The sequence below is a fragment of the Rutilus rutilus genome (genome assembly GCF_951802725.1).
Source record: "Rutilus rutilus genome assembly, chromosome: 18".
Taxonomy (NCBI): Eukaryota; Metazoa; Chordata; class Actinopteri; order Cypriniformes; family Leuciscidae; genus Rutilus; species Rutilus rutilus.
Window position 1 is genome coordinate 27,748,720 of NC_140231.1, and position 72,089 is coordinate 27,820,808.

Sequence of the window (72,089 nt, forward strand, 5' to 3'; positions counted from 1 at the left end):
TGTTTACTGGCGTGAGGGCGGGGCAACCTGTCACTCACATGAGATCCACCAATAGCAAACCACAACCATCCAATGAACCAATCAATTCCCAATGGACAAAAGCAAGTCTCATCCTTATGTTTCACTTCAGTTAATATTTATTGCAATATTTTAGTGTCATGTCATGTGTGTTACCCTGATGGTGTTTTGTCAACCAACACAATCTCATGTTTTTTTTCATTAAATCTATAAGTTGTAAAATATACAGGCACCAATATGGAATCTTGTAATACTTTCAATTCAATTCAATTCAATTCAACAAAAAAATATTTGTCCTCACAGATAATTTTCCATAGTAAAGAAAAATAATATACAGAATAACCGAAAAAGGTGTAGGCTGAAGCCTATGCTTATTATGCTTACCCTTTATACATAATTATCTAATGAGTGTACAAAATATAAAACAGTTTTATAGGACTTGAAGCATTGTCACTGTGGGCTTTTTTTTTTGGTAAAATTAACAGGATTTTTTTTTAGGATATTTGTCGACTGATACACAATCCTACATTTTTAGGATTAAGGATAACAGATTTAAGATTAGTGGTGGTCTGGAGGAAGTGACCTGGGCGAGTTTGAGCTGTCTATCTTCCGCTTACTCTTCTGACTCATGCGCTTGGGTTTCCGCTCGATCAAATGCTACAGATCAAACAACTCCACTGTCTCAAATGCAAAAACCCCCGTCATATCCACAATCTCACTTCCAAAAAAACCCTGCGCACGCACAGAAACCCACACACACACGTGTCTGATGAAGAAAGACCTGCATGATAATATCATTTGATTTTGTAAAAGAATCCCAGATTACTGCATGGTGATCTATCACAAAAACAAACACGTTTGACTTGTTTGGCAATGATCTTCTATGCCTCGGTGAAAAAAACCAAATGTACAGTTAGTATTTGAAGTACATGCATATTGAATACAACCTTAACTAATACAATTGTATAATCTAAACATCTTGACATTAAGAGGAAACACTGCAAAAACTTGATGTGTCAAGTGACAGTGACGGCCTAAAGTTCATCAGATATAATGTAAATTGGCTTTGTATCAATTTCAACCTAAAATCTTATGAAAAAATTTAATACCCAGTTATTGTATACCCCTTTTTAAAATATATATGATTATTGATAATTCTTTACAAGTAAAAAAGTATAAAAAAAAAACTTTTTTGTTTTTTATTGTAAGAACATGTCATTGAATGCCTCAGTTCTGTTCATTTGCTAGCATGCAAAAAGTGTTTTTGTTTTTTTGTGTCTTTTTGTTTAACATGTTTAACAAGTTTCCTGTAATTGCCATCCTGAATGAGTCATCTTAATAAAAAGGGAGAAAAACGCTACTTTGTGTCCAAAAACACGTGAATGGATACAAACAAACCGCGTGTGTGGGCGGAGTCAAACTGCAGCTTTTCCTTATAAAAAACAAGCGCTATGCAATACCATCATACAAATAACTGAACATTAAAAGCGACTTATTACCATTATAAATGAGTCGTGGTCGCGTGCAAGTGTTGATTCAGAGCTGCAAGTAATATTTGCACATATAATCGAAGTTACAGTGTGAAGGTGGGTGTTCCCGTTAAACTAGAGGAGCATTTCAATGTTTCCTGTATACTTGTTAATTTCACTTACACAGTATTCACAGTGCGATACGATCGTTTTGTGTTTATATATTCGCATTATTGCTTCTGGAAATATATGAAGGAGCGGAACTAGGCCCTAATATGAAGAAAAACAGATGTATGAACTTTCAAAACAGATCTATTTTCCGCGCAAGAGCAGTAGACGTGAACTAAAGCATATGCAATATTTGCACGTTCCATGTAAATTGAATCCTAAAGAACGAAACCTTGTGTTCATTTAGATTGTCTCTCCTCTTTTTACTGCTTCACAGCGACATTATGCCCCCAATAATAATTTGGTGCAATCTTTCTCTTCTACATGAACACGTTGCGCAACTGTAACCCCTTATTATCGCGAGGCGCGCGAGCGTCACGAGCATCGTGTTTTTAACTAAGCGGGTTAAAAGTCACGCAGGAGTTCCACTTACCTCTCCAGAGCGGTGCCTGACACATTTACAAGGCTGAAAAATGTTGCGAAGCCCTTTTGGTCAGTGCCCAGACTCACTAATGTCACGGGCCACGCAAGTTTGAGTCACACCCCGCGCATCACATGGCTGACTGTGATCTGTGACTGCAGTAAACCACTTTCTGCAAGGGGGGGATATGCCATTCACACTTTTAACAATAACAAGTAGTCCAATGATTATTTCATTTTTACATTATTTATTTGATTTTAAATGTGAACATTTTATTTCATAATAATAGTATTTTGTACATTGTTTTATTTTAAATGTGACAGTTCTATGACAATAATTTCATTTAGCAATAGTACAATACAATATTGTACAATATTACAATATCTTATTTTAACCGTGACAATACCACAATAATAATGATGATGCTAACAATAATAAGAAATTAAATAATTATGTTTATATTATATTATAAACTATTTTATTTAAATATGACATAATAATGCAAGCACTGCTACCTAATAAATAATAATAATAATAATAGTAATAATCATAATAATACATAATAATAATTAGTCCAATATTTATTTTATTGTTATATTATATGTTTTTATCAATGTGAAAATGCCTCCACCACCTAATAATAATAATGAAAATAATATGTTGAATATTTTTATTTCAAATTTGTCTCATTTTTACATAAAGATGTTGTCTTTAAAATGAATAACAATATATTTTAATAGACAAAAATTAATCTGGATCCTAAGATTCCATATACACTCTTTTCATGAAATATTGACAAAATGCACTGTAATGGAGAAAAATGAATTGTCCTTAGGATGATATACCACATATGTATGCTGGGTATTGAATGTCCAGGATTTATATTTATGGTATAGATTGCACATATTATGTGACTTTTAAACATTTGATGGAGCTCTAAAGCCAATATATATCCCAAACCTGAACTTAAAGATGAGAAAGTTCATATTCATCATGATAGTGTCATGATAACATTGCTTCAGTATAACCCCATGTGCAAAAACAGTACGACAGCAAAAACCCCAGACTCTTCATGTGGCTAGTTATGGTTAATGGAAAGCTGACCCACATCTTTCTAGAGTTTGCTGTATCTCCCACCTCTTTCTGTCTCTCACACGCACAAACACACTCACTTTCAACCTGAATAGTTGTCATTCTTGTGGGGAAATTATGAGCAAATACCTTTCAGACACATGTCTGCCTTAACACACTCACGGGCACCATGGCAAAGGTTTGCTGTTGCAGACACACTTGTGTTTGGCACGTGTTGTGCTGGAGGAAGTGGCAAATATATATTTTTAGTGGCATTAAAAAAGTGACATAAAACTGTAGAGAGTGTGGAGGACTTCTGCTTTTTCACTTTAAGTGCGTGTGTGTGTGTGTGGTTATGTGTCTATAGAGGAACTATGAATGGATGGATGTCTGCTTTTTTTTATGATTCTTTCTCAACAATCGTCAGGCATTTCAGTCATTTGAAATTCAGTAGCGCCCCCTCGAGGTCTCAGACAGTAACAAAAAACAGTTACAAAAAGTGTCCAGACGACCAGTCAATACCATGTTATCATGGTATTACTTGGAGCGGAATACAGTAATACATTTATAGATTACATTTTTTTTATCCATCATTAAATTGATGAAAAATGACAGTAAAGAAGACATTTACTGTAACATAAGGTTTCTATTTTAAATAAATGCTGTTCTTTTGAACTTTCTATTCATCAAAGAATCCTGCATTTTTTAAAATCATAGTTTCCACAAAAATATTGCGCTGCACAACTGTTTTCCACACTAATAATAAGAAATGTTTATTGAGCATCAAATCAGCATAGAATGATGTGATACTGAAGACTGGAGTAATGATGCTGGAAATTCTGTTTTTCATCGCAGTAATAAAATACATTTTCAAAACTTTTTAAATGGTAATAATATTTCATAATATAATAATAATTTGTTACATTTTTAGAGCGCTTTTCGCTTTTACATCTCCTCAACCACCACCAATGTGCAGCATCCACCTGGATGATGCGACGGCAGCCATATTGCGCCAGAACCCTATAGTTTGCTATTTTACTGTTATTTTATTGTATTTTAAAACCTTACCGACCCCAAAGTTGCTCTGTGTGTGTGTGTGCGTGCGCAAGTATAATCTGCCATCCATAAAGGCACACATGCGTAAACACAAACCACACACTCACTCACACAAACAAACTTGGTTGCGGGAAACCACAACAAGCATGAAATGTGCAGTATGCAAAAAAAAAAATATTTATGCGATCACTATCCATAATTTTACAGAGATCTTAACGAAGAGAAATTCCGGAAAATATATGCAAAACTTAATTAGCAGCTAATAAAAGAGTGCGGTCATGGAAGAAAGACAGCAGCGAATCTCTTTCTCTTTTTGATGTTGTGACCGTGTAACTCGCCAGCACTGGCAGACTTCAGTCTCAGCTCGTAACTGCACAATGCAAACCACAATCACCTCAGCAGGGACCAGGATAATTACCCTGGACAAACTTTACACTCTCACACACGCCACTTATACATATAATCAAGCACCACACACTCCAGTGATGAATAAACAAACATATATTCCCCCAACCTTGTTAATCTTGTTCAGAGAGTTCCAATCAAAGTTACCACATCTGATTTTCTGTGCATATGGGTGAACTGCTATGTATGTGTGTTTATGCTTGTTTTCTATTTTAATATATTTTAAAATGTAGAATTTTCAGCATCAGTACTCCAGTCACATGATCCTTCAGAAATCATTCTAATATGCTGATTTACTGCTCAAGAAACATTTCTTCATCTTATTAGTCTTAATGTTGAAAACCGTTGTCCTGCTTCATATTTTTATGGAAACTATAATACTTTTTTTCAGGATTCTTTGATAAATAGAATGTTCAAAAGAACAGCATTTATTTGAAACAAAAAAACCTTTGTAATATTATAAATGTTGTCACTTTTGATCAATTTAATGAATCATTGCAATACATCTTACTAATGATAATGAGACATTTCTATATAAAACTGAATAAAAAAATGCTATATAACTTTTATTTTCAAGGTGACATGTGGATGCAACTTGCCGACATACAAAACAATGATTTCATGTGACAACAATTTAACATGCGACTGTTTGAAACATTCATGCGTGCATATGATATTGCATTTTAACAAACTACTTCTTAAAATGCAACAGACTGTATACCATAATATGCAGAATGCTGTACATACTTAGCAAGTATTCCATCCCGAAACATCAGCAGTGGAGGTGGCTTCTCTTTTACTGTGTGCTGGTGCTTCAAAGACTCCAACAGGCATTCACTTTCCTTTGGTTAATGAATAATACCTAACAAATACACTAACTTTAAAGATAATATAGTTTAACAACAATCAAAAACTACTGGTAGAGGAACTCTGAAGAAATTGGGGAGTGTACATTGTGAATGTCTAATGCTGTTGTGTTTTGTGTTGCGTGTGTGTGTTGAGATGGAGAGGTGCCGGTGTTGGGGCTTGATGGGCTCAAGGATCCGTGAGAAAGCTCAGGTGAAGGCACCGATGGGGACGTGATGGTGGAATTGTCAGAAACATTGTCGACTCCCACGCTCTCCTGATATAGACAGTTTCTCCTGAATTTTGCTCGGGCGTTCTGGAACCAAACCTGCAGAAAATAAAGACACCATGAGGATTTGACTCCATTAGGCTAATTTACATATCAGTGAGGGAGGGAATGAGAGATTTTTAGGTGTGTTTGACTTTGGCTGTGGCTCGATCGGCGAGATTTGCTGCTTGCAGTTAGTTAGTGGAGGAGCTGAAAACGTAGCGTCAAGTTGGACTCTTTTTGCTTCCTGCTGTGACACTCATTTGTGTTCCTTATCATGTATGAAGTGGATTAGATGAAATATATGTCAAATGCACAAGACATTTCAGATGTTTTCATGTAACAATAGACATTTAATACTTAATGTACTGCTTTATTCTTGCAAATACAGCGCCTGTATGTACAAGAATAAAGTTCAACATAAGCCTAATCTATTTAAAGGCAGAGTAGGTGATTTGTTCCAGAATTTTTTTTGTTATGCTGGTTGAAAGTCTTTTCACATCCTGATAGCAATCACTATGTTAAGTGGTCTAAATCTATTTATATGACCTGCCTGTGAGCGTATGTATTTCTTACCCCCGCGCACCTGCTCACGCAGACATCACACATCATCAGCGCGTTTCATGCTATGCAGAGTTAGACAGACGTCAGTCACCGAGCAGCGCAAACGAAACAGCAGCGTTTTACAGTTCCTCCTGAACCAAAACAACCAGCTTATGTTGCGTTCAGGCCATAACTACTGTCATTTGGAAGAGATGGAAACCTGTGACGTTATCCTCGGAGCGTTTTGTGACTCAAATGTATGCGTTTCAATGGCAACACTATCAATGGCGAAATAAACTGCAGCAGTCAGGTGATACAGGTCAGTGCTCTTTAAGTTGTTTATGTTCATTATTACTGTAATGTTATGTGCTTTGAGACAGGAGGTAGTTTAACACCGTCTTTCGTCTCGTGACATTTTGCAAACTCTATTTCATGTGTTTTGAAGGAGGCGTGGCTTTGAAGATGCTCTGAAAGGAGGGTAGGATCTCATGCTTTCAAAGCTAGCTTGCTATTGCTAGCCATTCCGAAAATGTCCTACTTTCCCTTTAAATACCAATAAAGTCGGGTATTCCATAGAAGAACCATTTCGGCTTCCTCAAATAACCTTTCAGTCAACAGTTCTAAAAATAACCATTTTTCTTAGTGTAAAGAACATCATAATAATCTAAACTAATAAAAATAACTTTTTGTGCTATGAAATGTTTCCATGGATGTTAAAGATTCTTCATAGAACTATCAATGCCAGTTAAAAAATATATTTTTAGTGAAATGATCATTAACAGAACTTAAGGTGTCAGAATAAACATGTCCGGCCAAACGTGAAACAGTCTGTGCATGAAATCGAATAAGAAAACTTGAAAACAAGAAAATCTGACCATCTGTACAAAGGAGTCACAAGACCCATGTTGCAAATTTACTTTGATTAGTGATCTACAAATAATGCCGAATCTCGAATATTTCTTATGCATTTATCATTATAATTTTTTTTTTTTAACTGTTACATTCGATTTTTAATGCCACATTTTTAACGGGGTCTCAGACTTTTGGAGCCCACTGTATATCTAACTCAAACAGAGGTCATTTCTGTTCAACTCCCAGTGATGTTTTTCTGACCTGGAGCACACGTTTGGTGAGGCCGGTTTTCTGGGAGAGCTCTTTGAGGTCTTTGGCATCTGGATTGTGGTTGTGGGTGAAGAAGGACTGCATGCTCCGCAGCTGGTGATGCTTGAAAGACGTTCTCATGCGTTTGGACTTTTGACAGCTCACTCTCTCCGACAGGTCCACACCCATATCCCTAACGTGAGTCACGTCTAGAGCACATGCACACACAGTTAATCATCACTGATATGACTCACTGAAACACTAAAGGCCAGGGCATTATAGTCAACAATAGCAAACACTGTTTTCTCAGTTTCATCTTCTGCACACATTTACTTGAGAACAAAGTTCCACAACAGTGACGATTTACTCTTAAATAATTGTATAAGAACCGTTTTGTGTAGAACATGATTTACTCAAGTCATTTTATAATATTTATATAGTAGTAATTATTACTATTTAATTATTTTTTAAATTGTACTCATATTAAAATAACAATTGGATTTTATTTGTTAATGATATTTGTGTGTGCATTTTTTTTATGAGATCTGACTATTTTTGTATAGTAAACATATTATTTGATAAGTACTATTAACATTTTTATTTTGATAATCCCAAAATTAAATATATACGCTACAGGTCAAAAGTTTGGAATATATATTATATATATATATATATATATATATATATGAAATGATGAAATGATGAAAATTCAGTGCAAGGGTAAGTCATTTTTTTCATTATTCAAAAAACACAATGTGTGTGAAGGCTAATGTTTTATGTATTTGAGGAGCTGAGAAGAGTGTCTTAGTCTGGTATTTGCTCTAATCATAGCCAATACAGCTTGTGTAAGCAACTAATCTTTTATAACACAAGATTTTGGCCAAATGTTTTAAAAGACAGGAAAAACTGAGCGCCCACATAGCTACAATAAACCTTATAACCTGTGCTGTCAAATCGATTAATCATGATATATATCATACATACTATATATATACTATATATGTCTGTGTGTGTGTGCATCTGTGTATATATACTACACACACACACACACACACACACACACACACACAATCACTATATCTATACATATATAGTGTAATTATATGTATGTATATATATATATATATATATATTTTTTTTTTTTTTTTCTATCATCTATCATCATTTCTACAACTCTCTGAAGATTTTTAGCATGGTAATGGATATGACAATGTTAATGTATTAGATCTTGGCGGAATAGATCTGCTATGCTGCTGCTGTTTATTATTGCTGCTGAACCAATCAGCTTGTGCCAGTAGTTAATGTTGTAAATATAAATATAATGTAAGCTTGTGTTAAGGACCCATCAGCCTATATATATATATATATATATATATATACTGTATGTATGTATAACGGACACTCACACACACAGACATATATATATATATAAATATATGAATATATATATACACACACATAGCCTATATTATGTAAACACAAAATTTTATGTTAGATGCAATTAATCACTCTTAATCGATTTGACAGCACTAGAAAATATATAAAATTATGCTACAGTTATGCTACACTCTAAAATACATTAACTGAATTATAAGTACCATGGTCAGAGGCATCAAAATGTTTCCTCTTCCTGGTCCGTCCTCTGCGCACAGGTGTCCCTTCATTGTATGTGCTGCTCTCAGAGTTTAGATCTATTGGAGACACGTCTGAATAATACAAATCCTTAAGGCATTCCTTCTGTAGCATCATCTCGAAATCTACCCGACAGTACACTGACGTCTCTCTCATCCCGTAGTGATCTCCAGTGAACAGCACTTTGTCGCAGGTGGCACAGGAAAAACAGCTCAAGTGGTACACCAGATCCCTGGCGCGCATCACTATCTCTGCAGCAGAGATTCCCAGGTGACACCGTGCACATCTTTGCGAAGAAAACCTACTACTTAAGAGAAGATATCATTGTATGGCTTTATTAAGAAGCTTTTCACATGTGTGAACTGTGAAAGCTCAGGACAGGGGTGTTGGGGCAAGTTGTCACTGAACAATTGTTAGGTATTTAGCATCTTTTGCACTTTTGTTGATTCATGATTTCATAATTAGGCTATCTTCTAAAATAATTTTGAAGATGTTGTAGACTTTTTCAGGGTTTCTGCAGGTTTTATGAAGGTAAAACCTTCATAAAACAAGACTTTTAAAGACAATTTAAGGAATGAAGGGAACGCAATACATATGTTCTCCAAATGTAAATGTCTGAGGAGAAACACAATGAGTTGTATTGGCAACACTTCAGAGTTTGAAAATACAACATATATCCATAACTTTTTAATTCATTTTACAAAAAAGATTCTTAAATCAAGACACAATTACTTGAGATGCAAAATGACATAAAATATTGTGTCAAAATTGTGAATTTATGATTAAAACAATAAAATATATCTTGATTTAAGGAGATTTTTTATTGGAAAACAGGACAAAAATACTGAGGAAGATAATCATTTTTGCAATGCATGCAACATTAATTGCCTAACTTTATGAATGTAAGACTTTTTGCTCTGATTTAAGGCCTTAATTTGTGTAAGGATGAATTAAGACTTTTTTAAGACCTGCAGAAACCCGTTTTTTTTTTTTTTATAATTTCATATGAAATGCTATAGTTGTTCTACTCAAATTAGTGTCAATACACAGCGGGTTTACGTTGTGACAAATTACCGCGCTTTTGGGGTGAAAGGTCAACGTTTGTTAAATGTTAAATTCAACAACTTTTTGAAAAAAGGATCACAAATAAACCTTCGTTGGGGTAAAATCGTGACAACTAAACGCGGTCTCCTATAGCATAGCAATAACAGCAATGCAGTGAGTAACAATTGGGTCTAATTTAGATGTTGAATAGGCTATATAACAACCAACGTTCAGCTATGTAGCCTATACGTTTATTTTACCTGTAATAGTCCTCCTTGCAGTAAATGTCTCCGTGTTTACTGAAGCACGTGAGCTCTGACTCCAGGTCAGCGTGGCACGCGCTACATTTCAAACAGCGCTCGTGCCACCGTCTGTCTGCCGCGAGCAGGTAGAAGCGATCCGAGATCCGCGCGCCACAGCCCGCGCACACTGGTGACTCACAGCCCGGGTCCTGGAACACCATTAAACATTTACCATCGTTATCAAACATCCTAAATCTCATTTGTCATATGTTTTACAGAAATATGTGCCAAGCGTTTGCCTAAACAGCAGAATATTAGCCCTGTGTGAATTCATGAATATTTATATTTTAAAGACTGATGTATTACACATTGGACCAAAAACCAGCAGAATCTCTTAGAATAAAATTTGCATCTAGAATTATGTAGGAGGCTATACTCTTCATCCATATACCTGGTGTTATATTAGACAGCAACTTAACCATATTTTATATGTTACAAAAACAGCCTTCTTCCAACCTCAGAAACATTGCTAAGCTACGGAACATACTATGTGTTTCTGATGCAGAAAAGTTAGTTCATGCATTCATGACCTCTAAACTAGATTACTGTAATGAATTACTAGCTGATTCTCCTGCATCCTCAATAAACAAGCTACAATTAGTCCAAAATGAAGCTGCAAGAGGTCTTACAGGTCAAGAAAATATGATCATAACACCAATTTTATCATCTCTACACTGGTTACCTATTAAATTCTGTATCGATTACATTATTAAGTATTATTATTAATTATTTTATCATTATTATTATGTATTGCTACTGACCTATTAGGCCCTAAATGGTTTATCTCCTTTATTTAACTGATCTTCTATCGCCCCTACAATCCATCATGATCTTTAAGGTCACACAACTCTGGACTTTTGGTTGTAGGCTACCTATCCACTAAAGGAGGGAAAGTGTTTTCTCATTTGGCTCCTAAACCTTCCTGATAATGTTCGAGCTCTGACTCACTCTCCCAGTTTAAATCTAGATCAAAGACAGATCTCTTTAGCAAACATTCACATAATGTATCTAGTAGTTATTTCAGATCAAATGCACATGTTTATCTTTTGCTTGAAATGTTATGGACAGCAGCTACGCTAATCGTTTTCCATTTGCTTTTCTGTCGCTACCTGGGGATGAACGATCACCTGAAGAGATGACACCAACACCAACTCTGAATCAACATACACAACTGCCAAATTTTCTATTGTATATTGATCACAACTTGTAATAACTATGAGACCATTATTGATGAATACATGATGTTAGCAAACTGCATGATGTCTAACTGTACATTTCTGATGGACATAACTTGGACAGTCACCTCTGAGAACAGATCAATGCATTTTCTGTAAAGATGCTTTGAAACGATATTGTGAAAAGCTCTATACAAATAAATGTGAATTTAATTAAATTTGTATTATTTATATGAATAAATAATGTTTTGAATCTTACTTTACCATTCAAAGTATATTTGTGGTTTACTGTCTGCTATTTGAAACATGATTTAGAATGTATCACACTAACCAATACAAATAACCTACAGTTAAATATCAAGGTAACTTTAATAATAATGAATTTTACTTTTAATATATAGGCCTATTTTAAAATAAAATTGTCACTTTTCATATTAATGAATAGTCTAAATATTGACTTCTTGCACAAAACTGTAAACAATGTAACTAATAAAATAAAAATGTACAAAATTAACATCAAAATGAACAGGTTTTATAAACTCATTACATTGCTGCAAATTAAAATAATGTAAAAAGTTGTATTTATCTATGTATCATAAGAGAATAAAATTAAAAGCTTACTGATTTGTTTTCCATGTTGATAGTAGCAGCTGATAGCTCTCCTCCAGCACAATATTAATATTTTACCTCCTTTGAGTGGAAAATGATGAGATGTCTCTAAAGAGGAGGTCATCCATGTGCTCAAGGATGTTCGAAATAAATAAACTGCAATCAGAAACTTTGTTTGCGACAACAGATTCCCGAATAGAAGGAGGATGTTGCGCGGAGATGCAGGTAGAAGCTGCGTGTTGTCACCTGTGCGCGTGCCTGTCTTCATCAATATTAGGCTATCCCGGTCATGGAAGTCCAGTTGTCTTTAATTGTAGTCTTGCCGTCTTTACTTGTCCGTTTCCTTTCGGTAAGAGTGGACGGGGTGTAGTTGCATGCGCGCAGTATCAGGGCTTGTGAAGATCTGTCGCCTTAAACACACTTTTAAATAATAGGCTAGTCCTGCGCGCTTAGAAACAGCAGCTTTTGTAATCTCTGTTCCCGCGTGCAACTCATCTTACCTGACTGTTTATAGTGAAAGTCATTTAAGAAATCAGTTATGAAGAAATAGCTCCTTCACGTTAAACAATGTATAGCCTATATATTGCTTGTGTGATAGCTATTCTATTCTATTCTATTCTGAAACAGGAAAATGTAGTAGCCTATGCAGTGCAGCCCCATGGAAAATATATTTTCCTGAAACAAAATCACTATATCTAGAAATAGGCTGTCCAATCAGAGCTAAATTTTTATTGTGGATAGCTATTTAGGCTAATGGAAATTTTGGGTACAAAATTTGGCCAACTAATGTATATTCTGGCAAACAATGTGTGCAGGATAGCCTACTGCATGATTTAATCTTAAAAGTTTTCACAACATTCAGAAACAATTGTGTGGGTTAGGGTAGGATATGGTAAATAGCCTATAGCCTACCATTGATTTAGGATGAAAATCTTTGTTTATAAGAAGTCTAAAGAAAGAAAGAACAATATCATAAACACCACCAGCAACCTGAACTGAAGTTTATTTCACATCAACAGGCTCCGTTTGGCAACACCATCATCAGAATACCACTGTAGGATACATTCTCCTTTCATAAAGTGTACCACAGTAGTTTTAGACTCTGACTCAGTCACTGCACTCCTAACAATAAAAACATCCACACTGATCATTTGTCATACAGCTGTAACAGTTGTTATTGCAATTCATTGTTGCAATGCCCAGGCATCATATACTACACTCCCTTCTGTGTCAGGAGACTCGTACGTCACGGCTCTGTGGGGAATGTAGTTCGGCGCTCTATCGACTGACAACCGCAGACACGCCTTAAAAACTACAACTCCCATAATTCACCAAGGCCGTAGTACCGTGATCCGCGCGTGGAGACCATGGCGTTCCTGTGCAGTATGTGACGGGGGTAACGGGAAATATAACTCCGACAGCGGGTTATTGTCACATAATTCTGAGGAAGGGATTGGATTTGAATAAAGGATACAATGGGCTCTCGTATCAAGTAAGCGTCAATGTCTCTCTCCCCTTTTGTGTGACATACAGTGTTGTTATAAATGCGAGTTCTGACCTCCCTAAAAGGCCTGTTTAGACTTGTTGCGACAGAGAGAGAGACTTTGCTTTGCGGATTTGGGTGTTTGTTTAGTTATTTGTATGATAAATGCAGCACTTAATTATGTATTCATGTATTATATTACCTGGAGGGTTGTGCATTTTTGCAGTAAGTTACTGGAGACACATGAAGTCCATGAGACTGATTGTTTACATGTCCTGCAGGGATGAATTACTGTCCATTTTGTTATGTTAATAAGACATAATTTTCACAGCTTGATAAAAGAAATGCATATCTATGTAAAATAAAGCAGACACATGTATTTCAGTGAAGGTTCTGGAGTCTATTACATTGTTTCCAGCTCAGTGACGCTTAACAGTTACTTGCTTTGGTAATTCAATGCATTGTATGAATAAGACATGATAAAGAGCAGTCTGTGGTAACAGTGTTTTTCAGGGTTTAAAATTGGCCCACGATAAGATGGTTTGGAAACAGCATGAAGGACAGAACAAAGTCAGATATAAACATATTTTCGCTTACTAAAAAGCTTCTCTTCTACACATGGAAAAGACAGTCATTCAGTTTGTGAAATTTGTTGATCTTTCTCTTCATAGTTGATAGTAGAGGCATTAGATATCCTAAAGTAAACAATCATTTCCAGATCATATTTAGGTTATATACAGTGAAGTTGTTGAAAATATTCAGTACCCTTATGCATTTGTGTCTAGTATATTTAATTCACATTCTGACCACCATCTTAATTTTAATTATTCCATAACATGGTTTCTGCAATACTTGTAAAATATTTGCAAACATTAAAGAAAACGCGCTAAGGCTGTTAGTTTTTAAAACATGTTTTGGTGTTCTAGGTTTGTTGACTTTCAGGAACTTAATTTTCATTTCTGATCAGATGAAAAGATAATTTTGTGGTTTCTGTTATGGTAGTCACTAGTCAGATAAGATCCTCTTTTCACTACAGTAGACAAGCCTAATTACCGTATCGTGGTGAATGTGACTATATGAATCTAACGTCAGATCATGGTCCCACACGTCTTTAGTTTTAGCTATATAACAAGAGCAATTTAGTTAGGCTATTTTTTTTTGTTTTTAATTTGTTGGCTGACTTTATATAGGTCAAAGTGCTCATATTAATAAATGTTAAAACCTGTTCTCAAAACTACAAGTAAGATGTTTTTGCTATGTTGCAGACAGTGTGTATCTTTGTGGGCAAGATATTTAATAATGTGGTCAGCGCTATGTTGTTGTTACATCTCAAGTCAGTGGAACTGTACTTTTTGGGTTCAAATGGGGAATTTGTTGTAATATCTCAAGGGCAGATTTTTGAATGCAAAATTTTACTGTTGATTTTCTTTTAAAAGCCTTAGTTAGTCTTCACATTCCTTAGAGTATATCCATATTTGACCTCTGACCCTTCCTGTGCTATTTATGTTTCAGGGAGAGCCCCGGCTCAACCTTTGAGGTGTACATGGAGGTGGTGCATTCTGGGACGGCTGGCTCTGGTGAGTCCTCTCACTCTGTTTCAGAAATGTGATATACTTCTAAAAATATTCATGTCGCCCACATACTGTACTTCCTCAGAATGATCTGTTGTATTTCTTTTTAAATAGAATTCTCAGTATCAAGTAAGGAAGAGCAAGATAAGAAAATTTGGTTACATATATGATAAATATACAAGATTCGCCTGGCTGTTAGCCTGGAGTGATTTAAGTTTGTAGTGGTCCAATGAGTGAATCTAAAAAAACAAATAATAAAGTGTAACTCGCGTCGTTTCCTGGTGTGTGATCAGGAATGCAGTCAAAGGCCTGCTGAGTGATTTAGTGCATTGGGAGTGTGTGGGTTCAAGCATTTAAATTAACAAAAGATCCTGGTGTGTATTATCAGTCCACCAGGAAACCTGTTTATAAAGAAACAGGCTGCTATGGTGAGCACTTCTGAGGAAGAACCGGCCTCTACAGTTAAAGTGCCCCTATTATGCTATTTTACAGGCTCCAAATTTAGTTTGGGAGGTCTTATACAACAGGTTTACATGCATCAAAGGTCAATTTTTTATTTTTTTTTCACAATAAACATTGCACATCACTATATTTCAATGATTCTCAAACGACTCGATCAGTCTCAGAATCTACAATCTCAGAATCTGCCTCTCTTCAAGAGCAAGCGTTTTGCGGATCCCGCGTTGAACTCTGAGATTTGAGACGCAGTCGTCAGTATCGTCAGTGAAAGGACGTGTTTGAGGCCTGGTCAAGTTGTTCGCAGGCGGACAACGTGGGAATTATGCAATATGCAAATGTATTATCTAGTGACATAGCACCGTAACGCAGTATGATTCAAATTACAAATGACTCGTATGGATGGTTCAGAGTCGATTCTTTCTTTTGGGAGACGATAACTTTATTTATCGTGCACTTTTGACTTTACAACTTCGCAGAACGTTTACATTCACAAACAGCTTTATTATACACTGCATGAAAGGTAATATATTTGAAAAACCATAATAGGGGCACTTTAATAAGTTTGATGTCATTAAATATTTGAAAGAGATTGAGACAAGAGTTGTTTGAGACATTAAGTAGCAAATAAACAAGTATATACCATGTACGTTTGGGGCCAGTAAGATTTTTGACATTTATTTGGTCTCTTATGCTCACAAAGGATAAAAAAAAAGTACTATTTTGAAATATTAGTGCAATTTAAATGACCTGTTTTCTATTTTGACATCATTTAAAACATAATTTATTCCTGTGATGCAAAGATGAATTTTCAGCATCATTACTCCAGTCTTCAGTGTCACATGATCCTTCAGAAATAATTTTAATATGATGATTTGCTGCTCAAGGAACATTTCATAATATTATCAATGTGAAAATGAGTTTTTTTTGTGTGGAAAAGAATAGAAATTTCAAAAGAACATGATTTATTTGGAATAGGAATCTTTTGCAACATAATTTCTATATCTTTAATGTCACTTTTAAATTTGATCTAATGCATCCTTGCTGAATAAATGTGTTCATTTCTTTCAAAAAAGACAATCTTACTGACCCCAAACTTTTGAATGGTAGTGTGTGTAAAATCAAAGTCCCTTTAAGGCAAGTCATTTTACTCGGTAGCCATCTTTCATATTTGAAATCACCAATAATATCTAACTTCCTCATACATTTTGTTTGTAAATGCTCACATGTTTTTTTTTAGCAATGTGCATGCACAGTCATAAGTGCTCGTCTCAGAACACTGACTGTTTCTAAATCAACCGGAGCTTCTAACTGCAGTGCCATTTGGCTCTTATTCAGAAGATGGGGCTTATTCCGCCATATTGCACATTGCACTTTCTCCCATTCATAGTAATATGAGTGCACCATCTTTTTATATCTTAAGTCTTTGGTAATAATATGTACGTGAGCTGTTTGAGAACTCCCCCAATGCAGACCTCTAGGTGACTGTTGCTTAGTGACCGTATGGTTTGATGAGGGCAGCAGGAGCAAAGCATCTTGGGTGTTTTCTCCTGAGACATGCCCTCCCATGATGCACACATCCACACAGTCACATATCCCTCTGAAATCAGTGGAAACCCTTTCAGATCAGCCCAGAAGTGTTGTGTCAGTATCTCAACCCTTATTTATATTTGACAGTGAAGCTTAAGATAACCTAAATATGTCACTATGCAGGGTTTGTTTCATCGTAGTCTGACAATAACGTGTACGGTGCTCAAAGATGCAGTTTGGCTGAAAGTATCTTAAAATGTGGAAGTAATAAAAAAAGATGACATTTACTTTCTATACAATTTCATGTTCCTGTTCTTATTGTGTACGGTTCATTGTTTTTACATATTAAACCAAAGAAAATAAATCATTGTGTTTTGAATTCTGCATCTGAAACTGTATGATAATAGTGATAAGGTTGGCTGGCAACATGTAGAGACCATGCTTGTATAGAAAACAGCTGTTTTTATCTGTGTATTTGTCTATATATTGTTAATAATATGATTTGTGTGTTCTTCTCAGGACCAGAGGTGCGAAGGAGTTTCCCCGACACATACGCTGACCAGGTTTGCGCCTCATTATTTGCTCTCTCTCTCTGGGGAAGTTGGGGTGGGGATCTCATAATTGCTGTTCACCTCAGTGATAATGCAATGAGCACCTGTTCTGGCAGATGGAGTTTAAACCACTAGAGATTGGGTGTAATTCTCTGAGAGGGTCCATGGTACCAAACACCGTCTTTATGCAGTTTTAACAAACTTGCTTAGGATTCAGACTCAGGTTAACAAAGAGGAAATGAAAGAAAAGATGTGTTTGCTGGATCCAAAATCTGTTTACTCCATATATATAGGGAATGATACACTATATAAGGGGACTTAGCAAGCAAATATATATAAATGCTGATGTAAATACTGTGTGCCTGAGAGTGCTCAGTTTCTTTTAATATCTCAACTCTCTTATCTGTACTGAGCAGTTTTTTGTACCTGGATAAGATCACTTTTGTTTAAATCTATAATAAAGACATCATAACATTCACTATAGTTGACAAACATGTTACCTTAAGGTCCTAACTTTTATTTGGTCATTTGAATTAAATCTTAACAATAGCGTTACCAACAAATGAATAGCAAAAAATTATTAATTCATAATTAGAATAGTTACTTTCTAATTATAAATAATTGTATTAATTAATTTATAATTGTACACAACTACATTGTTGTACACCAAACCAAATTGTACACAAATAAAATTGTACACAATTAAATGTTTGGGGTCTGAAAGATTTCTTAATGTTTTTAATATAAATCTCTTCTGTTCACCAAGGCTGCATTTATTTGATCAAAAATACAGTAAAAACAGTAATATTGTGAAATTTTATTACAATTTTGAATAACCGTTTTCTATGTTAATATATTATTTTAATGTAATTTATTCCTGTGATGCAAAGCTGAATATTCAGCATCATTACTCCAGTCTTCAGTGTCACATGATCCTTCAGAAATCATTCTAACATTTTTCTTATTATTATTATTAATGCTGAAAACTGTTTAGTTCAGCTCAGCTTAATATTTTAGTTTAAACAGTGATGGATTTTTTTTTTTTCAAGATTTTTGAAATTTAAATATTTTGTAATGTTATAAATGTGCGTCCTTGCCAAATAAAACTTATTTTAAAAATTCTTACTTCCTCAGTGTTTTGAACAGTAGTATAGTAGTATTTTTTTATATGTATAACATATATATATATATATTTAAATCAACTGATGATGACTTGTAAAAATAGTGAAATAAAGATTGGAGGAATCAAGGAATCTATAATGCATTAAATAGGGAATGGGAAGCGATATCAGACACAGCAACTGGTTTGAAACGTTAATGATGCATTGCCATGACGACATCACCTACTAAAGCTGGTGTGTGCGTATAACTGGAACTGAAGTGTGTACCAGTTGTTTGCAATTTCACAGTGTCTCAGCACACACGCAGCTTTACTCACCCTGATTGTTGGGTCCAGTGGTCCCAGAGGACGATCTGGGTGTCAGAAACCAGCGGTGAAGCTCTGTAATCTGGGCCGTGTCCCCTCCCTTGCTATTGTTCCAGGGATAATCCCTAACTCCTGACACAGATGAGGGCAGGAAAACACACACACACACACACACACACACACACAGACACACACACACACACACACACACACACACCCACCCCTGGGGGCTCAAGTCCATATGGAGGGGTACCAGAGCGACCGCTCACACACAAGGGTTTGGATACTATGGTAGTCCCACACACAGTGTCATCTTGGCCTTTTGTGTGAATGAAGTTAATAGTCTCTTATGCTCACCAATGCTGCATTTATTTTATTTTAAATAAATTTTATTTTATTAATGACTGTTTTTGTTTTTAATATATTTCAAAATGTGATTTATTCCTGTAATGCAAAGCTGAATTTTCTTCAGTGTCACATGATCTTTCAGAAATCATTATAATATGCTGATTTGATGCTCAAGAAACATAATAAACATAAAACATAAATATAAAAAGTCATATTTTTTGGGGAAACTGTGATGCACTACCATTCAAAAGTTTTGAGTATGTAATATTTAAAGAAATTAATATGACAGTAAAGACGTTTATAATGTTACAAAAAAATTCCATTTCAAATAAATGTTGTTCTTTCGATTCATCAAAGAATTATTTTTAAAAAGTATCTCAGTTTCCACAAAAATATTAAGCAGCAAAAACAGTTTTCAACATTGATAAGTAGAACCATTATTAATAATTGAGCACCAATGATAATTGATAATAATTCACAGCAAAATCAGCATATAAAAAAAGGATCATGTGACACTGAAGACTGGAGTAATGATGCTGAAAATACAGCTTTACCACCACTGGAATAAATTACATTTTAAAATATATTCAAATAGAAAACAGTAATTTTAATAATATTGTAATAACATTTCACAATATTACTGTTTTTACTTTATTTTTGATCAAATAAATGCAGCCTTGGTGAGCATAAGAGACTTCTTTCAAAAACATAAGAGTTTTCAATTACTCAACTTTTGACTGGTAGTGTATGAATCCTTTTTTTCTCTCAATCTGTTTTCAGGAAACGCTACAGACTATCCCAAAGTTTTGTTTCCCCTTCAATATGGACAGGTAATGTTACATGCGATCTTTAATCTGTTTAGTTATTGAGGAAGCTCATTTTTACTCTCTCTTTTGAAGGGCCTCCAGCATCACTGTCTTTTACTAATTCCAGCTTCTCTTAATCCTTCTTTATACATTTTGACTCTAATTTTGTCTTTGACCCTGTCTTGTCCTTCAGTATGTCAGTGGGCCACGTGGGGCAGAACTTCACCTTTGTTCTAACGGATATCGAGAGTAAACAGCGCTTTGGTTTCTGTCGCCTCTCATCGGGAGCTCACAGCTGTCACTGCATCCTCAGGTACAAATTGTTGGTTTTGAGAGTACAAGTTTACATTTTCATTTAAAAGAAACTATTTTTGTCATCCACCTCCTGCAGATCAAGTTGATCTAATTGTAGTCTCTCTGTGTCTGTTCAGCTACCTGCCCTGGTTTGAGGTGTTTTACAAGCTGTTGAATATCCTGGCTGACTATTCAACCAAAGGACAGGTCAGTGGTGCACGTGTGACAATAAAGGTCATATATCATATGTCACTGGGTCTTATATGCACAAATGTACACATACTCATTTAATTAGCCATGTAAATGAGGATTTCTCACTGATTTCCTACTTTACACTAAGGCCTTAATTACAATTCCCTTGAAAAACTGTAACCCTGATCCTAAATTATAGGTTTTTCCATGAGCAGCATATTAGTATGATTTCTAAAGGATCATGTGACACTGAAGACTGGAGTAATGATGCTGAAAGTTCAGCTTTAAATCACAGGAATAAATGACATTTAAATTATTATTAAATATTATATAAAAAATATTTAAAATTGTAATAATAGTTCACAATATTACGGTTTTAAATGCATTTTTGATTAATTAAATGCAGCCTTGGTGAGCATATGAGACATATATTTTTACATTTAAAAAAAATCTTACCAACCTCAAACTTTTGAATGGTAGTGTAAATCATTTATGAGGATATTTTCAGCTGTTTGACCCCAGAAGTGTAGCAATGCTTAGTTAAAGTGATTCAACATCTTAACATTTTTTTAAACATTTTTATCTGTGTGTATTTGTGTTACAGGACAGCCAATGGAGAGAATTGTTAGAGTCTCTACATGTGTTAAACATCCCTGATCCTGGAGTGCCTGTGCATTTGAGTGTGGTAATATACAGTAGAGGTCTTCTCGGGTCTTCCCGCGACCTGAATCGGCCCAAATCACGACCCGACATGCATAAATACTTTTTTTTTTTTTTTTTTTAAGCAAAAGCTGATATAATTAGAGGGTCTGGTAATTTACCCATAGAAGTGTTTATTGACAGAGAAGGAAGAAAGATAATATTATATCGTTATTTAATATCTATTTGTTTTAAATAAAAATAGTTAAAAACCTGAAACGAATAGTGGAAAGCTGGCATATTTTAATAAAATAATTCGGGTCTTCTCAGGTCCATTTGGTAAAAGCACATTTATTTTAAATTCCCCAAGACCCGAAGCTACTAATATCAGACCCGACCCGTGTCCAAGGCACTCAGCAAAGTTTTGGACCCGAAACCTCTGGTTTTCAGATCCAAGTGGCCCCGTGAAGACCTCTAATATACAGAAATACACATGCTTTCATCAGACAAGATGTTCATATTACATTAATCTCTTGTATACATCTAATTACATTTCTAATTCGATTTTTACAATTCTCTCTCCCTCTCTAGCATTTGTTTTTCACAGTGCCTGATCCTAGGGAATTACCCAGTATACCTGAAAATGTAAGTCTGTCTTATTACCTTGACCAAGTTATCTCAACCCTATTAGTCACAATGGTGACTAATTACAATTTGGACGGGACTTTTTACAAATATTAAAGTATGTCTGAGAATACACAAGTTGAAAATGATAAAGCTTGTCTGAAAATTAAATGTATCTGATGTCTTCTAACTAGTTGTCAATAGAACATGTCCAACACATTGAAACTCATGCAAAATGTTTTAACTGCTCAGATTTTTTTTAAATTCTTTTTCTTTATTTGCAGAGAAATCTGACCGAGTATTTCGTAGCAGTGGATGTGAATAACATGCTGCATCTGTACGCTAGCATGCTGTACGAAAGACGAATCCTTATTAGCTGCAGCAAGCTGAGTACTGTGAGCAACATCTCTACCACCATCTCTCTCTATCATTGGTCGCTTCTTTACTCGTATTAATAAACCCCCTCTCTCTCTTTCTCTCTCAGTTAACCGCATGTGTTCATGGTGCAGCAGCCATGTTATATCCCATGTTCTGGCAGCATGTTTACATTCCAGTCCTGCCACAGCATTTAATAGACTATTGCTGGTGAGTACACTCGCATTTATTCATCTATGCTTACGAAGGGCCTCCCATTTCTATTGTTTTTAAATGAAGCTGCTTAGTACTTCACCTCCATTTTTATATATCAATAAGGGCATTATTTGGCTCAGTTATTAACTTTTTTTCTCCATGAGACTTTTCTCACAAGATGGAGAATGTTTTAATATATTTTAAGGTTTTATTAAATTAATTTTAATAAATATATCTTACATTTAATTACATACAATACATTAATGGTAAGATAGTCGTCAAGATAAGAAGTCACGTATGCTCACCAAGGCTGTATTTATTTGATCAAAAACACAGTAAAAACAGTAATATTGTGAAATATTATTACAATTTAAAATGAAATTTATTCCTGTGATGCAAAGCTGAATTTTTAGCGCTAATACTCCAGTCTTCAGTGTCACATGATCCTTCTGTGTTGATTTGCTACTTAAGAAGCATTTATTTTTATTATTAATGTTGAGAACAGTTGTGCTGCTTAATATTTTTGTGGAAAACTTGATACCTTTTTCAATTATAATTTTTTTGATTAATAGACAGGTCAAAAGAACAGCATTTATTTAAAATAGAAATATTTTGTAATAATGTAAAATAAATGTAAAATAATTTTTCTAAATATGTTTGTATATAATCATATATTTAATACATTTTAAAAGGCATAAAGTATACTGATGTGTTTTTTTTTTTTTTTTTTTTGTTAGCGCTCCAATGCCATACCTCATCGGCGTACACTCCAGTCTCATGGAGGTATATATTGCCTAATTTTACCTTATTTTACCATAACTGCATATTCATATTTCTCCATGTTGCGGTTATTGGTTTTAGCGTAGCTAAATTCTAGGCTGTATTTAGAAAGTTTTGTGTGTATCTGTGTTTGTTGTCGTAACAGAAGGTGCGAGGTATGGCTTTAGATGATGTGGTACTTCTCAATGTAGACACAAACACTCTTGAAACACCGTTTGATGACCTGCAAAACCTTCCTAATGATGTGGTAAGTAAATAAGCTTAAGCACAACCTGCTCAGATCTCCACAAAACTTGTAAGTGTTTATTTTGATATGACAGGATGATCTGATATAGAAATATAGGTACTTTACTATAGGGGTTTAATTTGTTACATTTGTTAACTACATGAACTAACAATGACCAATACTTCTACAGCATTTATTAATCTTAGTTAATGTTAATTTCTGCAACATTTACCAATAAATTTTTTTTAAATCAGAAGTTGTATCTGTTAACATTAGTTCATTAAAAATTGTATTCTTTGGTTGCATGCAAACCTATTGTAAAAGACCTCTAAAACAATATTAGGAACCTTTAAAAAAGCATAACAGGAGCCGAATATATTGTAACACGTGTCACTGTATCTGCTCACATCAGGCACATGCTGTGCAGTAATTAGCTAACTTTTTTTAGATAAATAAAAACAGGTCGCACCACAACAATTATGTGCACTCGCACAAATGCTCCCAAATATTTTTGAGGTCGCACGGACTAAATTACGGGAGCATATGCAACCAAAATGGTTGCAATTTCAAGCCTTGCATAATAGAGGCACTTAAATAACTGCTGTAAAAATATATTGCTCATTGTTTGTTTCATAGTTACGCTTAACAACAAATGAGACCATATTGTCAAGTGTTAATGAAATATATTTATAATGATGATATAAGTGATATACGTGTGTGTGTTGTAGGTATCTTCGTTAAAGAACCGCCTAAGAAAAGTTTCCTCAACGACAGGAGACGGGGTGGCCAGGGCGTTTCTGAAGGCGCAGGCAGCTCTGTTCGGTAGTTACAGGAACGCGCTACACATTGAACCGGTGAGAGAGAAAGTTAGTAGTATTGATGTGCTTATGGTTCTGAGTGAAGCTCAGAAATGGTTATAAATGTTGGCTCTGAGCATTTGAGGTATGAGGTATTTGTGCAGTTGAATGTGCAAGAATATTCAGGCTAGCTGTGAGACATTGTCCTCTAGTGGACAGTACATGTAGCTCTTTGAATATAAATGCTCAGGTATAAAGCGGCATGTTTTTCCTTCCCATGTGTCCATATGTTCAGGAGGAGCCAATCACGTTCAGTGAGGAAACGTTCATCACACACAGATCCAGCACAATGCGACAGTTTCTCCAGAACGCTATCCAACTACAGTTCTTTAAACAGGTATTACACATGTTTACCTAGCTATGTGAATGAGAGCATGCAATAGACATTTATTGTTTTCATATAAAGCTAATTATGAATATTGCTCCATTTATGTTATAAGCTTAGAAGTTTATCTTTTGTATTATAAAACAACAGCTGTTTTTCGTTTTTCGTTCTAAAATTACTAAAACTGAAATAAAATTTTATTAAAGCTATATTAGAAATATAAAAAACCCAAACCAAATAAAAATGGCAAAGCCACATAACAAAATTGTGAATACTTGCTAAAATAAAAACTAAATACTAAAAATTGCTATAATTGTATATAAATTATACTGAAATACCACTGGCATACTCATACTCATGCTTTACATGTTCTGTATAAACAGCAATTTTAGAATCAAACACAGAGCATTTGTCAACTTAAGCTAACTTTCAGGGAATTTTGTCCCCAAAGTATAGCTGAGTTTTATTGTAAGCACTGGATTAATGCACATAGTGAGGCATATTAATGATCATGATTATTAGCAGGGTTGGGGAAAGTTATTTCAGGCTGAAGGAAATGCAAATTCACGTCTGTACAGTAGCTCAAACAAACCTTTCAGCTTTGCTGCTATTCTGGATTGCACAAGAATAGGATGCAGGAGAAGAAAGTTCAGCACTCTTACTTTAGAAATAAAAACAACAAATTAAAAACAAATGTGATGTTCAGCTAAAGTCATTTTTGCCTATTGGTATGTTTAAATTGGATCATCGAAGGTCAGCAACAAAGACATTGTTTCATAAAGTGAGACTAAATACATAAAGTATACTTGTGTAATTTAGCGAATTTAATAATTGCAGGTTTGCGTAATTTAGCATATTTAATTATTGCAGGTTTGCATAATATTCCAATTTTGCATTTACTGTTTTTCTTCATTTTGAGAAATGCTGAATCTGTTTTTGTGCAATTGAGTAAATGCATGCTCACATTTAGTCTAGAACTATATAATATCCATCATGTTAGCACAGCACATACAAAGCCTCGGCACTTACTCACTATTTCTCTCAACATGGGGACTGGAGAGCACTCAGTACATAAACGGGAAAACAAAGCAGCTTGCGATACCTGATTGAAAAAGTAGCTCATATTTTGTTTTAAATTTAAAGTAATGCGGTACCTTACTAGTTACATGTAAAAGTAATCTGATTATGTAACTCACGTTACTTGTAATGTGTTCCAACACTGATTATTATTCATAACATGTTAACATGTTATTAGTCATAATCAGTTCAAGCTATTTGTGAGTTCTTTCTTCACTTGTTTTAAATAGATAAAAAAAAAATGTCTGTTTGTTTTTTATAAAGTCAGTGTCATATTGGTTCTTCTCGCAGTGCGAGATGCCTGCATAGAAATCATTGCTTTATTTTGTGTGTGTGTGTTTGCAGTTTATAGATGGCCGTCTGGAGCTATTGAACTCTGGTGAAGGGTTCAGCGATCAGTTTGAGGAGGAGATCAACATTGGAGAGTATGCTGGTAAGAGACTCACTTTGTCTGTTTGGTCACTGTACAGCTAATAAATTCATGTTATTCTATGTTACTGTTTTTTAATTTGCTTGTGTCTGTTAAAAATTTCGGTTACAGGCAGTGATAAGACATATCAGTGGCTTTTCACAGTGAAGGTGAAACTTCTTGATTTTTGTTTTTGTGTGTGCTAAAGAGGTTGAACTGTACTGATACTAATATTTCTTTTGGAGTGAATGTGTATATTTGCCCATATCTGATAATGTCTTTTTCATCTTTCGCTTACAGAAGGGCAGTGGGGCCATCTTAAACACGGTGAAGACAAAGGCAAATCCTGCAATGAAGACAGTTTACAAATTTGTACGTATCCATGTGTAAACATTTGCTACTTCTTTCTCAGCTGTCTCTGTGTGAGTGAATTATTGTTTTCTCCATGAGAGGGGGTTTCTCTATGATTTTCTCTATATTTTTATTATTCTCTTTTATATAAGATATATATATAATTTCATATTTTTTCTTTCTTTTCATTATGAGAGATTTCTCTGTGGTGTCTGTGTGTAAGAGATCTTCTGATGTTTCCTCTACAGGCCAAAGACCATGCCAAGATGGGCATCAAAGAAGTCAAGAGTAGACTCAAACAAAAGGTGTTCAAACATTCTCCCTCACACACAAAAACACAATTATTCATTGTTTTTGCATAAACAAATGTGCATGCATTGTCATTCAAACTCGTTCACTTCCAGGAGCTTGCAGAGAATGGCTACTCAGAAGAGCCTGGCTCCACCAACCTACCCTCCACACACAGCAAAGACTCCCTCACCTGGGACCAGAGACGTCCAATCACAGTTCATTTTGGACAGGTGGGTGTGGGGAATTTTTTAAGTTATTTCAGTTAACATGGACATAGTAATTAGGATTCAGTCCATTAAGTCTGTGTTGGATTGTTCATTTTTAGAAAGTGTGTAAGAGAAACCATATTTTTATAGATAAAAGTGTGTGCATGTTTGTATGTTTGGAGCAGACTGATCAGGCACGGCCCCCGCGGCCACAACGCCCCCCTCCCCCCCATCCCTCCAAACTGCAGCGCAGCACACGACCAGTGAGTACATGCCGCTGACCTCTGAGCTGTCACCCTGAGCTCAAATATTCCCCTCTGACCTGGCGTCTGCACTGGAGTTTGTTATATTTGTGTTCTGCAGGACACTGTTTGTGTGCATGCGTGTGTATTTACATGTCTGTGTGATCTAACTTCAGTTCCTATTCCACAGATAAATGCTCGCTCACACACATGAATTTTATCATGTGTGTTTGCACTTACTTTCCCACCGCACAAACTTTTTTTCCTCTGGTTTCAATCTCTTCTCAGGGTGTGACACTTACTTTTTTTTTTTTTTTTGCTTTAAACCGTATTTATTTAAAGGGTCACTGAAGTGCCTTGAAACGCTCAGCGTTATTCAGTGTGTTGATGTAATTTCCATTGAATTAGGAAGACAGGGCGGGACATAGAGCAGCTCTTCCCCTTTTTTAAAATGGCCAATAGTGTTTTGTTTATATCACATCTCAGCCTGAGCCGTTGAGCTCAGCAAAGCCGAATTTGACAGCTTATGATAGCCACAGTAGATTCCACTTTTAGATTTAATATGAAACTTTTACTAAAGAAAAACTGAACAATCATGCAGAGGATGTGTTGTTTGAAAAGTGTGTAATTTATGTTGGTGCATTGCACCAATGTTATCTCTACTACTCGTCAGTGCTGTTTCTAATGCCGAGTCTGTCTAACCATTTCTCCTGCTAATCTCCTAAATTTTGCTTTAAAATATAGCATTTTGTGTAGAATTCAAATGGGTCCGATAGGTTTTCTGGTCTGCGGCGACTTGAGTGTGTGATCCGCTCTGTGCTACCGTGTCCCCAGACCGGAGGAGACTGTGTGCGCATGGCAGTGGTTTGCGAGAGACTAATGTGAAACCAGACGTCATTCGCCCCAATGGACACTGTCTGAATGTGCCATTCACTATATAGAAAATAGTAAATGTGTGAACGAGTGACCGATTTAAGCCGCAGCTTCAACGTCTATTTGTAATGTAGGGGGCGGGACGCTTTAGATTCTAGAGAGCATTTGATTGGATGGAAAATCTGATGAGAAGCTGAAGTGCAGAGTGATGTCATCAAAATCCTTGATCCATATGTTTTGAAAGGATTGTATTGTTTTTTTTTTGGCATTGTTTTGGAGACAACCATAAGGCTAACATATTCATTCTAAAAGCCAAAAAAGTTTCATGGGGACTTAAATAATCATGTATATTCTAAGCATTTAATTAATGTAAAGATAAAGTTTATTTTGCAATGAAATACCAATAATAACCAGAAAATTTTTTTTTGCAGGACTTATAATCAAAATACACCGGGACTCTTATTTTGAAATGTCTTTACTGCTTCCAGCTGCTCAATCAAACAAGAGGCAGCTAAAATATGCACTCTTACAACCATCTAAAACATTACAATACAAACACCATAAAGTAAACATTCTCATAATTCATTGACAATAGATCATAAGCAATCGTTTGAAATAAATACATTGACTGCAAACTGCTCTGAAACCACGGGCCTCTAGAATGCGCAACAGGGCCACGTTATGACTTTGAACGTGCAGCGCTCACAAATAAATAATCGCCAATAATCACATTAAGCCATATTGCTATTCATGTTTTCCATCCTCAAATTTAAGACCTCCTAAAATGACATATATAGCAACTGTTTAAAAATATATAACAATTGTTTTTTTACTTTAAATTTGACACAACCCATGGGGACCTACTGTTTATTCGCACGTATATTTCTAAATACATTTTACAGGTCGCACACATCTATTTTTAGTCACAAATGCAAGTGAAATGCTCTCGCTGTCGAGCCCTGATTCTGGACCTTGAGAGCTAGAGAAGGTGTATTTAAAAAGCTTTTCAGCTCATTTTTGCCTCTGAATCAGTTTTACTTTTACTATCAGTATAGAGGAAACTGTGAGCCGAATGAATGTGGAAACCTCTACCAATTTGGGATGGTTTAAAAGGCGCTTTACTCGGGCTGCCACTCTTGCCACAGGTCTTGGATTTTGACCTCTGACCTGACGGGAGCAGTTAACCTCTGACCTAACAGTGATTTAACAAGTCCTGAACTTTTTTAGACATTAGGATGCTGTTTAAAACGTGTATTTGCATGTGTTTGCAGGCTCGACCTCCTCGTCCTCTGGTGGCAAAGAGACCACGCAGTAACATTGGGGTAGAGGGAAGCCCTGAACAGTAAGACTTAAATGCTTAACCTTTCTCACATATGCTTTTGCAAAACATAAACAAATAGACAATGGTCTTTTTGCTTCTGTTGGTTTTTATTGCACGGCTATATGGAATATTTTGCCCCACGACCATGGCATTGAGTGGTCAGATTTTTTTTTTTGATGATCGATAAACTGTGTATTTGTCTGTTCAAAGCAATGAACTGGTAGGAAATACAAAGAGCTGGATGAAAGAGAACTTAAAATAGAAGACATGCTATATTGTAGCTATGCTTAGGAAAAAGTAACTTGCAGATTGGTAATAATATATAAATGTAATATTGTAACAGTATGTTGTAGTTTGGCCAATTGTTTTTATTTGTAATTAACTATTAAGGAGAAGCTTTAAGCCAGTCTTAAATTAAAAATAATGAAAAAATTAAAACTTCCCCCTCTTTTTTTATTTGACTAGTATCCATGTAATAAGTGGGATAATGTACAGCCAGCTGATCATTATGCTAAAATAAACTAATTTGGTTTAATACAAGATGCCTCTGCTTTGCATCTGGGTCCTGATTTCCTTTTATTTTGCAATAGTGGCTGGAAATGTTATTTTAGTATAATTTATATACTATTATAATTTTGTTTAAATATTTTGATTTAGCGTGTACTTTTACATTTCAGTTTTCCTTTTAATTTTAATGTTTACAAATTTTATGTACTTTTGTCACTTTCGTTTATTTTTTATTTATTTTTTAAATACAAATTTATTGTTTTCATTTATTTTTTTATTTTTTTTTTACTCAAAGTACATTTTATTTCAATTGACAAACATGTTTTTTTTATATTTTTAGTTAGCGATAACACTGGTGGCTGGCAGGCTGTACATTATCCCTCAAATACAAATTAGCACAGCAAAAATGTTGTGGTCTTGATTGTGTGATTGCATGTAACACTTGCTCTTTCCTTCTCTCTCTCACTCTTGTGTTCTCTTTCACACTGGGATGGTTGTTTGTGATCTGTGTATTTGTGTGTGGTTACACCTGATACTTGGCTCTCTGTCTCTGCCAATTTGTGTTCATGCTTTCTTTTTTGTTGTTGCTGCTGTGCATCTCTGTATGTGTGCGTGTTGACGCTGTAGTTATGTGCGTCCAACTCGTCACTATACAGTGTTTCTGTGTGAGGACTCTTCGGGTGACGAGCTGTCTCAGGATGACGACTCCATTGCTGCTTTCCCTGAACACTTCATGCTTTCTGCACCTTTTGAATGGTCTCTGTTCAAGTGGTTTTCATTCTTGATTTCTCTAATGTCTTTTAGTCTTAAAGTGAATATTTGATGGCCTTTTTACCTACTTTGCCCCAAAAAGTATTTGGACACACTAAAAAAAAAATGTATTTGGATGTCATTGCATTAGATTAGAAAATATCAAACCATGTTGAAGCATTAGATATACTGATACTGTTCAAAACACATTCAAGTTGTCAAACTTAATGGAACATGTAGAAGCGATTTGTAAGTATGAACTGTATCAACTACACACAGGGGTACCTCAGGGTTTGGTGCTTGGCCCCATCCTCTTCTCCAGTGTTCTTCTCACTAGCCTCCCTGCATAAGTTATTAAAGGTCTACATGATACCCAGGATTAGGTGGTGTGTTTGGTCTATCAAATATTTTTGATAGTCAAACTTTGTGTTTGGAGACCAGCTCTGTTTTGCAGACCATATTATGATGACCTCTCACTCATGCAGATTTGTCCATACAGCAACAGAAAGATCAAACCTTTCGGATCTGAGCATGCCACACAGCTCCTTGTCCAAACTCTTGCTGTCTCTAGACTTGTTTAGACTACTGAAGTGCTCCTCTTGCCAGCCTTAATGCATATGTTATTAAAGGTCTGCAAGTAATCCAAGATAGGGCAGAGTATTTGGTCTTCAATCAGGCCCTGAGAGCATGTTAGCCTGTTGTGAGAGCCTGTTGTTATCTAGCCTAATGCAATGACTACTATACTTTTAAGTGTGTTTTAATTGTCCAAATGGTTTTTGGGGCCACTGTTCACCATGATATTTAGTAACTCTGCGGCCTGCTAAATGTGTCTTTAATGCTGGCTTAAATCAGTTTTATTGCATGGCTAGATTTTAAAATGTTATGCCTGTGGCATGCAACAGCTTATTGACGTAAAGTGATTTTGATTATTACTGTATGTTGACTATATCTGCCCATTTCAACAGCTTTTCATCTAACATGATAATTACAATGTGTGTCTGTACTTGTTTGTGCATGTGTTGTGCGTTGCGTGTGCTTGTTTATGTTTTGTGGCGTGGATGTTGTGCACATATGTGTTTTTGTTTGCGTATGTGACTTAGGCCCCAGCCATACAGGTCTCTAAAAGAGGCGGAGCTTGTGGAAGAAGGTGAGGAGGTCGGGGAGCGCTTCCAAGGTAACACTGCTCCGTCCAGCCCTGTGCTACACAAGTTCTCTGAACTGAGCCTGTTGCAGGATGCCTTCCGTAGTCAGCAGGGGGAACCAGAATGTACAGAAACTACAAATACCACAAAACCATCTCTCAGCACACACCCTACAATCAGTTCTGCACGGAGTTTGGAGGAGCTTCGGGCAGACCCACAACATGCCAACTTCAACTACCAGGTTAGACTATGTAAGCACTGAAAAGGGTTGGGAGTGACAGCCACAATTTACTGCCCGAGAGAATCACCTAAATTGCTGTTTCCCAACCTTGTTCCTGGAGGCAATACAACTTTTTGTATTCAAACACACCTGATTCAACTCATCAGCTTGTTAGTAGGCTTCAAGACCTGAAATGGATGGGTCAGAAAAGGGAGACATCCAAAATGTGTACTGTTGTTGTGTTTCCAGGATCAGGTTTGAGAAACACTGTCCTATATCATTGTTCCTCTTGCACAGAATACAGAAGACACTCCCCAAATCACAATAATTGATGATGAGAACCATAGCAATGCTTTGTCATCTCACGGCGGTAAACAAGAAGCATTTAATAAACATTTACTGGTCACTACTTGATTGTTTTAGGATTGGATTGCGGTTTTCACTCCTGTTAACACTTTAAACCGTGAAACACTCCAAAGCAACCATATTTATCTGTGTTCATGGCCTCTATCTATCTAAAAACTTGTTCTAATCGTTTGTTCTCCAGCGGATGGATCTTAGTTCTGGCGAGCGCACACGCACTCTCCCAGGTCTTAAAACCACCAATCCGTATAGCAAGCTCTGGAGCCAACTGGAGGACCCATCTACGTTGCTTGGCCGAGAGTCACTATCCTGGGAGAGACCTCTCTCTGTGCCACCCTTGGAACCCCCTGAGGCACGCCCACCCAGCAGAGACAGTTCAAATCCCAGTGGAGAGAAGACTGAGGGGGCTTGTATCACAATCCCTCGTCCCCAAGGTCGGAAAACACCCGAACCGGGTGCAGTGCTGGCACCAGCTGTGACCCTGCTGCGCGGGGTCAAGCAGGGCTGCGAGAAGGAGGGAGGGGGGTCCACTGGAGGGCAGGAGTTTCGGCAAGCGCTGAACATGTCTCCTCACTCCCAAGCACAAACTCAGGCAGACTTGTTGAAGCCAAACGAGGAACAGGGACTGGACTTGCTCAGCTTGTTGGACCCTCTGTGCGGAACAATGAAGAACGAGGCTGCCCCATCCCTCTCTAAACCCCCTATACCTCCTCGACCCAACCCCCCAAACCTGCCCGCCTTTCCCCCTCCGGTGTCACTGAACCCCTTCACCCAAACGCCCCAGTACCCGCCACAAAGGCACTATAGTCCTGTTGCCCCAGGTAACCCTTTCACCACAGCCTACATGCCTTCCCCAGGTGCCAACTACTTCCCCACCTCTGTTCGCCCGTTCTCAGTATATGGTCAGGCATCTGCTGTGGTTGTGACCCCAACAGGAGGGGCGTGGTCAACTGGGCGCGTTCCTCCGTCCTCCAGCAGTAGTGGCTCTCTCTCAAGCCTTTTAGACTCGCCTGCTCCGGCTACTCTTGCCCAGCCTGCGCAAGTCTCCACAGACGCACCCCATGACCCGTTTAGTGAGCTTCTTACCATGGCAACCACACCAACAGTAATGGCCACGCCCCCCCCAAAAAAGGTGGAGGACTTACGGAGAAGGTGGGAAACTTTCGACTAGCTCTGCCCACATATTTCCTCTACTGCTGCTACCAACCAGTGAGGGACTGCAAATTTAGAGCCAGTGGGTGTTTAAGACTGCGCCTCCTTGTGGCCTGAAAGCACTGTTGAACATTTTCCTCCAGAGTGTGTTGTGCTTTTTTTGCGCCTAGCTCACTCACTTAGCCTTATGCACACTGATGCTAATGCTGTATTTCCCATAACAACTGGATAAACCGTGTTGCTCCAATAGCACCAATTTTAACACTGAAAAACATATTAGCAGAATAACACTGTATTTTCTGTAGCTAGCAGTGTAGTTCCCATAGGGATCAGACTACAATATTAAAGATACCATAAAATAATGACCCACATCCCAACGTTAGCGATTAGACTGACATTGCTTTTATGGCAGTAAACTACACGTCCTCTGAACAGCCAGTGCTGTTTTAATAAGAAGTTTATTTTTTAACCATACACACATTTTAATTTAAATCATCAAACCCTAACATCCACATTCTTGTGCATACGTATACAAACAATTGTTAAATTGACATTTATAACACACTTGAATACAAATATTGTGTATCCCTAGTAAATTGCATACTACACATTCCACACTACCTACTACATGACACAAGAGCATACGACATTCTGCACCCTAAAATACTCATTGCATACTACATGTGGCTGCAGTACCTGCTGTGTACTTCATATTTGCACTACATTACATACGTTATACTACAATGCATACTGCACTACATATTGTGCCCTAGTACAAGCTATATACTACTCGCTGCATAAAGCATAGTGTGTGCAGCACAATGTTAGCGCTCAGAACGGGTCAGAATTAACACAGCCCTTCAGAACACAACACTGCCCCTAGAGGTCACTTATTTTAGAGGTCAAAAATGCAGGATGCATTTGATGCATTAGCTCTTGACCAAAAAAGTGTCATTAAATAAGGTAAACTGATCAAGAGTGTGTTTTTTGTTAGATTAAATATGTGGTAAACCCCTTACTGGTACAGGCTTTACCTCTTCCGCTTGCCTGCGTGTCAGTCCAAAAGTGTTAAAATGGGTCTCCTGGAACTGGGTTCTGTTCAGTTTCAAAATAGTTTAGTTTAGATGCTAATTGTCCACTTGCTTTGATTTGATGTTTAAGTTTGAAATCTTATTTTATTCTGAGCATCATATAATAGACTTATAGCTTTCATAAAGCGACCAATCAATCAGACCTTTCTTTTTAGCACTACCCGTTCCATCTAATCTGCTACTGCCATGCACTCTGCATTATGGGTATTTATTCGAATGGATCTGTTTTGCGCTTTTTAAACATACATACTGCTATAAAGTGTGTTAAAATGAATCCTAACTCTAAAAGCTGTTTTTCTTGTCATAGACTGTGCCTGTTTATTGGGTTTAGTTTAGCACGATACACAATCTGTGTTGGAGGATCATTGTTTCATGGCATTTTTTTGCTATATTTTTGTCTGAGACTTGCAAGTAGGAGAACACTGTTTGTGCAGATCTTGACATGGAAAAGAATTGTGTACAACCAAATGCTCAAATCCAAAAGAAACATGTTATTTTGTCCATGTCAGGGAACATCAGGGAGTGAATTGGTGTCTCTTCTTCTCTGGTTTTATTGTTGTATTTAAAGATATGAAATAATGTTATTTGTGTTATTAAAGTGTTCTTGAACATCTGTATCCACCCTGTAGAGCTGTTAGAAAATTCTGTTAGTTGATTCGTTTGGACCACCTTTTAATTTGGGCCTTAAAGTGTGAGTTTAATTTGGTCCTTGCAAGCAAGTGTGTGTGTGTGTGTGTGTGTGTGTGTGTGTGTGTGTGTGTGGAAGTTCAGAGCTGTTTTTGCTGAGAGGTTTGTTGTGTATACCTAGTCTTACAGCATGGGTTGTTCAGACATTTTGGTTCAAATATTGACTTTGTTATGAGATGATTTCCACGTTCACTTGGGCTGTTAGGTTGATATATGATTGGTACAGCAAACACTGTCCTTAGTATATAATTCATACGGAAAGTTTTAAAGAAAATGTTTAGCAGAAATGGATGCTAAAACACAATTGGAAATTTTACGAGTCACCCTTAAAGAATACACTGACTGATAAATGCAAAACTTCACATTATTTACATCAAAATGTGTGCTTGCATATCAAGTGCTAATTTAAAATGGCAAAAGTAGACTTTAAGTAAAAATAAATGTATTCACTGTAAAGTACCTTTACAATTTTGGCTGAAGCAGATGCAGTATTTTTGTTCTTTTTTCAGCAACTGTCAGATGAGCTGAATCTGTGATATACACGGTGGTTTAAAAGGCAATATTTAACTGGCAAGTCATTAAAGTGTGTTAAGTGTTCAATTTTGTACTGGGTAAAGTGTTGCACATCACTGTACAACAGACAAAGAGGGACGTCCCTGAATGTGACCATGTATTCTGAGAGCGAAAAAATGTCAAACTATAATCTAACATAAAAGTATGACTTAGCATGGATTTAACAACCATTATACGACCTATTGTATTTTGACAGGATCCTTTGATGTTTGGATATCTCGGATTGAATGGTAGAAAAGAGCGGCTCTCGGCAAAATGGAATTATCGAAATGCATTTCTGATGTGTAAAATACAATTTTCTCTTGGAATGTATCCTAATGTGAACTCATATCCTGTTTATCATTTTGCACTTTTAAAATTTTTATTTGGATGTTATTTTTTTTGTGTTTGCCATAATTAAAAAGCACAGTATATTCCTGTGAAAGTTGCGAGCTTGACATTTGTTTTGCTCCCATTTATTTATTTTTAATCATTCTCATTCCCAGTATTCTTGCACATATTGTTATGTATAATATGTTTGGGGTGTTTAACATGTTAATTAAGTGCTGCTAATTGTAAGCAAAAGTGATGACATTTTAAAAAGTCAAGCACAAATAATCATGGATCTGACCTTTACTCCATTTACACATTTAAACACAAACACCTTTATTAAACAGTTTTTGCACATTTACACATTAAAAAATATATTCCTATGTTGATGTTGCAGTTCGCACTGTACTTTTTAGTTTTAGTAATTCCTAAGCATACATATGAAGGAAGCCAGATTGATATACAACAGACCAGAAAACACAAATTATAGCCACAATTTACAACATATACATACAACTTGTAAAATGAATGCAACTTGCATTCACTCAGTTTTTACAGCATTTAGGCATCAGCAAGGATTTGTTCTTATGTTCTTCTCATCTCTTTTTTTTTTTTATCTTCATACACAGGCAGAATTTGATTTTACCACTCATGGCGTTCATGTTTGCATGTGTATTCCAGAGGTAAGTGTGTATAAACATTGAGTTTGGTGTTTGTATCTTTAGTAGTCTCACACTGGTATGCGTATAAACGCACCCCCGTCCCCCCCCCCCATAAAAAATGTGAAGTGCGGTGATTGTCAAACGGTAAAATGTTCACAGTTTTTCCAATAACGGTCTCAATCGGATTATGCTGCATTCACTGTTTTGTTGGAATGACCATAATTACAAGATTACAACTGCTCAGATTCTACTTAAAGTTATTTGTCTTGTTGCTCCATCCATGACAGCTTAATAGCACCATATGCAGCTTTGTCAATGATAGCAAAAAAATAAATAAATGAATCACTACATTCATTTATTTCTCTTTGCTGTCTCAAATATTTAATAGCGAAAGTGCAGGTTATTGGCTAAAATAAAATGGCATATCAAATATAAACCTAGTGATATTGCCAACTAACTCGCATCTTTTTGGTTGTTTATATGACAGAAATGTGTTCAACAAAGACAAAGTGAATAGTTTTTAGTAATCATAAATGCGTAATTAGAGTAATTCTGACACAATGTGACTGCAACAATGCTTAAAAAGTTATGCCCCAAAGCAAAAAATATATAATTTTTTATTACTTTAAGGCCCTGTTTACTCCTTGTATTAAGCATTTTCGTCAATCTGATCACAAGTGGACGATGCTAAATACAGGTGTAAACGGGGTCTAAAACATGTTGTGCTTGTCTACTTTCGAACACTTCCAGAGGTAGTCGAAAACGCATTCTTGCGGATTGCTTTTCGTAGTGTAAACACTCATGTTATCGAATGTGTTCGAACCACAAAAGGATTTAAACTTTCTCGGCTGAAGAAGACTTCAGTTTGGTTTGAAGACGAAAAACGTACCAAACTCATTGTTCTTTCCTGATTTCTAACACACATTCACAGCGTTCTGTGTGGTCTTGCGGCTTTCAGAGCAAAAAAGAAAGCTGATGCTCTCCATAGTTTTTCTGCCGTCCCCTTTTGCGTTCATTTGTAAATTGCACAAACTTATTTCGTCCATTAGATCTGAAAAAGCCCATATATTTACCCACCCATAGAGCCCACCCCAAAAAAAGATCAGGACAGAAGTGGTCGAAAGTGAACAAAACAGATAGATTAAAACACCAGGTGTAAACAGGAATGTGTCTCCCTCGTCTACTTGTGATCCGATCGACCAAAACACATCTTAATACCAGGTGTAAACAGGGCCTAAAAGGGTAACTAGTTTGTTGTTTCCCTCCCCTGTAAATGCTAATGTATAGCTAATTATTCACATTGGCATGAATATGAAGCCACATTCCTTAGTGTCAATTATCATATCCAGTGTTGCCTACAGCAGAAATAGTAGCTAGTTAACACAACAGTTTTGCTACAGATATCATACCTTGTACATTCAAATGCTGTGGAAAAAAATATTTTCAAAATGGTGCTCTCTCCATCATTAGCACTACTTTCAGTGTTTATCTTTGAAAGGGATTTGTTAAAGATTTTAAATGCTGTGGAAGTGTGGGGAGAATGTAAACTTATATTTTTTGCCTCTTTACTGTATGACACTTTGTCAAAGTCGTTCAGGCATATAATGCCGTGAGGTAAAGAATCACAACGTTCAAGTTCAACTAGACTTGAGAGAGTTGCAGGATAAATTCCAGAGTTGTTGGTCTTGACAAAATCTATGGTGAAAGATCAACCATATTTAATGACTTCTTATTTTAAATGTTCCTCTTTATTTGTATTACAGTAGATCTTTAGGTTGCTTGTTTGATGTAGCACTTGCTTATTATTGTAGCTCCATAATACTACATGGTCTTGGAAAGGTTGAGTTTAGTTTTATGAAGTCACTCCGATAATATTAGAGCGCCCTTGTCTACATCAGTTTTTGTCACCTTGTCTACATTTCTCAAATTAGACGCTCTTCGGGTGGTACTTTCAGCATGCTATCCATCTCCAGGCGTGCACCTGCTACTTCCTGATGGCTTGGGGAATAAGTTCCTTCTGATTGCCGCTTCCTGCGTGCTGTCATCAACATGAAAATGAGACCAATAGCCACCAAGAGGATACAGCCACATACCAATGGAACTGCAATTGCCAGCCATGGTATATGATCTTGCTGAGCCTGCTTCTGCAGAGAGAGATTCAAATTGTTGTTGTTGGCAGGTATAAAAAGTAACAATCAACACTACTGAACTAGTTTGCATTCTTATTTTCGCTCCTAAATTGTATGCTTATTATTATACTCCGTGTTTACTTACATTTGTTTCACAGAACTGGCCACTGAATCCTGCTGGACACAAACATTGAAACCGGTTCAACCGATCCAGACACGATCCACCGTTTAGACATGGGCTAGATGCACACTCATCCATTTCTCTCTCACATCTGTGGGGGGAAAAAACGCGAACACTTAGTCATCTATATCAGCATTTGTATATTCAATTTATTTCTACTGGACAAGGATGTAAGTGTTAATTCCACCTGTCTCCTGTGAATCCTGGAAGGCAGGTGCAGTTTGCCCCCCACTGAGTGTCATGACAGATGCCATCATTTTCACATTCAAAATCCAGTTGACATTTAAGAGGAGGGTAGTTATACCTGATGCACAAGAACACAAACAAACAAATGCTCAAACTCACAACAGATCAAAACAGTCCCAAACAGATAAGGATGCAGCCTCACTGGTTCATTCAAACTTGAGTAACAAGAAATAACTGTATAAAATGGAAAAATGCATAGTGAACTATTTTTTTCCCCCCATTGGCGTTCATTAGTATTTACAATTGCAAGCAGTTTTGCATTTGGTTGTAATGTGAAGGCCACATTATAACCCTGTTCTCTGTTCAACAGAGTGAAAGGGCGTATGTATTGTAAATGGAGTCTAAATTATGGCTGAGTCAAGTCCTAGGCATCAATGTGTGATCAGTAGGAACTCACTGACAACGTGTTCCGCTGTAATTAGGGGGACAGATACAGGTGTAGTCATTTACTCCATCCACACAGGTTCCCCCGTTCTTACACTTCGATCCTTTGCAGTCGTCTATGTTTTCCGAACATGTAGGTCCAGCATATCCTGGGTGACACAAGCAGTCAAACCCATTAAACTTGTCCTTGCATTTGCCATGGAGACAGGGTCCTGAGACACACTCGTCTGTTTCTTTCTCGCAGGTGATCCCTTCCCAGCCGAGTGAGCACTGGCAGCCAAAAGAATTGAAGAGATCCACACATGTACCACCACGCCTGCAAGGATGAGAGTGGCACACTGGAGCCCCGAAGCACCCTATGTGCACACGCTCATCTTGTCTCCGCCAAAACCGAGATGTTTGGGGTGGTTTGGCATTGTCTACAAATGGAAGATACACCTCACCTACTCTGACAGCACCTAGACATCCTGTGTACGTCTCTGCCAGTGCAACCTCACTTGACAAGTCTTTAAGAAAACTTAAACTACCAGCAAGCACTGGAGCACTGCTACCATCAATGATGCCATCCACCAAAACCAACCACTGTGATGCATCACGCTCTGGGTTGGCCATGGAAACGAGCAGGCGATGCCAGGTTCCATCTGCAATGTGTCTCTGTCCAGAGAATTTTACTGGTTCCACACTGTTCTCTGTATGAAGCTCCACATAAATGGCTGAATCCAACAGACCAACCAGAAGAAGTTCCACTCCTCTCCATGCACGAAGTAGCACACCATTTTCCTGCCTTGTACGGAGCTCCATGGTAACATTGGTCACTGGGTCAACTACAGATCCCTTAGCACTGTAGTGTAAGGGTGTGTTGTCAAATGTTGCATTAGCAATGCCTGGTAAGAAAAATCAAATAAAAATTAACATACTACTTGATTACGGTATAAACATTTATACATTAATGATATTTGAATTATTTCAAGCAAACAAGACACTGAAAAATATCAGCTAGGTGTTCAAGATAAGCATACACTCAAAACCATCCGACAGATCCACGCAGTGTCCACCATTTACGCACGGGTCGCTGACACACCAAACTCTGGTTTCACATGTCTTTCCAGTGAAATCCCGTGGACAGGAACAAGTAAAGTCATTCCATGTGACTGTACACTCTCCACCATTCAAGCAAGGCTCCACCTGCAAACCAATTGCACAACGACAGCTCTTTCCAACTGTAATTATCATTGTAGGTCTGATGAAATGAAAACAAAAATGTATGTCAACATACCTTGCATGTGTCATCACTCATGCATCCAGGTAGCACATTTTCTGCATCACTGGAGAAATATATAGTCTCACTGAGGGTACTATTCCAGGGTTCCACTGCCAGATGCACATCGTCTAGTCTCAGGTCCTGCAGGCACCCCTTAAATTGTCCACCCCAATCCGTTGCACCCTCTTCACCTGGAACTCCACCAACATACACCAGGTCTCCCTTCAGAACTTCCATGTCAGGCAGTGAGCCAAGCCTATAGCGCAATCCTCCGTGGTTAAAGAATACCCAACCCTCCTGTATGTCCAACTGAAGCAGTGACTTCTCTCCATTACAGACAAACACTGGTGATGATAGGGTGGGTGACTCCGCTACAGAGGTCACCTGTACTCGTCCCATTTCCAGGTACATAGTAAAATAAGGATCATCTCCCCCTGTCTCCTGAAGGCCTGCCCTTCGTAGCTGAAATAATAATCCACTTGATTTAAGTGATCGTAGGAAGAATGAGACACTAAAGTTCCTGCCAATATCAGACAGCAGTACAAATGGAAGAAAGCTTGTAGAGTGCTCATGACCAAATGTCCAAGAGGAAAAATCTGGAAAATAAAGAGAAATAGAGACAAAAATCAAGAATGATAATGTGCCAATGTTTTATTATTGTATAAGTTTGGTTTCCTCTACACCAAAACTATGCAACTGCAGTCCTGGAGGGCCACTGTCCTGCAGAGTTTCAGTCCCACCAGAATCAAACACACATCTTGATTAGTTTGTTCAGGTGTGTTTGTATAAGGTTAGAGCTAAACCTGGCAGAACAATTACCCTTCAGCACCAGAGCTGAATATCCCAGCTCTACACATTACTACAAGATCAATGTTTGAGTGAATGAGGATATGCTTATGCACACCTTGGCTGCAATCATGTCCATAGTGTGGTCTATAACAGTCACAGCGGTAGCTCGTCCAGAGGTCAACACAGTGCCCTTGTTGAGAGCAAGGATGTGGGTCCACTTGGCACCATTCCGTCTTTATACAGCCTAACTCTACACTTTCCTCCTTGTCATCCAGATCATGGGGCAGGACAGAATGGCCATCAATCTGTAGGTCCTCCATACAGCCCAAAAAGCCATGGCCGCTCAATGTAAGGTACATGTACTCCTCTGGTACTCCACCCACATATACCTTTGTGAGCATCTCGTAGTGCAAAAAAGTTTCATGATCATCTGGTTGCTTGTCTTCAGCTCTGCATACTTGATTGTCACAGCCTGGACCTTTGACCTGAAGCACAAGTCTGGTATCCTGTTCATCAATGGTGACCATTGCCTCATGCCAATCTCCGTCACTTACAAGACCCGGTAATTGTGCCTCCAGTGACTCTCCCTCCTTAGATATTGCTTTAGCAAGCAGCTCACCCCCAACAATCTCTAGGGATAAGAAGAGCTCATCATTGCCACGAAAGAACAGCAGCATATCCGGCAGAGTGGTTCGGAAGCGCAGACGAACCCCCAGAGGGTGCTCATGTTCTGTGTCTCTCCTTCTGCGCTCGAGTGGTGGAACCTCAATCAGAAAGAACCTCGGTGAGGAGAAGGAAAATGTGGTTGGTGTAGAACATATGTCATCATAGAAACCAGGAGGACAAAGGCAAGTATGTCCATGTGTCTTTTCATCTAACCACGGCAAGCAGGTGGCGCCATTTTGGCAGTCATGCTCAATGCAACCAAGCAGCTGCACAGTGCATTGGGGACCCCCCCATGGCAGGTGACCTTCCTCAGCTTCTGCACATTGGCACTTGTATTCAGCTACTCCATCTTCACATACACCTCCATTCAGGCAGGGGGCACTCTCACACTCATCTATATTAACCTCACACTCCACGCCTGAGAAAGACAGACCAAAATGAACAATACAGACAAATACACATGCAAACAGTTTCCCATATGCAAACACTAACCTGCAAACCCCTCCGGGCATAGACACGTGTATCCATTAACCAAATCCTTACAGCTTCCTCCATTGTGACAGGGCTCAGATACACACTCGTTTATGTTCACTGAACAGTTCTCTCCTGGGGAAATAAACAAATAAAACAAATAAACAGCATGAAGAAACTCTGTTCAGGTAAAACATTGTGTCATTACTTGAGTAACCTTCACCACCCATTCAATCACATATTGGGTCACAAAATAGTAAGGCTCTGGAACAAGTTCTTAAAATGAAAGCGGTTGCAATGTTAGTGTATTGTTTTACTGTACTGTTTTACATTTACATCTGTTTTTATGTTTCCGGTACCTGTGTATCCTGGTTGGCACTGACAGACGTAACCCACAGCTGTGGCGTAGGTGAACTCCCAGTCCGTTTCCCAGAGTTCTGGATTTGACTTCTCAAAACATTCACCATCGTTCTCACAAGGAGTATCAGCACATTCATCAATATCCACCTCACAGTTATCTCCTTCAAAACCTATACACACATTAACATTGTTTCAGTTTGTTGCAGAGTTAGGGTTAGGAATATAAAGACTTGAAAGACTTGAGTGCGATTTTGGATAAAGGAGAGCTACCTGGCCAACAGGTACAGTTGTAGTGGTTAATGCCTTCTAGACAAGTAGCTCCATGTTGGCAAGGATGAGATGCACACTCCGGAATATCCTCTTCACAGTGGTCCCCCATAAAACCAGTGCCTTCACATTCACACTCATAACTGCATACAAACACACCAAATCAGACTATTTTAACTTTGAGCATAAAATCTGCTCTGCAGTACAGCTTTTTCTGGCCAATAACCAACCACTTAGATAGGAAGAGACTGTCTGACTAACATGTAACATTTGTTTTACTCACAGTGAGTAAGTGAAAAAATAATGGGCAGTGCATGGACATGCCATCTGCATGACTCTTTCAGACATTGCCACAATTCCAGAGTTCCGTTACCTATCAATAAGGTCGTGGCAGATTCCTCCATTCTGACATGGATCACTCTCACATTCATCGATATTGGTTTCACAGTCGGAACCTTCAAACCCCTGCACACATTCACAGGTGTACAACCCCACTAGGTCATGACAGGTGGCTCCGTTCTGACAGGGATTTGACTCGCATTCATCAATCTCCATCTCACAGTTCACTCCTACAGAGATACAAAACACAATACATGACTTAAAAAATCAGATGCCCTATAAAGAACAGCTTGCGACTTGGCAAGTACCAGTTATTAATTGCTGTCAACATCCATGTAGACCAGGAGTGCCCAATCCTACTTCTGGAGGGCCATAGTCCTGCAGAGTTTAGTTCCAACCCTAATAAAACAAATCTGAATCAGCCATTAAGATCTACTAGGATTACCTGAAATTAGTGTGTTGGAACTAATTTTTGCAGGACCTTTGCCTGTCAGCATTAGGATTGGGCACCCCTGCTTTAGACTATTAGCATACAGTTACAAAATGTGGAAACTTAAGGTTTCAAACAAGTTGTACACCCACAAGCAAATATATACACCCACACCCACAGATTACCTGTATATCCCAGCAGGCATTCACACAGGTACCGGTCTTTCCCATTAATACATGTTCCATTGTTCCTACAAGGTCTCGATGCACACTCATTAATGTCAATCTCACAGTTGTGTCCTTGGTATCCAGGTACGCAGAAGCAGTGATACTTGTTGGCCCCATCCAGACAGATTGCACCGTTCTGACAGGGATGTGAATCACACTCATCCAGGTCCTCTTCGCAGGTCTCACCACGAAAACCGTCTGAACAAGTGCATTCAAATCCATCCACTATACGTCTACAGGTGCCATTGTTGAGGCAGGGTTCATCAACACAGTCTGTGATGCGACGACTACAGTCCTCTCCTCCAAAGCCAGGTGGGCACAAGCATTTGAAGCCATTCAGCTCGTCCACACACTCAGAGAGGGCACCGACACACGGCCCACTTTCACACTCATTGATGTCCTCTGGGCAGGTGTAGTGCTCTGTGCCAGGTTCACTGACACACCCTTCACATTCGGCAAACACACAACCGTCGTACAGCTCCGCACAGTCCCTCCCCATGTACCGTACTCCTTCCCGTGAACACAAACACACATAATCATCCATTGTATCTACGCATGTCGCCCCATTCTGACACGGAGAAGATGCACACAAATCAGATGACCCGGAACAGAATATACCTAGAGAAAGAAAGACAGGATTTAATATGGTACCTCTAACTGATGCATATCACCAACGTATGGAAGCTTGTTTCCGCCACTGAATAAAACATTTTAAAAGATAATTGCGACTTTTTATCTCACAATTGCGAGTTTACATCTCGCAATTCTGACTTTATTTCTCAGAATTGCGAGATATAAAGTTAGAATTGCGTGAAATAAAGTCAGAATTCTGAGATATAAAGTCAGAATTCTGAGATATAAAGTCAGAATTGCGAGATATAAAGTCGCAATTGCGTCTTATAAAGTCAGAATTCTGACTTTTTTTCTCGCAATTCTGACTTTATATCACGCAATTCTGACTTTATAACACATAATTGCGAGTTTATATCTCGCAACTCTGACATCTTTTCTCAGAATTGTGAGATATAAAGTCCAATTCTAAGAAAAAAAAAAAGACGGACTTTTTTTTTTTTTACCTTAGAATAGTTTATATCTCACAATTCTGACTTTATAACACGCAATTGCGACTTTATATCATGCAATTCTGACTTTATATCTCCCAATTGCGTGATATAAAGTCAGAATTCTGAGATATAAAGTCAGAATTGCGTGATATAAAGTCGCAATTGCGAGAAAAAAAGTCAGAATTCTGACTTTATAAGACGCAATTGCGACTTTATATCTCACAATTCTGACTTTATAACACGCAATTGTGACTTTATTTCACGCAATTCTGACTTTATATCTCGCAATTCTGACTTTAAAACACGCAATTGCGACTTTATTTTACGCAATTCTGACTTTATATCTCGCAATTCTGAGAAATAAAGTCAGAATTGCGAGATGTAAACTCGCAATTGTGAGATAAAAAGTCGCAATTATCTTTTATTTTTTTTATTTTGTGGCGGAAACAAGCTTCCATACCAACGGGAAACCCGATGTAAATTCCAAGTAAAAATTATGTCAGTTTTTTACCACTGATCATACTTGGGGTTTGGGGCTTGGTGACCTATGCCATTTTTTCCAATAGACATGGAAAAAAAGAGACATGACTGGAGAGATGTCCTGAAACTTTTTAAGCAATCAGATTTGTGATAGATGTCTATATGTCTTGTCAATAAAATTGGGAAATAAATCCCATAGACCTTGAATAACAAACATATGATATCTAGGGCCCATAATGTCATAGAAAGTTGGAGGTGGGGTCATTTGATTAGGCTGGTAAGCAACCATCTAGCAACTACTAAGCAAACTGCAAAAACATAGAACACCTTAGCAACCACATAGCATAATTCTAACATAGTGATGATTAATTTTGCATGTGCATTTTTTTCAGAAAACTTGAAAGATTCTGTTGAAAAATGAAAAACAGACATATACCATTCAAGACAAAGGTAATACTGACATCAGTTAATAACAGGCTGTTTATCACAAACCTTAATCCGACTGAGCCTGAGGAACAAAGTTAAATAATCTCTTAAAAATCAGCATTGCAAATACCAAGCCCATCTGTGAGGTTGATCATTTGTGAGGTTCTCAATTTTTTTTTTTTTTTTTTTTCTTAGTCATAACAAGTCTTAAATTTTGAGAGATCCCCTGTAATTTGTGACCTAGTGTGTATTGTAAATTGCATATTTTGCTTGTGCATATGAGTATGTATTTTTTAGATCAGAGTGTGGTGCGAAGCATTCATGGGGATTTTCTCGTGCAAATCAACCAATCGCATGAAAGCTCTCTGCGTCATTCCAAATTCCTGTTATCTGCATGACCTCGACCCTCAACCCCCACTGCGCATTCAATTCAGATCCATTAGTGTGGCCCACCCATCCTTAACCCTTGTGGGGCCCCTCGTCCCCCTAAACACTCCCCCGACTTCTCTCAACCACTTTGCTGCCCTGGCCCCCTCAATGTCGCTTTGATCAGACCTTCATCCCAAATATTCATTCAGGCGGAAGATATTAATGAATGGGCAAAAGGAATGAGGTGTTGTGCGTGTGTGTCTGTGTGCACATGTTGAGCATTGTGTGTGTAGCAAGGCAGCGTAGCAGAAATGGGGCAGCATTTTGTGAAAATAAGGTGAAGCGTGAAGGGACTATATAGTTCAGAAGTGTGTATGTGTGTGTCAACTTTTGATATGTTTGTGGGAATCAAATGTCCCCACAAGGGTACAACTTGATTCTTAAACCTTTTTAAGGTCACATTACAGGGTTAGTTCACCCAAAATTAAAATGATCCCATAATTTACTCACCCTCAAGCCATCCTAAGTGTATATGACTTTCTTCTTTCAGCCAAACACAGAGTTATATAAAAAAATATCCTGGCTCTTCCACACTTTATAATGGGAGCGATTAGAGTTTTTGAAGCTCCAAAAAGCGCATCCATCCATCATAAAAGTAATCCATACGGGACCAGGGGGTTAAAAAAGGCCTTCTGAAGTTTGCATCATTGATTCTCTTATTTTCCTATTATTGTTTTTTTTTTTTTTTTTTTTTTTTTTTCAGCTTTTCTCCTTCCTTTCTTTTGAGAACATGATTCAGACAATTCTTTACACACACACATATATAAACAAATATTTACATTACATTATATAACAACACATTTGTTGTAAAAATAACAGAAAATGTATACACTTTTGGATTTTTTTGCCTCTTCTATTTATAAATATAGTATATGTATATATTCAATATTGTAAATAATATATATTGTGTATATATATATATATATATATATATATATAGTAAATAAACATCATTTTTGCAATATACACACACAACACACACACACACACACACACACATATATATATATATACAATATTGTACAAAATATATAGTAAATAAACATAACATATATATATATACACACACACACAAAATGTTAGAAAACAGACAGTATACAAAATATATTTTTGTTTCTATTGAGAATGAAATATGATTCAGACATTTCTTAGTAAAATCAATCTAATGTAAAGATAATTGCTGATATCAGTATTGGTGAAATGTTCTATAGTGGTGCATCATTAAACGGATCAGATCAGTGTGTGAAACAGAGGAGTGAGAAGAGTGTGTGTGTGTGTGTGTGTGTGTGTGTGTGTGTGACGTTTTCCTATTATTGTAAAGCTGCTGAAACAATCGGTATTGTTTAAAGCAGTAAATGAATAAACATGATGACTTAACTTGTCTCGATTTGTGGAGCAACAGTGTACAGATCATAATCGCAGTGACAAGTAGGTTCCCAAAGTCTGATACTACAAGCAAAAATGCTTCTATTTTTCTAATGTAATACTTTCTTTTTTACATGATAAATTACACAGCAAATTGTACTATATCAGCACAACAATTTTAGTGTAAGATAGAACATCATAATGTTCCTTTACACTAAATTGTTCAAAATTCCGAATCTTTGTTTCTTTCCAGATATAAATTCGATTTTGATTGGATTGGATTGGATTGGATTGGATTTCCGGATTGTCAGTTCCAGACTTTTGGACCCACTGCAGTGTATTTGCCCAGACACTTTAATCAACATGGAAGTGTTACTTTTAGAACAGAAACATCTTATCAGTCTCAGAACACACAGACTGTTCTTACACAACACAACTGAGAGCTTACACACTGATCTTAGTGTGAACACGCTCACATTTATCTTGCGGCTTACACAACGATCTTAAAGTAAACAAAACAAACAAGTGAATATTTTTAGGAGTAATCGCCATGCACACATTATGTTCCCAAAAACAATTTTGATTTTAGCATGTTTCACTGTGTAGGATGCAGATCCGTCTGACACACCCACACATAAGCACTCATTCCCCACCCCCGGCCCAGGAAAACGAGCTCCACTCAGACTGACCCAGAAAGTGTTCAGTTTCCATAGTTACTGGTAAACTAATGTGGCCCTGAGACGAAGAGATTCTGACCTCTGTGACCTCAGATCCACCTCCCCTCTCCTTTTATTTTCCGTCTTTCTCACCATCTTAGATCTCTTTAAAGCTAATGTCATTTCCTGTCAGTGTAGTGTGATAAGTAAAGAAGATTTCTCAGCTCACGCTGCCATGAAGGGTCACTAAGCCAGATGGAGCATATGCCCGTCAGAAGCATCCAGTCCACTGACGGCAGACATACATGAAGTGCCTCTTCTAGTTTTCTTTTTTTACTTACTCCTTCCTGTCACTGAAGGACACTGATTATCTGCTTTCTGTTTAGCCCTCTGCTAACCTGTGTTGTACTGTTTAAAGAAAATTAAAGTGGATTAAACTGTCTGTACCTCATTTAGCTTATGTACTCTCACAAAAACACATGTGCTTGAACACTCACTGACTGAACCTTTAATTCACAATATTTGTGTTGTCTGCTCACATGTTAGACCGTGAATTTCATCATAATTTCAGATGAAATATTTGTACTTTCTGTCGAGAAAGTTCGAGTATAGGCCAAAGTCTTCACATACTGAGCTGAACGTAATCCTCTCAGAGTGGTGTGTGTAAAACAGGACAGCTTTAGGTTAGTCTACACTGCTAAGCCAGACAGCTTCTGTAACCTTAGAATCCAGTTCTCTGCCACCTTGTGCCAGCAAGAGATTCCAGAGAGTGATTATTTTTCATTAGCATAACCATCTGTCCGATTTAAATAGTGCTGGTTATTTTAGACACCTTTTTGTTCAAAAGCAACAAGGGGTTGTCCATATTTTAATGGCCTCTATCTATCTATCTATCTATCTATCTATCTATCTATCTATCTATCTATCTATCTATCTATCTATCTATCTATCTATCTATCTATCTATCTATCTATCTATCTATCTATCTATCTATCTATCTATCTATCTATTCTACTTTCATTCAGCAAGGATGTATTAAATTGATTAAAACTGACAGTAAAGACATTTTATAATGTTACAAATAATATACATTTCAAATAAATGCTGTTCTTTTGAACGTTCCATTCATAAAAGAATGAAATAATGAATCATAGTATCCACAAAAGTATTAAGCAGCAAAAACTGTTGATAATACATTGACATTGATAATAAGAAGAAATGTTTCTTGAGCAGCAAATTAGCATATCAGAATGATTTCTGAAGGATCATGTGACACTGAAGACTGAAAACTGGAGTAATGATGCTGAAAATTCAGCTTTGCATCACAGGAATGAATTACATTTTAAAACATATTTAAATAGAAAACAGTTATTTTAATTTCTAGTAATATTTCAGAATATTACTGTATTTTTGATCATGCAGCCTTTACCCACTGCACTAACTGCAACAATATCTGTCTTCTACAAATGTGAGCTTGTCACCTTTTGACCTGGTCATGTTCCATTCATATTCATACAGTATTTGTATTCTCTTAAATGTGATCTCGCTGGAATGTGGACAGCACCCAGATGTGACGCGTTTAGGTTCGAGGTGGAGACAGGCTGTAGTGGTTCTGATTATACAGACTTTAACATTGAGGTTTCACAGAGATCTGAGAGTCTTTGGCATCCTATGGCAGACGGAGACATTCTCCTGACATCTGTCTTGTGCACTACGGCTTACTTGTGTTTAAGGTTATCTGTGTGAGGCCGCTGGAAGAATGTTAGCCATGCATGTTCTAAGAGTTAAACTGCTAACACTGATACTGACTGTCAATCATGGAGAACTCCTCCCCTTTTGTTTACATCACTGTCAATCATACCTGTTTGTCTTACTTCCTGCTGTGAGGGGGCGTGATTGGTTAGTTTTACAATTTTAGGGGTTACAGATTGTTTTAGAGGGGTCGGGTGGGGAAACGGCATCTGTATGTGTGTATAACACCAGTGTTATTCTAGTATAATTAAGATACTATTGTAGTTTTTATTACTATTTTGAATTCATTTTTATTTGTATATTTGAAATTTAGGTCAAGTTTTAGTTATTTTGTTGTGTGTTTTTGTCATACATATATACAGTATTTCAGGTTATGTTTATCTTATTTCAAGTTAGAGGTTTAGTTTTTTTTTTTTTTTAATGGTTGTAGTTTTAGTTTCAGTTAACCCTGTAACACTGTATGGATATTGGAGGTAGAGATCAACTGTCTATACAATGGCTGTGAAATTTGTCAGGGTTAGTGGCCCAGTCAGATGGGGAGATCATCTGAATGAGATAACACTCCCTTAATATGCATCTGTCCAGAGATATGAGTGGGAACGGATGGGTTTCAGAGAGAATGACAGTAAGAGGGCAGCTGGGACGTGTGTGTGATGTGTGACAGGACTTTGTGATAACCTGTGGTCTGGTTATTTTCACAGGCGCTGGAGAGGTGTGTGCAAGTTTATTTGTACTCATGCATGCTTAATTCTCTCATGTGAACCTAAAATTAAGAGTTCTAACATTAAGAATCAAACTTTTCAGACTAAATATATAGTTTTGACTCATTGTGAATATTAGAGTATAAATAGTTGTTTTTAGCATCAACATGAACTCAAGATTTAGCACGTCTGTCATTAGCTCTAGTCTCAGATGCTAATTGGCTAATTAGCTTTATTCCACCCTGCATCTAAACCTAGATACAAAGTTTTAACCTTTAAGACTTTATAGGTGATGCTTTTGAGTGTTACGCCTCATGAGCTTCAACACAAGGCTTTTGGCATTAGTTCTGAAGGAAATTAGCTTATTATGTCAAGTAAATCTAAAACCAAAACATAATATTAGAATTTAAAATATTTCAGTTTTATCAACCAAATTTGTGGCATACTATCTTTTAAGTAGCAGATACTGCTTAAGTAAACCTGGTCAGCGTCTGGAGTGTTTAAATGCAGAAATGTGAAGCTTGATTTTTTTGTAAGAACACATAAGTGAATTATTTTGTAAAAACCTTTTTATTAAGCAGCTATTATTTGCAAGTAAATTGTCTAAATTGTCCTTTTTTTTATGTTAGATGCGATTAATCGTGATTAATTGATTTATTTACAGTATATATATATATATATACCCAAAGCATTAATTTAACCCTCTAAATATACAATATGTGATTATCTTTGAGCATTAATCCACACAAAAGCATGTCAATGTTAGCATCAACACCTATAATATACTAGATCTTGACCAAAAATGTATGCACCTCTTGATGGAAATAACATCACAACATTTATTTCCATCAAGAGGTGTATCTATGATTGGTCAAGATATTGTCCAGCACTCTGTAAAGTCTTCTCCAGCACATCCCAAAAACTTTCACTGAATTTAAGGTCTGGATTCAGAGGAGGCAATTCATGTGTGGAAATGGTTCTTCATGCTCCCTCTCAACCATCCTTTCACAATTTGAGCCTGATATTGTCATCCTGGAATATGGCCAAGATGTGTCTTCCTACATGGATGTTTAAGAAATGAAAAGCTACACACTCCATCAACTAGGGTTAGAAGAACTGTTGCCAAACATATAACATGCTAGAAACATAATAATCACAGCAATAATGATCCAATCATAGACTCTTACGTATTTGTCTTTTTAAATCCAAACAGCGATTGGCCATGCAGTGTATATTACACTCTATTACCCAAAACATTCATTGAACCTTCTATATAGGTGATATTTTTGAGCACTGATCAACAGAAAGACGTTATTTGTTCATGTTAGCATCAGCGCAAGCTCCTCTAGCTAGTATAGGCTCACTTTTATTATCAGAATCTTGACTGTGAGAATGCAGTGGACTTTGTCATGTGAATTTATTCTTCCCTGTCAGTGTTCTTGTTAGGATTAGGGTTGGGGGCAGGGTCCATTGTAGACATTTTCATTGAAAAAGTCATGTGAATTCCAGGATCCCCCTTGTTTCCCTAAGCGCTTGATGTTACATTTGCATGCGTGATTTGACATGAACTATCAGCTCAGTCAGGACATTAGACCAGTTTCACTGTTCATCTCGCTGAATTTCCCCATTGACTCTCATTAGTCTATGCAAATACACTACAGATGCAGTGTTGTAATTGTATACAACACTTAACACCTAAACAGCAGGATCTGTGAGTCAGAACAATGAGTTTTGACTAAGTAAAGTGTATTTAATGTAAGTGCCAACCTTGCATTTCAATTTTATATAACACTTAGAACCAAAACTAACCTTGACCAGAGCAATAAGTTATTACAGGTATTGCTATTACTGTAAAATTGCAAAAAAAAAAAAAAATTAATTTAATATAATCTTTAATTATTTTACAGTGTTCTTGTTACACATGTAGTTACTGTAGTAATAACTATAAATTATGCATAATTACATGCAACTAACCCTAAACCAAACCCTAATCCTAACCCTGTAGTAAATACATGTAGTTAATTAGTACTAAACTTTATACTTGCTTTTATATACAACCATTAATACTTTAGACTCAAAACTTTAGATTTGTTATTATCCTGGATATGATCATCATAGAGTTAAATACTCAGAGACAGCTTGACCGTGCAGTCAGATGAAAGAGCATTAAGCCTACAGGACGCAAAAGTAAACAGAGCTTGTTAAAAGTGCTTAACGCAGATTCCACCCGCACACAACGTCCAAATGACTCAGCCCTGGTGTCATGGCAACGGGAAACAATGGAACCCACCCCCCAAGTTTTTCTGCTTCAGACAGAGGCCTGAGAGCGGGGCAGAATCAGACTGGATGGATGGAGGGAGGGAAAATAGATGGGTAACCTCCCCCATACACCCGTCTACCATGCACCAGTCATATCCACTCCAGACAGAAGGAGGGAGGCGAGTAACACTCCAGTGCACATCTTTGGGAGTCCCAGATAACAGAAAATGACCACAACACTAATGCGAGAAACAGAGCCAGGAATTCTGTGTCAGTATAAAACAGAAGAAAAGAAAAAATGCTGAGTTGTTTCAACCCACGTTTGGGTCAAATATGGACAAACCCAACCGTTGGGTTTTAAAATAAAATGAAAAACCAACAGGTTGAAACAACCCAGCATTTTTTTTAGAATGTAGAAGATATGATATCTAATAAATAACAAAATGAACACCAAGGGCTTACCATGCAGTTTTTTTTTTTTAAATCACCATGATGCTAGATTTTTGTGGGTGGTTGCTAGGGTGTTCTGAGTGGTTGCTAGGTGGCTGCTTACAGGTTCAAGTCCCCCCCCCCCCCCCATGCTTTTGTCTCCTAATATCATTACAAAACACTTATTACTAATACATTTGTTTTTATTTTTTATAGTGTGGAAAAAGTACATTTACTTGCTTTCATCTGCCTTTGTAAAAAGTAAACTTTCCCAAAAAAATCTAAGTACCAGTAGAGCCACATCCAACCTGTTGCTTACGATTAAACTTGGGTCTTTCTTAGAATAAAACACACTTAAAGTGAGCAAATATTAGCAAAACATCACATTCTATTTCTATCCCTGATTATATGAAAGGTATTCTCAACAGCTTTTAATGATCAGTGTCCCATTTTTTGCCTCTTGTAAGAAGTTCCTTCTTTCATTGTTCAGGGTTTCCAAGTAAAAGTTGACTTAAAGTTCTATAAATATGCATTTGAGACAGAAGGAGAGAGATAACTTACCCCATTTGAACATCATCATGGTCAGTAAAAATGTCCCGGGGCATTTCAGAAGCACTTTCCTGATCTCCATGGTGACGTGAGACAATCCAAACATACCAAACTAGCTTAATGTCTCTTTGAGTCCTTCATAGTGGAGCAACCTTCAAATTAAACCGTCTTGGAGAACATCAAACGTCCGAGTTCCCGCATGATCCTGAAGCTGAAAGTCTGCTCTGTTGAAATTCTCTTTGGTCTCTTAATTCCTGTAAGCGTCAGGGTGTGTCGTTCATATAAAGTTCCTCTGTCCAGCATCAGAACGGTCAGGCTGAGAGCAGTGCCACATTGTACGTGTAGTAATGAGACTAACTCTCTCACCCAATCCCACTGCGGCTTACCACACTAATCACACTGAGAGGGGAGGGGCCGGAAAACCAGAAGTGGACTTCAGCACCAGGACTCCTCTGTGTGTGATGGGTTTGCTTAGCTACACTTTGGGAACAGAATGGAATTAATTCAGACAAAACAGGACATAAGGACATTCAGGGATGTCCTCAAGGGTAAACATGATTCATAAAGCTACAAATGTTTTAATAACAATGATAACAGTCGCACTTTATTTTACAGTCCTGTTCCGTTACAATAACTGGGTTATAACTAGATACTAACCCTGTCCTTGAACCTATTGACATGGGTCAGGTGAGGTTCTGTGTTAGAAAAACATACTACACTAACCACACTAAAGTGAAGTTGGAAATTTGGATTTTGTTTTGTTAGAAAATACTGAGCCCAGCTGGATATTTTCTTTCACAAATCAAGACAATCACAAAAGCTTTCCTAAGTGATTCCCTGCTGATTTTTTCCAACAGTGTATAATGAGCTGCTGAGATCATATATCCTGCTGAGTTCAGCTATCACATTTGCATTAGTCATTCAAGGCTGCATTTCTTTATACTTAATAAACCCACAACTACCTGTTTTTATGAACTACTCAACTTGTTGATCCAGCACTATATTTGGATTGAACTTCTCCTTATTGGTTGTTTGAAGAGTTTGACTTAAACCCAATTAATTAAAACACACACACACACACACACACACATGTCTGGTTCACTATCTTTGTGGGGACTCTCCATAGACGTAATGGTTTTTATACCGTACAAACTGTATATTCTGTCCCCTTACACTAACCCTACCCCTAAACCTACCCATCACAGGAAACATTCTGCATTTTTACTTTCTCAAAACAACTCATCCTGTGTGATTTATAAGCCTTTTGAAAAGTGGGGACCGCTGGCTGGTCCCCACAATGTAGGTGATCTCAGGTTTTACTATTCTTATGGGGACATTTGGTCCCCACAATGTAATATAAACAAGGGCACACATCACACACACACACACACACACACACACACACACACACACACACACACACACACACACACACACACACACACACACACACACACACACACACACACACACACACACACACACACACACACACACACACACACACACACACAGATTAACATGGTGTTGTTTGGGTTCATTTTCTGGTGGACTGCCAGTCACTGTGATGTAAGTTGTTATTGGTGTGTGCTTGTGAGAATTTTTAAAAAGTGTTTTGAAACAAACTCCACTAAGCTCCTTGCCTTATAGTATTAGTTTAGAAAAAAATCTAATGCAGGCATTTACAAAATGCAGCCATGTAAAGCATTATATTACATTTGTAAACATAACAGCCTGCCATTATCGCAAAATATAAACCCGACAGAGTGATCAGGACCCTGGTGCGAAGTGAAATAGTCTTGTATCACCATGTTGGGGCTTATTTAGCAATAATGACAGCAATATTATCCCACTTACAGCACTACATGACTGCTTACTAAATAAATATGGGTAACACTTTATTTCGATAGTCCACTTTAGACATTCTAATGAATGTCTAAAGAATGTCTCCAACTAATACTCTAATGAGAGTTAGTTGACATGCAGTTGCAAAGTTACTTATAGATAGTAGAATGTCTAAAGTGGACTAGAAATAAAATAGAACCTAAACATGCAATAAAATTAGCAAAGCCGCTTGTTATAATCTTTATTTTCATGATATGATATAAAATATCATGTGTGTGTGTCTGCACAAGTTCTTGTAATGTTCATTCAAACCTAGAAAACTACATTTACTGATCATAAAAACACTGATTCTGTTCCTCTCACACTCATTTCATTTATCTGTGACTCATCACACATTTTGTTTACAAGATGAAATTTCCATAGTGTTTTGTTCTCTGATCCAGGAATAGCATGAGGTGTCCTATCTGTGAATGCGTATCCACATTTCACCGGATGCAAAATTTTGCTTTAAAGCCTGTGACAGTGTGTCACTGCTGGCCTTGAGATACGGACAGAGACTTCTCACACTCATTCACACACATCTCTTACAAAGTTAAAAGGGTGAGTCATCATTTACTCACTCTCATATCATTCTAAACCCTTAAGACTTTTATTTTCTTCGAAACCCAAATCAAGATATTTTTAAATGAAATCCGAGATATTTCTGTCCCTTTATTGAAAATTGACTCACCCAAAACTCTGACACACTATACGTCCAGCACTCCAATATGGTAAACGGAAGCTCAAGGATGCTCGCTCGATGCGTGGGAACAGACCTCATATATACATGTGATCATTTAAAGCAATCTTATAGGTTTGGAATGACATAAGTGTAACTGATGACAGAATATTTTTAAATGCAGCATCATAAACCTAAAACATCATCTCTGTGCTACAAGAGGAAGTCGTGACAAATCCATAAATGGGGTTAATTAAAACATATTGAGCATCATGCTAATTTAGCATTTCAGAAAACTTGTACTAGGGTCTTTTTTGGAGCTTGAGAGGCAAGGTGCCCATGCGCTTTCATGGAAGAAAGAATTTAGAAAATAAAGTCATACAGGTTTGGAATGATATGACAGTGTAATGAGAACATTTTTGCCTGAACTATCCCTTAAAATTAAAACCTAGTTAGAGATGTTCTTTAGTGTTTCTTTTTTTTTGTACTGTGCAGCTCTTCTTGTATCCAAACCACTCTGTGCTCTCATTGATATTTGTGAGATACTAGTGAGATTTGTGCATTCTGTTCTTTATATAACTTTCAGATCGAAAGCCAACTGGTGTTTAAACAGAACAAATAAATTAAAACATCTTAGAATTGTAGATAAATTTGAGTTTGACACGGTCTCACGTTTGACAGGACGTGTTGTGGGTGACCCGAGTTCAAGTATGTAATTTCTCGATCCCACCACTGGCCGTCTTCCGATTGTTTCCTTTCCCAGTTTAGCCATACGGTTATTATAAGTCCCAAAGCCCCAAAGTACAATGTAGAGCAGGTTAATGCATGTGGATGTAAAAGTTATTCAATAACTCTAAACATAACATAATCTTCAGTTCGCCAAATACAAAGTACTGATTTAAGTGGATAAAATGGTCAAGGGTCCAGTGGTCTGATTGGTTAGCAGCTATACTGGATCTAGGCATGAACTGGATTTAAGTGGCTCAGCAAATTGGATCTTTATGCCAGGCAGGTTTGAGAAAACAAGATTGTAGCTTGCTGCATCATGCATTGTCAATGAGCCTGCCTGTCTACTTAAGTATTATAACAAGACAAACATAAAGAAAATCGGTAACACTTTACAATAAGGTTCATTAGTTAACATGAACTAAGAATGAACAATACTTCTTCAGCATTTATTAATCTTAACTAATATTAAATCAAAGGTTGTATTTGTTAACATTAGTTTATGCACTGTGAACTAACATGAACAAACAATTAACTGTTGTATTTTGATTAACTAACATTAACAAAGATTAATACATACTGTAACAAATTTGCTTATTGTTAGTTCATGTTAGTTAATACATTAACTATTGTTAACTAATGAACCTTACTGTAAAGTTTTACCAGAAAAACATTCGAAAAGCATTACTAGAAAAGTGTTGTTTGAAAACGTAATGTTACCTACAAACATATTTAACATTTTATAAATATAATATTTCCCACACTTGATCAACGTTTGCGGATATATTTGCAGTTGAGGGCCTATATGTAACTATGATGCCGTAGTAACCTAACTGAAAAGATGCATTTCATTTGTTTAATTTCAGCTACTCATGAGCTCAGCTGCAGCTTCCCCATATGGAACTTTAATAAGATTAAGATGCACTAAAATGACAATGCTAGTCAGACTGCTCATTCGCCAGCAGAAAGCTAGTAAATGACCATGGGGTCTTCAAAATCGGCACATATGGCAGGCTCAAAAGAGTCCCAGCCTCATTGCTGTATCTAAGAACACTAATAAACAGTAATCTGTAGCTGTCTGCATAAGAGTGACACATGCTCACCACGCTTATAACCGCAAGGCTTAGTACAGAAGAATGACTGTGATTGGATTATGAGTCGTAAATCTTTTTGACAGCACACAGACCATGAGCCCTTAACTGCACTGTCACAATGTAATGACCTCAAACTCTTCATACAGATAGTCTTAGTCAATTTACATCCTTTGAATGCAGCATATAACTACAAAGCATCTTTGATTTTAAAAGTCACCGTTTCTGTTTTTCTGTACATGACCTTAAAGTTGTATTTGAAATTTATATATATATATATATTTTTTTTTTTAAATCAAGATTTCAAGATTAAAAACATTGAAACTATTTTTTTATGTGCTTTCTGGTTTTCCACAAGTAATACATTTATAGTGGCATGTTGAAATAAATGTAAATGATATTAAAGTGATTATATGATCAGTGTAATGTATATTTACATAATTCTCTCTCTCTCTCTCTCTCTCTCTCTCTCTCTCTCTCTCTCTCTCTCACACACACACACAAAATGTAGTGGCCTTTAAGAGTAGATACTGCAAATTCCCAGCAGAGGGAACTATACAGCACAGTTCCACTGTCCACAACCATTGTGTTTTGAAGTAAAAAAAAAAAAAAAAAAAAAAACCTATAGAGTGCATGATTATGATGTTATAAAACCATTTTCTAGTTAATAAAAGGATGTGAATGTTTTGTGTGAACCTTGTTCTGTAGGAAGCTGGTCACAAATCAAGTGCATCGCCCCGCCTGGGAGGCAGCGGACTTTGAAATCTTTCGCTGTAAAATGAAAGTAAAGGGAGAAGGAAATTTAGAATGAAAGAAGTGAGATTGTAGGAAGCTATTCGTCACTTTCAAGAAGACGCGGTGGTGTAATGAATGAATCTCAGCGTCTCAGAATGAATTCGCATGTTTCTGAAGATCACAGGTAAGACTCTGGTTAAAACAGAATGTTTAGATCATTGTCAAGCCAAGCATGTTTAAGTTATTTTTTCATTTGACTTTTGTTAAGGTGTTTTAACTCGCATCTTGTGTTCACAGTGCTGTCAAGAAGTCTTGTGTATTTGAGCCATACAGGAAGCATAAAAACATAGGCAAATGTCTAATAATCAGTAATGAGCACTTCCCCGGTGAGTATTATCAGCCTGTATCTCCACTGAACTATAAAGTTGTTTAATCTCTGACCTGCTTACAGTAGGCTATTTGGAACTGTTCTTTGATACATATCTGCCCTTTTGAATGACCATACACAAAAGAAATATATTTGAAATATATTTTCAGTATATATTTTGGAATATATGCAAATATTTGAAATTGGCCCAATAAATATATTTCACACTTAACATCATATATTTTTGTTATATTTCAGAATATATTTGGAATATATGCCACATATATTTTGACACTTTTGGGGACCCATACAGAAAAAAATACATTGAAATATTTTCTGAAATATAACAAAAATATATGATGTTAAGTGTGAAATATATTTATTGGGCCAATTTCAAATATTTGCATATATTCCAAAATATATACTGAAAATATATTTCAAATATATTTCTTTTGTGTATGGGTGGCTACAATCATTTTAAAGTTGAACTTAATTCTACACTCTAGGAAGAAAACAATTATTTATAGAACCTTATAGGGTTATGTCAGGCACTTCATATAGGCTATAGAACCTTTTAAGGTTCCCATCATGGGATCATTTTATGGATTATGTTTTAATTATTTTTATTTTTTAATTTTGAAGTAGAAATCTAATAAACACACTTTATCACTACAAAGAATAACCTCTTAAGCACAAAAGTATTATGTAATCATTTAAGACATTTCTCCTTATATTGAAACTTTTTGGCACAAAGTGTTCTTTAAAATTGTCAAGAACCCTATACATAGAATATACAGTGTGACTAATCTAAATTTCAACTTAAGTGTTAACTTTGCCTCTAGTCTTGATTCTTGCTGACTCCAGCTCTTCTGTTCTGAGTTCTAATCCCACGGTGGTTTACAGTCTTGAGTTTCTATTCATGTGATTTTTTGTTAGCACGCTAGTCCTGTGTTGTGGCATTTCACAGAGTATCCGTTCCTGAAAAAAAACTTCTGGATTTTTCTAAAAACTGTTTAGTGATAATGAACGGTTGATTGTAAATTATATCTCCGTACACGGCTACATAAGACATAAATAAATAGTGATGAGTTTAAATTATTCAGTGATTCTGTTTCAGTAAAAAAAAAAAAAAACAGTTATTGGGTTTGAATCAGTCTAATGAATCACACACTGATTCAGTGAGTGATTTTATTAATTTGAGTCATTCATTGAATTTAAAGTCATCAGGTGTATGAACATCAAAGTACCACGATGACATCGCCAATGACATCAAAATACCGCGAGAGAGCAGACGGCTCAGTATCATCAGATTCTCGCGGTACTTTGATGTCATACACCGATCGGTCTGTGCTGTGCTGCTTTAATTCAAACACACCTATTCTTTTCAGTCATTTTCAACTTTCTCAAAAGCTCTAAAAGAATCAATGGAATTGGTAGAAATGAAACTTAAACCAAAAACATCTATTCCTTAGTTATGCCTTCTTGTTCCAGACTCACCACGTTTGCATAGGAAGGGCGGTTCAGTAGATGAACGCTTACTGTCGAGCACGTTCAAGTCCCTCGGTTTTCAAGTACAGGTGGAGAAGAACCTGTCAGCAAATGAAATGATTAGTGTGCTGAGAAAAGGTACAGTACAACGTCATTTTCAGTGTTCAGGATGGGTCATAATGCCTGTATTCACTTATAAATATGCCCTAGTATCCAAGGAGAACCACGCAGACAATTCCTGCTTTGTGTGTGTACTGATGAGCCACGGAGAGGAAGGAACAATCCTTGGATCGGATGAGTGCTGGATCCATGTCAAAACTCTGACCTCTCTCGTGACTTCTGACCTCTGCCCTAGTCTGCGGGACAAGCCGAAACTTTTCTTCCTACAGGTAACAGCCGCCTGCAAAAGAGAGAGAGAGAAGCATTTCATAACATTTTTGTCTGTGGCTAACTAATGTGTTATTGGTTTGATTCCATATTCAGGCCTGCAGGGGAATGGAATTTGACCCTGGTGTCGAGGCAGACAGTGAAGAAGCACCGGGGGAATTTTTGGGAATATCGGACGTTCCCGAGGCAGATTTTCTCTGCTGTTATTCCACAGTGGAAGGTTTGCATTGCACTGACAGACAGTGGTATAGTTGATTGCTTTTATTTATTTTTTAACACTTTCAACAAATGCATTTGAAAACATATTTGTTTCTCTACAGGGTACTACTCGTGGAGAAATCCAGAAACAGGCTCTGTATTTATCGGTGAACTTTGCGAGATGTTAAAGGACGGTCATCTAGAGATTATTCAGATTCTCACAAGAGTAAATCATCGTGTGGCTTTTCACTTCCAGTCTCACACCACAGACCTGGATACACACATGAAGAGACAAATGCCGTGCTTTGCCTCCAGACTGACCAAGGATTTTTATCTTCATGTGGCAGAGAAGAAAAAGAAATTATATAAATAAAAAAATAACAATTTTCAATCACTGGCAGCAAGTCAGTGATGTGGTTTGCAAGGAGAGGCAGCACTTTATTAATATGTTAGTACTCATATGCAAATACACTTCATTATTAAATATATGTTAATCAAATGATGTACAAGATGGCAGATCTGAAAAACAGCCTAAGCACATGCAGTGAATTAAATACTTCAGGACGAACTTCATTCATTTGTTTTTTTCTCTCTCTTTTTTCTTTCCAAATAAAAATGGGTGCAAACCAAAATATGACATTATTCATAAGAGGCAAGTGAATATCTGATGACAGATGCTAGACTTATGTATATTTCACTCTTTTTTGGATTATTCATTTCATAGTAGGCTATTTAAAATATAATTACTGTATTAGGGGTGGAGCCGAACCCGAATACGGTATTCGGAAAGCACAAATAATGTGTTTTTACGAATACTTATTTCGAACAAATACTTTTAAAAATATTTGTATTCGGGAACAAGAAAAACTTTATATCAAAAAGCTGCGTTTCCTCATGAGACATGGCGGTGCTGCTGATGTGGTGGCTGAAATATTTTGGATTAGGCTAATGTCACGTTGTCATAAGGGGTAGTTCACATAGCGCGTTTTTTGCGCGTGCAGATTTCAAATGTAGGCGCGCGGCAAGCGCGCTTATAATAGAAGCGAGCGGCGCGCTGCATAGCAACGACAGACGCCACGGGAGGGCAAGCGCTTGTGGAAAGGAGAAAGCGTGCGAACTGCGCTCTTCATGATTACGAAGTATCAGCAAAGAATTAATTGATTTCTAGCCCTTGCATTAGCTTTAGATATATTTATGGAGATGAGAAATGAAATAAAAAAGCCGTCATTTTGTCATTAATATCAGTCCGTCAGAAAAGCAGTTCTAGGCTTATTCTTGGCTGGATAACTCTTAGCAGGTTTAAAAAGCTCTTTTAAAATTAAATATGAATGCAGTTTTGGATTAAATATAAGTACAGTCAAGTCAAATAAAACATGTTTTATCTCCTGTTTGGTAACACTACAATAAGATACCATTCATTAACATCACTTAATGCGCATCTAACATCAACACATTGAGTGAACAATATATTTTTACAACATTAATTAATGTTTGTGAATGTTATTTAATACAAACACTTGATTGGTCATGTTTGTTCACTTCATTCATTGTGCATTAAATAATGTTAACATAAATAATGTTAACTTTTGATTTTAAAAATGTATTTTTAAATGAACCCCAAGGAGAATAATTGCGACAGTATATAGCCTAACTATTGTTTATTGTTAGGTCATTTTATCTATTGTTATCTAACAAATGTAATATTAATGTAGTGTTTTTAATACTACAGTTTCCATCTTTGTAACCGTGATATAAACTTTAATATATGTAAATTTAATCTAAATTAAGCTTTACCGAAATTGTTACCGAGAACCGTGGATTTTCACAGGTATTGGTACCGAATACTGAAATTTTGGCACCGTGACAACACTAGTAGCTCTGTTAGCTTGGTAATTTAGACAATAGGCTGTTGACAGAGTAACATTAACGTAGGTAATGGCTGTTATGTTATTTTCTTTTCAATGACGTTCCTTGTTACATGTTCATTGCTGGATTTATGGAAAAACATCAACCAATATTGCATATCCATAATTATTATAATGGATATAATTAAAGAATACTTACACTATAACGTAAATTAGAAGTGTAACGCAAAAAAAATTGATTTTTACACCTATTTTGAAATTTACTCGAATACAAATACAAATACAAATACTTTTCCCCTCTCAACAAATACAAATACAGATACAAATACTTTTCCCCTCTCAACAAATACAAATACAGATACAAATACCGGCTGCTTTGCACACCCCTATACTGTATAGAGACAGTATTTTTTCATAGGAAAAGTTTGAAAGTCTGACTCTGGGACAATGGTGAAACAATTAAATCTATACATAAAAGGCACTTGATTTGCATGGTAAAAATAAATAATAAAGTTTTATGTGACCTTGATAGCAAAAGAAAAGAGGCCTGTTAGCTTTAAAAGAAATCAAGCCATGACACAAAGTGTCCGCACTAAAGAACCCTTATGTCTTTTAGATGGAATAACTAAAAGTGAAAGACAACTTTTGATTAAGGGTCAATCAAGGAGAACCGAGTTATAATAAGAACCACACAGGCGCCAAATTGCCATCCAGGCAATAACAGAACACACCCCTATACTTAGAGGTTTGAACTTCAGAAAGGTTACAGGATGAACCACTGCCAGGTAACGCTCAACACAGATCAGACACTACAGCCAGAGATGATAAGTCCTGTAAGAATAGTCCACACTATCAATGAAATGTAAAATGTATACCTGAGAAGACAGATGAGAAAGTACAGACAGAGAAGAATCTCACAAACAGAGAGGTTGAGAATGAAGAACTGCTGAAAGTCCATTGCCTGTTCCTGTTAGTAGTCATATCATAGGAGTTGGTATAGGAAACCTCAACAACAAACTTATGTATATCCAGTATTCATGAGAATAAAGTTCCACTGCAGTGTTATTGAAGTGATCAGAAGAATTTAATCCATCAGTGGGGGAGATCTCAAAAGAGACGTTCATATTCACTATGCATAAAACAACAACAACAAAACATACAAATAACTGTTAGTAAACTGTGTATATGCTAGCCTACTTTAGAAAAAGTCACTTATTTTTCCAGTAAATGTAATGAACTCTTTATTAGGAATACATTACAGTACTGTTCTTATTAAAATATTTTCTTATTCTTGACACGCATGCGCACGAGTCTTTGAAGTTTCTAAGTAGGCCTACTCGACTCGTTTTTTGCAGATTCGACAAATAGCTGTTGCTGAATTAAAAATGCTAAATTAAAATATGCACATGATTTAAATTCATAACATATAGGCCTACAGAATATAGAATACGAAATGTTTGTAGAGTAAAAACACTTCTCACCGTTCACCGCGCATTTCTGAGGCATCTTCATGTTCTCCTGTAGTGGCGTGACATTCTTCAACTTCATGATTTTGAAGTGCGTTAAGGTAAGCTTTTTGATTGCGATTTAAAAAATAATAATAATATAGTCCTATCGATATTTTCTGATTAGACCAACTGAGACATTATTATGGAAATAAAAGTCCGTATAGCAGATTTGTAACTTTTGTGGTGTGAAGACAAAACTGTAAAAAAATAGGTTGTGAATCACGTCATGTTGGCGTGCGCGTGAGTGTGCTCGAGACAAATGAATTCAAATGAAAAGGCTCTTGCTCTTTCCAGTGTTTTCCTTCTTCTTTTGGCAGAGGTAGCTATATACCAGTACATTTTCCTACTGTTGAGATCTTTCAGAGAATATTTATGGCACCACCTGTATGGATAACAAAGTGCAGCTAATTGTTTTTATTAGGAAAACAATAAATTCATTTGAAATTCGTCATTACCCATCACCATTGTTTGCATTTCTGTTTGATTTATAAATGAAAAAAGCAAAGTTTGTAAGCCTTTATTTTCTCTCTAGCTTTCTTTTTCTATGTGGTGCTTTGTTTGACCTACATTAAAGTATATTGCCGGTTACTCTATTAATAAAGATGAAAATGAGACAAACAAAGCATTAGTGTCAGGTAGACAAAAAGCATCCCTAAGAAAGGATAGCCTACTATATTAAATAATACTGTGGTAAACATTTTACCTAATGTATTATATAAATTAAACAATCATATTTTTTTCTTGCACTATAGATTACAAGCTGAACCAAATTTATGAAGACCTTGGTTTCAATTGATTACAGGTAAATCGTCAGTTCTTCCATTATTCATGCATTTGTGTGTCCTAAAGCAGGTGTTTTCAAATGTTTAAAAAAATATGGTAACCCCCTCAAAAAACAAAAAAACAAAAAAAAAACCTTTGCTACAATATAAAAGCAATGTATGAAGATCCATTATACGGTTTGAAAAAAATATATATTTAAAATACATTGTTAGCTAAATAATACACATAAAATACATATTTATTCTATTGCAGATTTGTTTTTATTTATTTTTGTTAGAATAGGATGTGGATGGAATAGAATAACCACAGTTAGAATAACCACAAGAACAGAGGGCACTTGTTTTTAGTGCACTACACAAACAATGAACACGACATGTTATTACACTCTTTACCCAGCAGCCAAAAAATATTGAGTTAAAAATTACTATCAGCTATGGAGACCTACAAAAGGGCAGTTTGCCAACCCTGTGAATGAAGAGAAGTGGCTGCACAAAACCAGGCAGAAAGAAACATGTAAGACTCATTGATTCCAGTTCCTTGCTGGCAGGAATTGACAGAATATATTGCAATGCTGTGATTGAACTGGGAACGTAAGTGATTACTAAAGTCACAGTAGTTATTAGAATGAGATAAAACGCTCTTCTCTTCATGTGGTTTTCCTCCTCTCTCTCTCTCCCTCTTTCTCCAGGTCCGGGCTGCTTCAGAGCTCTGAGAACAGCCAAACAGCAGAAGAGGTTTATGGAGAGGATGATTATGAAGTGTGACAGGTACAGGCATTTAAAAATGGGCATAAAACATGGGTTTACAAGTTCCAGAGACAACACACAACATATAGTGATCATTATCCAGGTAACAACAGAGCATGCGACTTTGTATCTGAGAGGTTTGTACTTCAGAAAGGTTACAGGATGAACCACTGCTAAGTAACGCTCAATACACATCAGACACTGAAAGAAACGGGCAGTGATGGTAAATCCTGATAAAAACATCATAACAGTCCATAGCCTTGTAAATACATTACCAAGCACAGCGTTCAGTGAGCGCAGACATAACATAATCTCACAAACAGAGATGTTCAGAGTGAAGAATTCAGATGCAATTCCTCTTCCTGTCCCTGTGACAATGAGCCACAGAATATAGGAGTGTGTAGGAAGACCAAACAGGATACAGATGACATGTAATACAACATCATAGGGTGAAATGTGATAATATTTGTAAAAATCGGTTATGTTACATGCCCCGTTTGTCGGAGGTGCTTCATTCGAGATGTTCATCGTGTAACTGTCTTTGCATTCACCTGAACAAAAAATAAGTAATAAAATCAGACTTTAATCTGCAGAAAACAACATTATTCTAGAATGTAAAACATGAAACTTTTAATTTACAAAAATTACAAATGTTGTAAACACCTATCCTATCTTGACCCAGCATCTGATATTAAGGTTTAATTAATTAGAATATATATATATATATATATATATATATATATATATATATATATATATATATATATATATATATATATATATATATATTAAGTATTAGTTTAATGTTTTTTATATATAATGCATATTATTATATTGTATTATATTCACATATAGACCTCTAGATTTAGCATTTGATCATATTAAGTCTTAAGATATGTAATCTAACTATAGGTTTTACAAATTTATCATATCATATTTTGTTTGTAAATGCTGTTATTATAGAAATAAAATTTTGAAGAAAGGTAGTTGGTTACCGGAATAGTAATAGTCAAATCTCTCCACTCTCTCAAATGAAATTTTCGGCTGTGGAGGAAGGTGATCAGTGCAGTTCTCACTCTGAATCCACAACGCTGCTGCATGTGTTATTTGTATTACTGTATGAAAATTTCAATATGCATATGGTGATTTATGAGTGTTAACATCATAGATCATAGAACTGTGAACATAAAACTATCTGATGCTGTGATCACATGACTTTGGAAGATGTCAGGACTAAGTGAGATATAGGCACAGAAGTATAAGCTTTGTCACTGAAATGCATATGCAAAACCACAAACAAACAAAAAATATGAGAAGCAATTTTTAATCTATAAGAATTTTTTTTGCACCTAAAGACATGCATATATTTCTTTAGTACACAACAATATCAGGACAATATAGCTCTTTATAAAGTAAACAAATTGATGAATAAGTGAGTACACTCACTGAACGTTCAAAAATGAACGTTTCAGTGGGGTTCTATATAAATGGAATACCCATACTTGGGATTTGTCCTCTGCATTTAGCCCGTCCAACACACATTAGGAGCAGTGAACACACACACACTGCAAACCATGAACACACACACCAAGAGCAGTGGGCAGCCATTCGGAGTCAGGTGCCTGCCGGTATTAAGAATCGAACCTGCAACCATCAGGTTATCAGTCTGACTCTCTAACCATTAGGCCACGACTGCCCACAGAGTGACGGCCCTGGACCCTCAAAATGAGCACACCCATATCCTGTGGCATGCACTGCTGGGATGTGAACCCTAGGGTTCTTGACTTCATTTTAAACAATCTTTTATGCCAAAAAGGTTCTATAAGAAATGTATCTTAAATGATTGCATAATGCTTTCATACTTCATGGGTTATTTTTCTAGTGATGCAGTTTATTTATGAGCTGCTTAATTCATAAAAATGTAATTAAAGAAAATATTTTTAAAATATATATATATTTTTTTATATTTTTAAAATATAAAAAAATATTAAAACATTTAAAACTAAATCCATACAATGACCCCATTATGGTAACCCCTTTAAAGTTCTATATAGAACAATTTCTTCTAAGAGTGTATATTTAAATATATTAAAATATAGTTATGTAAATGAAATATAACATCTATCGTTCTATCTAAATATGTCTGTTCATACCTGTTGGCAAAAACATTTTCATGCCATTTATATCATAGAGGGAAGACTGACATTTATGGCAGCTCCATGGAAATCCGAGCATAGGACTTTTGTTTTATTGAGAAGAACAAACAATGAACATGACATGACACCTGTTACCCACCAACCACATTTTGTGCAGTTCTGTTTAAATAGTAAGGTAATAAATGACCAGGGTTATGTCAATTACAGAGACCTACAGAAGGGCAGTTTGCCAACTCTGTGAATGTAGAGAAAAGGATGAACAAAACCAGGTAGCAAGAAAAATGTGAGACTCAATGAATCCAGTTCTGGAATTTTCTGCATTGGCAGAATATGTTGAAATGCCACAAATAAACTCGGAACATGCATGAGTAATAAAGTCCCAGTAGTTATTAGAATGAGATGAAATGCTCTTCTCTTCATGTGGTTTTCCTCCTCTCTCTCTCTCCCTCTCTCTCCTGGTCCTGACTGCTTCAGAGCTCTGAGAACAGCCACACAGCAGAACAGGTTTATGGAGATGAAGAATAAAAACTGTATTATGTAAAAGTATGTATAAATTTGCGTAAAACAAGTGCGTATAAGCAGAGAAAACACACAATAGATAGCAATCATAAGCCAGGTCAAAATGGAACATGCAACTTTGTATCTGAGAGGTTTGTACTTCAGAAAGATTACAGGATGAACCACTGCCAAGTAACGCTCAACACACATCAGACAATGAAAGAAACGACCGGTGATGACAAATCCTGTTAAAAATATCACTAAGTTCCTGAGACTTGGAAATATATTGAGCATTGAAGAAAACAATGAGCGCAGACATAACATAATCTCACAAACGGAGATGTTCAGAGTGAAGAATTCAGATGCAATTCCTGTTCCTTTTCCTGTGACAATGAGCCATACAATGTAGGAGTGTGTAGGAAGACCAAGCAGGAATTGGATGGCATATATCGCAGTGTCATAGGGCAGTTTAGCTCCCTGCATACTGGTTGTGTTACATGTTGGAGTTTCTTCAGTTTCCATTGTGATGTTCATCATGTTACTGACTGCGTTTGAACCTGCACAAAATATAAATTTGGACAATCAAGAAGAGTCACAGTCATGTTCATCAGAGACTGGTTCAGATTCGTGTGATTTGGTGAAAAAACGCATTAGTGAAAGGAAATAATCATTTACTGTACAGCAATTATTCTCACAATGTACATTACTATTGTCTGATCCACATAAGAACATAAGTTGTATAATAACGCAAACCAACAATGGGTAATTACAATATTTATCCTGGGAGTGCAAGTTAGTAATAAACCACAATTAACACAGACGATAGACTTGCCATAAAGTAGGGTTATGGATATTCAAATATACCCTGATCAAGCAGTTTGAACCTCCTCTATTGTTAATACGGCCATGTTCAATAAATAATAAACAAGCAAGTATTTTCATTTTAGTGGCTTTCCCATCTGTACCTGCGATTACCATAACACGAGTCTCTTTCAAACACTCCTGAAAGCAATCAACTATATATTTAAAAACATACTGTCAGGATTCTGCTTTTACCACTTTGTGATAAGATATAATAAACAGCATCTACACATTTAAGACATATTTCCAAAACATTAATTCATCAAAAGTTACCTGAGTTTCAATGGATCAAATCTTCAAACTCTACCTTGTAAGATGAACAATGCAGTTCTGACTCCAGATTACACAATACTGAATGTGTTGGCAATGAATGCATCAATGAATAGGCAAATATTATGCATGAGCGGACATCCAGTTAAAAAGACTTGTGATGTTTTGTTTGAGTGCCATATTATATTAGAGAACTGGGGCCGTATGTATAAAGCCACTAAAATGTTAGTTTCAAGTCTGTCAAAATTCTAAGAATGACGTCATTTTACTCTTATTCCTAAACTTAAGAATAAGTGTGATTCATAAAGGGTCCTAAGTGTTAAGACTTGGTCTCAGCTCGTAAATTATTTATGTTACAGTTATCAGTTACTGACTGTGAAAAACATTAACTATGGTAATTAGTAGTAATGCCTTCTTTACTCGTTATATTTTTTGAAGTACGTGCATTGTTAGATATCATCATCATCAGAGCCTTCTCTAACGTTACTTGCTCTGCTATTCATCAAAGAGCCTGTTTAACTTTTAACTATAAATGTTCTACTGTCTATATAATAAAGTACACAACCAAGCAATGAAAAAAAAGCTTGTAATTAAGACCGTAACATTGACTTACCTGTCGAGAAGAAAGCAGGCAACTTCAGGGTCTCTTTTGAAAGCTTTCTCCTGCATTAGCTAGCCCGACATTAACCCTTGTTTTTGTAATCTCCGGTCACGTTTCCTTTTATGGTCTATTTTGGACTTTTTCGACGACGAGGACTCATCCTGTGACTCAGCATATGTATCAAATCAAATCAAATCAAAATTTATTTATATAGCACAATTCATACATCAAAGCAGTTCAATGTGCTTTCCAAAGAAAAATAATAAAGAAACAAATAAAAACATCATAATAGTACAAGATAGACACAAGAAAGAATAAAAAATGTAAAAGATGGAATAAAAACAAATAAAAAAT

General features: G+C 36.6%; 5 protein-coding genes across 8 annotated transcripts in view; 2 read left to right on the forward strand and 3 right to left on the reverse strand.

The window, feature by feature from the left end:
- nek6 (NIMA-related kinase 6) overlaps window positions 1–2,298 on the reverse strand; it is an 11,283-nt gene extending 8,985 nt beyond the window's left edge. The window contains exon 1 of the mRNA XM_084387146.1: window positions 2,089–2,298. The gene's annotated coding sequence lies outside the window, so the exon portion shown is untranslated. The remainder of the gene's footprint in view (window positions 1–2,088) is intronic.
- A 2,772-nt stretch (window positions 2,299–5,070) lies between these two features.
- lhx2a (LIM homeobox 2a) lies at window positions 5,071–10,572 on the reverse strand. Its single transcript, XM_084386247.1, has 4 exons — window positions 10,303–10,572; window positions 8,965–9,302; window positions 7,379–7,575; window positions 5,071–5,782 (listed from the first exon to the last, which is right to left on the reverse strand). The coding sequence occupies exons 1-4, from the start codon at window positions 10,542–10,544 to the stop codon at window positions 5,522–5,524; spliced, it is 1,038 nt and encodes a 345-aa protein (XP_084242373.1). The 5' UTR covers window positions 10,545–10,572; the 3' UTR covers window positions 5,071–5,521.
- A 2,881-nt stretch (window positions 10,573–13,453) lies between these two features.
- Window positions 13,454–36,498, forward strand: dennd1a (DENN/MADD domain containing 1A). 4 transcript variants are annotated; one of them, XM_084388275.1, is made up of 24 exons: window positions 13,454–13,620; window positions 15,124–15,188; window positions 17,688–17,731; window positions 20,274–20,323; window positions 20,493–20,612; window positions 20,731–20,800; window positions 21,390–21,470; window positions 22,016–22,069; window positions 22,333–22,443; window positions 22,533–22,633; window positions 23,356–23,401; window positions 23,544–23,645; window positions 24,353–24,478; window positions 24,717–24,818; window positions 26,229–26,316; window positions 26,425–26,462; window positions 26,593–26,664; window positions 26,892–26,948; window positions 27,048–27,164; window positions 27,326–27,403; window positions 29,527–29,597; window positions 30,711–30,839; window positions 31,934–32,216; window positions 32,743–36,498. In XM_084388275.1, the coding sequence occupies exons 1-24, from the start codon at window positions 13,604–13,606 to the stop codon at window positions 33,727–33,729; spliced, it is 3,009 nt and encodes a 1,002-aa protein (XP_084244401.1). In that variant the 5' UTR covers window positions 13,454–13,603; the 3' UTR covers window positions 33,730–36,498. The 4 variants fall into 4 exon arrangements, with proteins under 4 accessions (XP_084244401.1, XP_084244403.1, XP_084244402.1 ...); XM_084388277.1 differs by lacking the exon at window positions 30,711–30,839; XM_084388276.1 differs by lacking the exon at window positions 27,326–27,403.
- Window positions 36,499–36,685: 187 nt separating this feature from the next.
- On the reverse strand, window positions 36,686–55,247 carry crb2a (crumbs cell polarity complex component 2a). The gene is made up of 13 exons (XM_084388274.1): window positions 54,905–55,247; window positions 44,741–45,400; window positions 44,160–44,355; window positions 43,790–43,929; window positions 43,519–43,689; window positions 43,181–43,294; window positions 42,138–43,106; window positions 41,249–41,829; window positions 40,992–41,157; window positions 39,986–40,856; window positions 39,530–39,646; window positions 39,307–39,433; window positions 36,686–39,176 (listed from the first exon to the last, which is right to left on the reverse strand). The coding sequence occupies exons 1-13, from the start codon at window positions 54,996–54,998 to the stop codon at window positions 38,955–38,957; spliced, it is 4,428 nt and encodes a 1,475-aa protein (XP_084244400.1). The 5' UTR covers window positions 54,999–55,247; the 3' UTR covers window positions 36,686–38,954.
- Window positions 55,248–60,084: 4,837 nt separating this feature from the next.
- On the forward strand, window positions 60,085–62,921 carry casp21 (caspase 21, apoptosis-related cysteine peptidase). The gene is made up of 6 exons (XM_084386777.1): window positions 60,085–60,191; window positions 60,305–60,393; window positions 61,866–62,000; window positions 62,073–62,251; window positions 62,346–62,469; window positions 62,570–62,921. Exons 1-6 carry the CDS (start codon window positions 60,139–60,141, stop codon window positions 62,818–62,820), a joined length of 831 nt encoding a protein of 276 aa, XP_084242903.1. The 5' UTR covers window positions 60,085–60,138; the 3' UTR covers window positions 62,821–62,921.
- The last annotated feature ends 9,168 nt before the right edge of the window (window positions 62,922–72,089 follow it).

What these genes read in the sequence shown, in the direction of transcription:
- dennd1a (XM_084388275.1), top strand. An exon ending in TGCCTGTGCATTTGAGTGTG is followed by an intron (nt 21,471 to 22,015) that starts GTAATATACAGT and finishes CTCCCTCTCTAG; the next exon opens with CATTTGTTTTTCACAGTGCC. An exon ending in TCACAGTTCATTTTGGACAG is followed by an intron (nt 27,165 to 27,325) that starts GTGGGTGTGGGG and finishes TGTTTGGAGCAG; the next exon opens with ACTGATCAGGCACGGCCCCC.
- crb2a (XM_084388274.1), bottom strand. Translation starts at nt 54,998, where the DNA reads ATGTTTGGATTGTCTCACGTCACCATGGAGATCAGGAAAGTGCTTCTG. An exon ending in TGAGTGATGACACATGCAAG is followed by an intron (nt 41,158 to 41,248) that starts GTATGTTGACAT and finishes ATTGGTTTGCAG; the next exon opens with GTGGAGCCTTGCTTGAATGG. An exon ending in TACAGCGGAACACGTTGTCA is followed by an intron (nt 39,647 to 39,985) that starts GTGAGTTCCTAC and finishes CTTGTGCATCAG; the next exon opens with GTATAACTACCCTCCTCTTA.
- casp21 (XM_084386777.1), top strand. Translation starts at nt 60,139, where the DNA reads ATGAATGAATCTCAGCGTCTCAGAATGAATTCGCATGTTTCTGAAGAT. An exon ending in CAGTAATGAGCACTTCCCCG is followed by an intron (nt 60,394 to 61,865) that starts GTGAGTATTATC and finishes TTCTTGTTCCAG; the next exon opens with ACTCACCACGTTTGCATAGG. An exon ending in GATTAGTGTGCTGAGAAAAG is followed by an intron (nt 62,001 to 62,072) that starts GTACAGTACAAC and finishes AATATGCCCTAG; the next exon opens with TATCCAAGGAGAACCACGCA.
- lhx2a (XM_084386247.1), bottom strand. Translation starts at nt 10,544, where the DNA reads ATGAGATTTAGGATGTTTGATAACGATGGTAAATGTTTAATGGTGTTC. An exon ending in TGCAAGGAGGACTATTACAG is followed by an intron (nt 9,303 to 10,302) that starts GTAAAATAAACG and finishes TCTCTTAAGTAG; the next exon opens with TAGGTTTTCTTCGCAAAGAT. An exon ending in TCACCAAACGTGTGCTCCAG is followed by an intron (nt 5,783 to 7,378) that starts GTCAGAAAAACA and finishes TATTTTCTGCAG; the next exon opens with GTTTGGTTCCAGAACGCCCG.